Source organism: Misgurnus anguillicaudatus, chromosome 17 (assembly GCF_027580225.2).
Source record: "Misgurnus anguillicaudatus chromosome 17, ASM2758022v2, whole genome shotgun sequence".
In the NCBI taxonomy this organism is placed as follows: Eukaryota; Metazoa; Chordata; class Actinopteri; order Cypriniformes; family Cobitidae; genus Misgurnus; species Misgurnus anguillicaudatus.
Window position 1 is genome coordinate 28,922,454 of NC_073353.2, and position 72,089 is coordinate 28,994,542.

At 37.3% G+C, this 72,089-nt stretch overlaps 1 protein-coding gene and 1 long non-coding RNA gene across 6 annotated transcripts in view; one reads left to right on the forward strand and one right to left on the reverse strand.

Annotated features, from left to right (window-relative positions):
* zp2l1 (zona pellucida glycoprotein 2, like 1) overlaps positions 1 to 513 on the reverse strand; it is a 17,797-nt gene extending 17,284 nt beyond the window's left edge. For 3 of the 5 annotated variants that reach the window (XM_073855297.1, XM_073855296.1, XM_073855295.1), the window contains exon 1: positions 1 to 512. This exon is cut by the window's left edge and continues 253 nt beyond it. In XM_073855297.1, the coding sequence (XP_073711398.1) occupies positions 1 to 476 (476 nt within the window). In that variant the 5' untranslated portion in view covers positions 477 to 512. The other 2 variants (XM_073855298.1, XM_055215461.2) reach the window with 1 other exon arrangement.
* A 34,511-nt stretch (positions 514 to 35,024) lies between these two features.
* LOC141350278 (uncharacterized) lies at positions 35,025 to 46,711 on the forward strand. Its single transcript, XR_012358368.1, has 4 exons — positions 35,025 to 35,370; positions 36,076 to 36,114; positions 36,320 to 36,426; positions 46,472 to 46,711. It is a non-coding gene; the product is annotated as an uncharacterized lncRNA (long non-coding RNA).
* The last annotated feature ends 25,378 nt before the right edge of the window (positions 46,712 to 72,089 follow it).

The window sequence follows — 72,089 nt, forward strand, 5'->3', positions numbered from 1 at the left end:
TTCACTGGTGGCTGGTTCGCCCTAGATGGTGGCTGGTTTGCCCAAGATGGTGGCTGGTTTGCCCAAGATGGTGGCTGGTTCACTGGTGGCTGGATCCCCCGAGATGGTGGCTGGTTCACTGGTGGCTGGATCCCCCGAGATGGTGGCTGGTTCACTTGTGGCTGGATCCCCCAAGATGGTGGCTGGTTCGCCCTAGATGGTGGCTGGTTCACTGGTGGCTGGTTCGCCCTAGATGGTGGCTGGTTCACTGGTGGCTGGTTCGCCCTAGATGGTGGCTGGTTTGCCCAAGATGGTGGCTGGTTCACTGGTGGCTGGTTAGCCCGAGATGGTGGCTGCTTCACCAGAGAACTCAGAGGTTGAGATTGTTGCCCAGGCCATTGAAAGGCTACTTGATTTTGTGCCAAAGAAAGCGCAGCAGACAAGCTACCAGTGGCACAAAGTACAAAAAATCCTAAAAAGCCCCAAAGTGCTGCCATTGTTCCAAAGCTGAACACAAGTACTAAGTAACTCAAACTGCTGTTTTTAAAGGATGATAATTATCCATTTTGATGGTTCTCCCCACCTCCATATTTGCTACTAATTAGCACGCAGCCCGATTCATCAAGGCTATCAGTTTCAGCTGTTCTTAACAGATTGGATGTTGTGAGTAAACGTTTACTTACCTTGAAAACGGCGCTTGTAAAATGTATGCTAATTTAACAATTAACTGGATCTTAGTTACGTGGTTAAACATTTGTGTTTTGCATGGAACACTTGTTGTTGAAAATGTTTATTTAGAACATATTGTGACATTGTCTGTAAAATCCATGCTAATGTCTCATAATCCGTTTAGGAGATTGCCACAAAGTTTGATTACCTCATTGATTTCACATTGATTTATGGCCAATTCAGTATTAAAGATATCAAGGTTAAATTTTTACCGAATGTTCTTATGTTAAAAATTACGTTAGCAAGGTTTTCACAGACACAAATACTATGTACTAAATCCTGCAGTTTGTGTGAACGATATTAAGCATATTCTGCAACAGTAATGGTATATACAGTTGCTATGTGCTCTTAGGCCTACTGTTTTTTTTTGGCAAATGTAGTGGAGCATTCAATGCATGCAAAAATGTGCATAATATGCATGTGCGCATGCTACCGCAAAATAATAAAACTAGCACAGTAGTATTTTAAACAGTCTGCAAGCATAGATTTAGTTCATCCTTTTAAAGGTGGATCTTAACTGTTATGGCTTTGTTTTTGTTCGAGTGATTTTGAAAAAGTTTTGATCAGTTTAATATGCTATTTTCACAGTTTCTACCGACACTTGAAATTTAGTGTGATCGATCCTATAAATGGAAGTCTGCACAACAGATGTGAAGAGACACTTATGGAATTTAAGTGTAAAAACTAAGGGAATTTTAACTTTAGCAGTTCAGAAGACTCAAGTGACCTTTTTGAATTTTATGTTTCTATTAAAGCTAGTGTTTATAACAGCTTTTTATAGTGCACAAGACTGTCAAAGAGAAAGGTGCGATTTCCCAGGGCAATTGTTTATTATATCTGTGAGGTAGTCAGCAGCACTGGCATTCAGGACACACTCATACTTTCCCAAATATAGAATTTAAATTTTATTTAATCCACTTGTGAGGAGCAGAACAATTTGGTGAACATGCAGTTTGGGTACACAAACATTTCAGTACAGCAAAGAAATATATCCAGGCCCGGCTGGCCAGGGTCGGGATATGCCATGGGTTGAACTTTGCTGTCCCTATAGGCTGCCAGCACTCACAATATTTTCCAGCCCCACTTGCATAATTTGCAGGTGAGAGATGTCCCCGCCGCTTTATGCCCAAGTTGATTGTGTCTCAACGACCGTTTATTGGAAGAATTCTTGCATTAGGGTCCATTAACGTCTAAAACGCATGGAAAACGCAGGACGTGCTTTTCAAAGCGCTCGTCAGCTGCCTTTGCTACCGGTACCACTCGCTGTGAATACGAAACTTGAGCACGACTTGATACAAACAGCCTCTAAAAGGAAAATGATCTAAATTGTAATATTTTAAAATCGAAGTCATAGATGTAACAATGAATCGTATATGAATAGTCATTATTCATCGTCTATTGCAAGAGTAGCCTAATAAAAATAAATTTAATGCAAAACTCATCAGTTTATTGGTGAAAAAATTAAGTTTTATATGAATATGATGTTTTCTCAAGTAAAACAAAATTTTAAAAGTTCATTATATATTTGTTCTTTTTTTAGGCCTACCTTACAATATTTGGCAATATGCATAATCTTAGCGCTAAAAAATTCAGATTTATTTTTTCATCTGTTTCCCCTGCATATTTGATAAATCTGGCCTGTTTTTGAGGTTTAATTTAATAATATTAAAACACCTTATGGTAGGGCTGCAAGGTTATGGCAAAATTATAATTGTTTAGGCTACTTTATGCATTAAATGCATTAAACTTTCGTTTACAAAGACGTGAAACTCACCGAGTGGTCAGGGGTGTTCACTGATATGCTCACACAAAAATTGCTGCAAAAGATGCTTTCCAACAGGTGTTTTACCATTCGTTGTAAACTTGTGGATCTATTTTTTAAACGCCTCACACCTGTATATTCTTCCGTTGAGAGCTTAAATAATAGACACTCCAGCCCAGTTGGTGGCGACAATCGCCTTTGCCAATTGCAAGAATACAAACAACGTTCCCGGCGCGGACTAATACCGTACCTCACAGCACATCTAATACAAGTCAATGGAGTTGGACAAAACTACGATAAAACCTGTTGGAATGCGTCTTTTGCAGTGATTTTTGTGTGAGCATATCAGTGAACACCCCTGACCACTCGGTGAGTTTCACATCTTTTTTAAATTAAAGTTTAATGCATTTTAGGAAGGATTGTTCCTGTGCACCTATAAAGCCATTATAGAGGTGGGAGGTGATACAAGAAACACCTGAAAATCCTCAGGGCAGCATCATATGTCGAGATTTTTGTCAAAATCGTTCTATTTTATCATAAACAATCTGAAAACAGGGCTTTAAGTGTAAAATACCGAACTTGTCCTTTAATAGTCTAACTTAACTACATTAAGATGTCACTAAGTACTGTATATTATCAGCTGTATTAATAGTCTACCCAGTCTCACAAAGTTTCGTGATATAGTCACGTATTTTTTTTTATTCTTTTTTCGACTGTTTTTTCCTATTTTTAAACCATTGTCGCTTCGGTTTAGGGTTAGATTTGGTGCTTGCATTAGAATGTCACTTAATATATTGATCTACACTATTTTTCCTGATTTATTTTTTTATATGTCGCCTGGCGTTAGGGTTAGAGTTGGGTTTGGTTAGGGATGTCATTTTATGTAAATCTAACCCTAAACCGAAGCGACAATGGTAAGAAAATAGGACAAAACAGTCGAGTAACCAATACGTGATAATCACACGAAAACAGGAATTCGTTATACGACTACGAAAAAACACGAAATTTCGTGATAATAGCACGAAAAAAGAATCAAAAAAATACGTGACTATATAACGAAATTGCGTGAGACTGGGCTGTAATAGTTTACCTTAACTACATTAAGATGTCACTAAGTACTGTATATTACAAATAATTTTCAATAATTTTCCTTCTCAGTAAGTAAAGGAACGCTTGAGTCATAGAGCCAACTGCTGTTCGGTTGACCTCTACAAATTACTTTAGTAATTGCCATTCTAAAGTTGTTTCGTCGAAAAAAATTTTTTTAAACAATGTGCTTTTTTAAACTGTATCTTTTAAAGTCAAGCAACTCCTCTAAAATAAATTACGTAATTCAGACTTGACCCGGCAACCGCAGAATAAAATGACAAAATTGTCATGTATTGAAATGCCATTTAGATTTCAGGTTTCAGCTCCATTGCACAGCAGGTAAAATGGATTTATTCAAAGGCAATAATGGAATGAAGAAGGGGTTCTGGACATATATGGCTTTAAAGGAACAGTGTGATCAAATGAAGTCTTTTGTCAAAAATAAGTGGCATGAGGAAGATAATGAATAATGGAATAATCTCCCGTGCTCTCCAACTGGTGCGCATGAACAAAAGCATCTTCATACAGTTCTCTAAACTCTTAAAAAATTGCAGCATTTTTGTCAAATCAACACATTAAGTTAAAAAAATTCAATTTGAATTCATAAGTTATGTCAATCTTTTTAAGCCTTTTATACTATTCCAAAATCTAGAACAAATTCAAAATAATGTACAGTGTTGTTTAGAGCTATGGTTGAATGGAACTCTCTTCCAGGACATATTGCTAAAATTAAAAATATTATGAGTTTTAAAAAACAAATAAAATAATTTTTATGTTAACTTATATTGGTAGATAGAGTATATTGTATGTGTATGTAGAGGTATATGTGTCTATATGTAAGTGGGTATATGTATATTTTTTATTTTATGAGAATTTGCTGTTTGTGGTGTAGGACTGGATAAAAGGATTGTGTATTGTTATGTGAGTTACAGTATGTGTTATGTGTGGACCCCAGGAAGAGTAGCGGATGCATTTGTTGCATGAGCTAATGGGGATCCTAATAAAATAAATAAATAAATAAAATAAATAAGCCCAAACTTACAGTATAATAGTAGGTTGAATTGACTTGCAAAACCAAGTTGTTTTAACTTCATGCTGCATTTTCACAGTGTATTTTGATGAAAGTGTTTTGTTGATTAATAGGGGTGAGGGGGGCACAAACTAGCGCAGGGTTTTATTTTAGCACAGCTAAAAAGCACAGGGCTGAGCAATCTGTGCTTTTGGTCATTTTCTCTTACTATCAGAGATCTCCTTTGAAACTGAAGTAGTTTTGAGGTGTTTTCGTTAAGATCACGGACAAATGCTGTTTTGGAGTCGTGTTAATAAATTTCATACATCATCAATTTCAAGTCATTAAATCCAATCCTGTATTATTTTAATCATTGTCTTATGTCCTAAAACATAACACTATTTGCTACCATATGATACTGTAATTTGCTTTTCACACACAGTGTTACAAATAAGCCTTGAGGATACTATGATATTGAAATAAAAAACAATGTAAATACCATTAATCAAAATGATAACTGTAAATACAACATCAGGAAAAATATTACAATGACTTTTTTTCTTAGCTGTCTGGCCCTTTCAAAAATATGTGTCCATATGCATTGTAATATAATACAAGGCTCGTTAGATTAAGGATCATGGATGAATGGATAGATGTGTGGATATCTATATATTATAGACAGATGTATACAATATCCACATATAGAATAGTATTGCATTATCTGTCTTTAAATATAATTTGAAGAGTTTGGTTCCAAAACGCAATAAATCCATTTTTACAAATTTCGGTAAAAAACGTGTTTTCTATACCAAGAAAGTGACAAGATGAAACCAATATTTTCTGTTACAAACTTTCCCATAGCATCTTTAGGTTATAAAAACATAAAAAATTCAAATCCATAACTTGATTTTTAAAGATTTATTATAAAAACGAATAATTTTTTCCACAAAATGCAATAAATCCATGACGGGTTTTTTTTTCAAAATGCTATAAATCTATTCAATCAATGTATAAATGTGAATTCATCTTTGCCATGATATATTCATTTAGTTGAACAATGATATATACTGACAAAAAAATAAACATTAATGGCATTAATCAAAACACTTACTTTGTCATATTAAGATCACTGTCATTGCAGCGGTTATACTTGACGCCGTTGCTTAGCATTTTTCACAGCGATCAGCTGTAAAATGTTTTGGTCCTGCTCGATTCTCGTTGACTTTGAGCAAAATAATGTAAAGTTATTCATATGATCCCCTGGGGTCAATGTGTTAGCATGACAAACTTGATGCTGTCGGGAGATAAGCACCAGTCTCCCAAGTGCTTTGCGTAAATTATTAGATGTTGATGACAATCTTTCCCGTCACAGAAAACAACCACAGGTTTATCAATGTCATTAAAGTATTATTTTGTTTAGTTTGTTGATTACGAAGTACAAAGTAGATGAGGAAAACTAGGACTCCGTATACTCAGCGCGCCGCCATGTTTGTTTACATTGCGTGAATGGTCCGCTGTAATTTCTGGAATGGATTTATTGCGTTCTGTAAAAAAGGAGAAGTGGCGTTTATCGCATTTAGGGAAAAAAGGGAGAAAGATGACAGAATAACACGGCGGATATTGGATTTTGCGTAAAATTAATTGTTTACTTTTAAATACTGACCTGATATAATACTGATTTTGGCAGTAACTCAATTTTTTCAAAAATGGCGTTTATCGCGTTTTGGAACCAAACTCTTCATTTTATAGCAAGTGTTACACCAAACCCTTTGTCTGATTCGATTAACTCGAATCAGACAAAGTAATAAACTGTCACTTTCAGTATAATGGTATGACAACGGTAGGTTCCACAAACAAAGTGTGTATTGCTTGTGAAAAAATATGATTAATGTAACTGAAATATGTTTTTAATGGTCAAAAAGTGCTAGGTTGTGCCCCTACATCAGAGTGCTCCACACAAAACTTGGAAATGAGTTTAGCGCTTTGATCTATAAGTGGGTCATCAACTATCGTTCTGTAACACTAGAACCAGGGTTGTTTAGAGTGCAAATCCAATGGGTCCCATTTGTCCAGAGTCCATGCTGCTTCTAAATATTTGATAACCTGCATGTGTACATGCAAACATGTCAAATACTGTGTGTGTCTCCTGAGGTGTATTGAGTGATTGCATTGCTTTCTGGCTCAAATATGCTCTGGAGGTTTGTGTAAAATGTCTTTATCTTTAATTATGGATGCATGGGGACACATTGATGTTAAAGAGCACCTATTGCGTTGCTAAAAGCAATGTTATTTCGTGTCTTTGGTATAATACAATGTGTTTGCGTGGTTTATGGTTACCATACGGTACATTATTGTTGCTCCTATAAGCCCTGTCCCCGTGAAATGCATGGATTTTGTACAAAGCTCATTGTTGTGAAAATCACTGTGCCTCCGATTGGAAAGCTACAGTAACCAGTACATTGTGATTGGCCTGAATACCTCTGACATCATCCGAAAATGTGACGCTCCTTACCCTATTCGCAATGCAATACTGACAGGAGTTAATGTCTTTATTAGTCTTTATTAGTCAATTTTCTTAAAAAAAAATCCAGATAATTTACTCACCACCATGTCATCCAAAATATTGATGTCTTTCTTCAGTCGAGAAGAAATTATGTCTCCCGAGGAAAACATTCCAGGATTTTTCTCATTCTAATGGACTTTAATGGACCCCAACACTCAACAGTTTTAATGCATTTAAAATTGCAGTTTCAAAGGACTCTAAACGATATCAAACAAGACAAAAGGGTCTTATCTAGTGAAACAATTGTCATTTTTGGCAAGAAAAAATTAAAATATGCCCTTTAAAACCACATCTTCTCTTCCTCTGGCCAACGCGACCTCACGTAATTGCGTAATGACGGCAAAAGGTCACGTGTTATATATATGAAGTGCACATTTGCAAAACATTTTAAACAATAAACTGACACAAAGACATTAATTAATATCATTCGCCATACAACAACGTTGGAACGTTTCTCTTTCTCCACACTTGAAAACACTGGGGCGTATTTTTGCATATGTCATCCATGACCTCTTGACGTGATGACGTATTACGTGAGGTCGCGCTGGCGCATCACAGGACCGGAGGAAGATGAGAAGTTGTGGTTTAAAGTGCATATTTTTTATTTTTCTTCGCTAGATAAAACCCTTATGCCTAGTTTGAGATCGTTCAGAGTCCTTTGAAACTGCAATTTTAAACTGCATTAAAACTGTAAAATATTGGGGTCCATTAAAGTCCATTAACTCTTTCACCCCAATGACGAGATATCTCGTCAATTAAGAGAAAACGCTTCCCCCCCAAATGACGAGATTTTCAGTCTTTCCGCAATGCCGCTATTATCCATCAGATGGCGCCCTTCCGCAACTTTTTAAACCCGGAAGTATTGCCCTATGGCAAGCGCCTGCATGTCCATGTCTGTTTTAAAGATCGCTCTGAATGGGATCTCTATGAAAAGTCTGTCACAAAAATGGAATTATCTCTGCTTTTTGCTCAAAAGGTGGTGTTTTTGCAGAAACCTACCCATATTCAAAAGCTGATTACAAAAGAACCACTAAAGGTAGGAAGAAAAGTTTTTTTTTTTGTTTGAAAGCAGAGGGTCTGTTCTTTCATTTGGTATATTGTATGTTAATATATTTAAAGAAGAACATTTTCTGGAAGGCATTAAACTTTGGTGAAAATCATGAAAAACGCTGGCGCGGCTGACAACTTTTTTAAAAAATGCTGGCGGTGAAAGAGTTAAAATGAGAAAAATCTTTAAATAATTTCCTCAAAAAACACAATTTCTTCTCGACTGAACAAAGAAAGAAATCAACATTTTGGATGACATGGTGGTGAGTAAATTACCTACATTTATATTTTTAAGAAAATTGACTAATCCTTAAAGTGTTAGAACTGAGCAGTACAACATATTATCTCTTTAAGTAAATAGAGCAGGATTCCCTTCAATGTACCCTCATTATTATGACATAATAGATCTATATTTATGAAGGGCATTGGTTCTAGTCTCGTGTTTGAAAACCCAACAACCTGCAGCTGTCTATCTGCCAGGAGCATTGCCTGATGAGCGAATGACTGCTTGATGATTTACGTCTTTGGTAATGACAATATTGGGCCTCTACACAACCCTCCTTCTCTCTGTGCCTGTGTGGTTTTGTAATTTCACAGTGGATGACTTTGAAAAACATACACAATATGTTAACCTAACTAAAATGTCATATTTCCTTAAAAGTGCTCACACAGCTATTCATTTAAATGGAAATGGAGTGAACTTTGAAATGCACAACCTACACTTTCCCCTACTAATTTGAAATTATTTCATCCCAACACGAACTGATGAAGTTAGTAGAATGGAGCACTTTAAATGGCATGAAAACGTAAATTCAGCCGGGCAGAGTGAATGCTTGTAAACAAACCAGTCCATTTTTGTGAAAACAACCCTGCACAGCCTCTAGCAGAATGATGGTAGTAATGCAGTTAACAGGACACTGTGGGTTCTTGAAAAAGTTGAAAACATGGTTATTGACCCATCAATATTGTGAGCATTTATAGTGATTTATGCATGGTAGTAAGTAATTTTATGTTGCTATAGTCTTAGTTTATTTTTTTCTGCTTTTCTATTTTCTCCATATTATTTATGTGATCATTATCATTCTCGTTTGTACACATTTTCTATCTGTCATTGACATCAACATGCAAAAAGGGTCTACAGATGAAAATTAACCAATATTTAATCGAATGCTTTTTACATATTTATGATAGTATTGTACATTGTCTTTGTTTAAAGGGGACATATCATGAAAATCTGACTTTTTCCATGTTTAAGTGCTATAATTGGGTCCCCAGTGCTTCTATCAACCTAGAAAATGTAAAAAAGATCAACCCAGCAACTAAGTTTTGGTAAACCATTCTCTGCAAGCATGTGAAAAATAAGTCATGTGAAATTTAGCTCCCCCTGTGATTTAGATCCCCCCTGGGGATAATACCACCCCTTAATCTGCACTATCCAACCACGGCACTGCCATTTAGTGCAGAGATCAGCTCATTTGCATTTAAAAAGACACACCAAAAACGTCACATTTTTGCTCACACCGACAAAGTGGAAATTTTAACATGTTTTAATAAATTATATATATGGTATTTTGAGCTAAAACTTCACATACGTACTTTGGACACACAAAAGATTTATTTTACATCTTAAAGACGTCTTGTGAAATGTCCCCCTTAAATAAATGAATAAATAAATATGAAGAAAAGATGAAGAAAAGAATGGCGTGTTCCTGAATGCACTTAAGTTAAACTTAATTATATACGCACTGCTCGAAAATAGTCCCCTTTGTTCCTTTCAAAAGCAGGGGACTATTTTCCGGCAGTGCGTAAAATCACTACGCCTGCTGCAGCCATGTTACAGCAACAAATTCCTTGATTATTAAGCTAGAATGAGATTATAGTTTCTAGTTAACATTGGTAGTCTTTCGCTGCAAAACCCTCTAAGTGCATGCAAGCTCTTTTTGGCAAAAAAAAAATCTTCTAAAAAAATCCAAACACTGGGGGTTGTATTCAGGTCCAAGTAGTCACAAGAGACCCTAGTTTGAATGTGATCCACAGTCAGTTTTTATAATCATAAATAAAACTTGTAAATGAATAAATTTTGGTATTTTTTTATCAAATGTAATGGTTTAAAATCGAAACCCTTTCTTGGTTCCCAACCCTATTCTGAAGTAGTACGCTGTAAACCACATTCACATCCCAGGGGTCTCAGTGTGATTTTTCTCTGAGTGGTTTCACACTAAAAAGCTAAAATTTGAAGAAAAATCTTATTCACGGTCGAAAAACATTTCCCTGTGCATTTGTCATTTCTTTTGCTTGAAAGCGAAGCGAAAAACTACCCTGGGCTTATCAGCAAAGAGCCTGAAGGGTTTGTTTAGATAGCATTGTAACGGCCATGTTTAAACATGAGTAGTCGAGGTTTGCTTCTCCCTACAAATGAGTCAGAGTCGGTTTGTATCCTAAGAGAGGAGAGAGCTATCGCTTCGTATATCACCCATAGCATTTCTGAACGCCGTATATCATCACATTCATTTGCACAGTCGTGCAGATATGCCATTATGCAGAGACAGTGGGATATTTACGTCAACTGAATTTTTTATCCTGCACATTTTTTTTTTCAATTTTTAAGAAATCCTGGCTGTCTCTGACTTCACTTCAGCCTAAATGTCGAACTGTGAAACAGAGAAGTCTGAAGTGTTATCCCTCAGTGGGCAGTCACAATCAGGCATCACTTCTCTATCTGCCACTATCAGTCACATCTTTTGGCTTTAAGCAGCTCTTTGCTCGGATCCACAGTGCAATAAAGATGCACATTCGCACTCACGCCGGCAGACGACTCAGGGGCTCGCTGATGCTCAGGCCTGACATGATGGCTTCAATAATGAGAGGCGAATTTACCACACACACTTATATGGGAAAGGCACAGATGTGGATGCTATTTTACCATGATAGATGCTGGTTGGGAAAAGAGACCTCCCATTGCGTAACTAATAGCCCCACGGTTTGTGTGTTTGTGCCTCTGCAAATTTATGTTTTCCATCTGAAGGTCCCCTGACTTTGATAATGGTTTCTCTTTCCAAACATGTTTGCTGACATCAGGTGAGAAGTGGCGAGGGGGATGTATGGGTTTGAATGAGATCCAGTTTTGTTACACTACTAATTTTTTGCCTCCTCACTCTTCTAAATTAATGTTTTATCAATAGATAGATAGATAGATAGATAGATAGATAGATAGATAGATAGATAGATAGATAGATAGATAGATAGATAGATAGATAGATAGATAGATAGATAGATAGATAGATAGATAGATAGATAGATATTTTTTCAATACAAAAGAGAAGTATGTGAAGTAACCTGCAATTTTAAGTTTGAACAGAGATGGCGATAGAGAGTCAAGTTATAGATTGCAGCTTTAATGTGACATTTTAATTATATTTTTAAATAAATTATGGTAATATTAAAATATTTTCTTTGAGAAAGACATTTTTTACATTTACATTCATTTATTTAGCAGATGCTTTTATCCAAAGTGACTTGACAAATGCATTCAACATTTTTTAATACAAGCTGTCTGTGTTACAAATTAATAAATAGAGATTTAAATATTAAAGCCATGAAAACATAAGACAGAATATCACTCTGGACACATATTGCATCCAATAAAGTCACTTTTATTTCTCAAAACAAATTCATTGATTTAATTAAGTGCTGAATAAATGAAACCACTCTAATGCATTGCTTTGATGGACTGCATGCTTTTTGTCTTTTGAATGATCCAGCATCCAGCATTGGCCTTTCTTAAAAAAATAAAAATAAAAAAATAACATTTCATGGCTTGAATACATTAATTCATGCCTTTGTGGTTTTGTCTTTCCAGCTGTCACTCACTGCAGTAGCATGTTCAGTAATACAAGAGCAAACACCCCAAAGCTCCTCAGCTTTATGTGCTGCCTCCAGCACATCTAAATGTTTGCTCTCTAATGGATTTGAAACACTCATTTAAAATGGTCTCTTTGATTTCCACCCACCCACTCAAATGCCGCCTGTGGGAGTGGGAGGGGATTGACCAACGCACCTCTGCGAGACTTATCATTGGGGCTTAGATGCGATTATACAGAGCTATTTCCTGTTTCACCGGCTGGGTTAGGTGTGGGATCAGGCAATAACTATGTTTCTAAGATGTCATTTGACACAAGGCAGAATGCTTTCCGGTCAAAAGGTCTGCTAATACATAGGCCTACTGTACAGAAACTCGCTGAGGGGTTGAATAAATTATTTGCAAAGATTCTGTAATTAAAAAAATTTATCCTACAAAATATTGAGGCAAAGAGGTTTAAGAAGAATGCAGAAGGCAAACTTAAACTTTAGAGAAGGATTAGGAAAAACAGATGAATATTGCAATTTATAAAACGTTAATTAACCTAAATTATATAATTACCTGTAAAGTTATATTGTACCCAATTTTAAACTTTAAACCCAATTAAACCATGTTTTCTGTTACACAAAAAAAGCAAAACTGCGTGTCTGTACATTTGAAGCTGTTTTTATGCTAATGCAGTGGTTCTCAAACTTTACAGTGTCCGGTCACCCTTGTGTAGGGTGCATCCCTTCGCAGCCCCCTAAAGAAAATTAATGACATAAAGCAATCAATCATAACAAAAAAATTTGCCTTATTTTTCTAATGTTTAATTACATAGAATGCATGATAAATTGTATGTATTTCATAAAATGTAATTAAACTGGGGCCCATGGCACCAATTTGGGAACCCCTGTGCTGTTCTGCATAATTACAGTGAAAATGTAAAAAGTAATTTTAAATGTATATTGGATTTTGAATGCATGATGTGTTTCTGTAGAAAACACATAGTACTGATAATCAAATATCGCATACAATTTCAAATACTATTAATCACCTACAAAGCCTTTAATGGCCTAGCACCTTCGTATCTTAGAGAATTAGTATCAAAATACAATCCATCTTGTACACTGCGGTCGCAAAATTCTAGTAACTTGATTATCCCTAGAATATCAAAAGTGTCTAAAGGTGGTAGATCCTTTTCCTACTTAGCCCGTAAGCTCTGGAATGGTTTGCCAACTGACGTCCAAAAATCAGACATAGTCGATAACTTTAAATCTAAACTTAAGACTTTTTTTCTTTAACAAAGCATTCACATAATTTGTCTAGTAAATGTACTTATCTTGCAATACAGTAGTTAGCCTGTACGAAACAAAGCATTCACATAACTCGTCTGGGTAATATACTAATGCCGCAATAGCTAGCCTGTCTGGAACTGAGCATATATTAAAACGCAACACTGTGTGACACTTGCATTACATGTGAACGGCTTCTACGCTAATAGGATATTGTTTCTCTCTCCCTGTCTCGTCCTCGATCCCGAAGACAATGAGGCAAACAGACCCAGTTCCGGCTGCCGTGGAGGTCAACACACCACTGATATTCTGGCTGTCCTTCAATGTGATGCCGATGCCTAACAAACGGCCACCGACGGAACCCATTTAATCTACTTATCCATTTAGATATCATAAATATATAGAGAGAGTCGAGATATATATCTGCCAAGGTTTTTTCCCTCCTGGGACTTTTTGTTCCTCCCAGGCTAAAAAAGTTGTGAGGTTTTTCTACTATAATGGTTTTCAATCCCGGGGAGTCAGCCGACAGTTCCTTAACTTAGCACCATCTTGTGTACGATACATTATTAATACGCTCGCTTGTAAAGTTTATTCATAGCTGCTGTATTTTGCTACTTATGTTGTTTGTTGATTTTTTTGTCTTTTCCCCTGCTTCTATTAATGTAAAGCTGCTTTGAAACAATTGCCAATTGTGAAAAGCGCTATATAAATAAAATTGAATTGAATAAAATCCATACCTTGAAAGCACTGTAAGCACCTTCGGAAAAAAGCATCTGCCAATAAATGTAATATATCGTTGCTGTCCGATGGAACTCACGTATGTTCATTTTGCCGATTTTGAGATTTTTCGACAGATTGAATGTCCAGGTTCATTTCCATATACAGTTTGCGTCACATACCTAAATAGCCAATGAACAGTTGTAAATTATGTCATCTGATTTTCACGTACCCGTTTGGTGTCAAAGCTGTCAATCACGCCGCGTATCTTCCGCCTGTGAAGCATCTCGCCGGTCTCTTAAAGTTTCATCGAACCTCAGCACTGGATATAGCCGAATAAACATGACAATGACTTTCCTTCGAGGTATACGTTTCCCCCGGACGCCAGACTAACATATAGGAGTTACTTAATTACGGTAGGACTGTGCAAACAAAGTATCTGTCTAGCATTGGTGATATTTACGCTGGGGATTTCCCCACCACTTTTTGAAAGCATTTGGTTAAAATGTTCTGAAAAATCAAGCGATGCTTAAGACTGGTTTTGTGGTCTAGTGTCACATATGTTGCGTTGTATGCTTATGGTGTGTTTTCTTGAACATGTGTAATGAAATTCATTGTAATCATTTATTAAACGCGCTGCTGTTTTCTATGGTATGGTGCTTTGGCATTGTTCGGTTGAGCTGGTGTTGCAGGGACTGTTACATGTTTGATGTGTGCATTCGACATTGTTGAGGGTTTATAAATTTGCTAAGAGTATTTTCTTGTTGTTGACTGGCCTACGCTATGCCCATTTTTGATGCGCGTTATTCAATATTTTTCCCGTCCTGCAGTATGTTTTTTCTGATCTTTTGTCCCCACCACTTTTCAACACAAACTGACGCCCCTGTTGTGTTGCATTACCATGTCAGTGTATTGATTCATTGTCCCTTAATGGTTTGCAAGAGACATTTAATACACTTATAATTAATATTAAATAAAGTAAGCGTATTTAACCAAGACGTGGGCTATTTAATAAACTGAGCGTGTTCATCTGTCAATACGAAACGCGACTTGGCCATTCTAATTAATGATCGGAAGAACGCGTATCGATCAAAGTTACTGTAAAATATGCACGCATGTCCATTTAAACTCAATTTTGGTCAAATGTGGATTATATCATGACACTGGCAAGAATACCCAGATAGCATGCAAACATTGAAACAATGTTAAAAATCGTTGATTTGTCAATGTTAATACCATTGAATCAATATCACGTTTGCACCCTCCATTAATATTGAAAAAATATTGAAATTTCAACAAATCACCATTATCTTGATCAGTGTTTGCTTTAGTTGGGCCCTTTACTCTTGTGTTTTAATGGTAAGTTTTCTTTGGCTGCTGAAGCAGTGTTTTAAAATACATCTGCTATTGCAAAGAAAACAAAGATCTAATGTTATCAAGTAGTTTAATTCTTGTTAATATACCTAAATGATATTAATGAACTACTGTTAAAGTTATGCAAAAAATTGACTTTACAGTACTAGTTGGAAACAGTGTAAGGTCTTTAAACACATTTAAAAAGTTAAGCTACTGCATCTATCTCTGACATCATGAATCGGTCTACAAATCTCATCAATGGTGATGATCAACAAAAGAAAGCTTCATGCTGCAATGCATGCTGGGTATCATCGTAGTACTAAACTAATTTATAACTCCTAGCATGCATTGCAGTTGATCGTTTTATATGAATTTGTTTGATGATTGTCACCATTGTTGAGATTTGTAGCGTGAGAAATGATGTCTGAATGTGTCAGCAATTTTTCAGTTTGTCTTGTCACAATGTATTTACAAACCAAAACAATTATAAATGTCAAAAAATGAATCAACATAATCATGTACAGCAGCTTAATTTTGTATAATCTTGACTTCTTCACAAAAAGCAATCAGTTTTAACTTAGAAACACATCTTTCTTTTCCAATGCACATGTGTTTCTACATAAACACATAAAAACACAAAAAAAGAAAAGAAAGATTTAACTTGGTGAATGACAAGAGTCAAGGACCCAACAAAAGCAAACACTGATCACAATAATTGTGATTTGTTGAAATCTCAATATTTTTTCAATATTAATGGAGGGTGCAAACCTGATATTGATTCAATGCAGTTAACATTGACAAATCAACTGTTTTTAACATTGTTTCAATGGTTTGCATGCTATCTGGGTATGGTTACATGTAAATATGCCGTACCAAGTATGACAACGCTACATTCAACTGCTTTTGATATACGGTGTTTTTTTCACTTTCTGAAAAGTTACCGTTTTGGACATACGTGAGTTTCATCCGGCAGCGACGATATATTCTTTCTTGTGTATGGACTAGAGCAATGAAATATAAAAATCCAAACTACTAAAATGTAAGGCCTTAAAAGTTAAAAGCCTACCACATAGATACTGAACTATGACGTCATTTTCATTGTTACTAAAAATCGAACTATTATTCAAATTATCTAATTGTTAACTTAAGCTTCACTTAAAAAATTCTGGGTATTTGTCAATCCAGCGTTGAAATGAACTAAACAGGGTTGTGTTCTGAACAACGCATAACTTGCTGCTGAACCAACATAGTACGATGCATAGTTGGAGAAACTAACTACCTTGTCAAGTAATTTTGCGTACATTCGTCGTTTGAACCATGTTGGTTCAACAACATAGTTGATGATGTCACGTGGAAGGTAGAGTACTAATTAATCTGTTTAAATCGATTTAATGTCAGATTACTGCTGTAAATAACGTAAATTGCATCCGAAGACTGATTTTGTTATCGTGATTTAGTCGTCTGTTGTTTTATTTCAAGATATTTCATTAATGCGCGAATTCCCTCTTACAGTACTGTATGTCACTCCTCCTAGGCATTCCGCAGGGTCTTAAAGACTATAGGCTTACACGTATGCGCACTTTTCAAAAACACAGCTTTAATTCTGTTTACAAACTAAAAGACGTAAATTGGACTTTGTACATTTAAAATGATGGATATACAGTAGCATGCACTGCACGTTGCTTGCTTATTTTTTTCAAAAGCATGATCAATGCAGCCCAGTCTCACGAAATTTCATTACAGAGTCACATATTTTTTTATTATTTTTCGTGCTATTATTTTGTGCAAATTTTTGCGTTTTTTCGTGATCGTATAACGAGTTCCTGTTTTTGTGTGATTGTTACGTGTTGGTTACTCAACTGTTTTGTCCTATTTCCTTACCATTGTCACTTCGGTTTAGGGATAGATTTACATAATATGACATCCATACCCAGGCGACATATAAAAAAATAAATCAGAAAAAATAGTATAAACCAATGTATAAAGTGACATTCTAATGCAAGCACCGAATCTAACCCTAAACCGAAGCGACAATGGTTTAAAAATAGGAAAAAGCTGTTGAGTAACCATTACATGATAATCACAAGAAAACAGGAATTCGTTATACGATCACGAAAAAACGCAAAAATTTGTGATAATAGCACAAAAAAAGAAAAAAAAATATGTGACTATATCACGAAACTTTGTGAGACTGGGTAGGATCAATGCCAGTCTACATGTCATAATAACAAGGAACTATGCTTCTAACCACAGCTCAACGCTGGGTTGAAAATAACTCAGCATTTTAAGTGTGTTTAGATGATGCTCATGACTCATGTAATGGCTGAGAATGACCAAGACAGACAAAGGAACATAAGATTAAAAAAGTGAATAGAAAATTTAAATAAATAAATTTTACAAAAACTCTGAAGAACAAAAGAAAACATAGCCAGAGCAGGGTTGTGTTATTGAACTAATGAGGAGATTCGGCATACTGTAAAGATGAAGATCATACTGTAGCATAGAAGAGCACCTACAGTACTTGAATGTCTTCTAGTCTTACTCAGTACTGTAAGTCAATATAGCAAGCTTAAAACAGAACAAACTCAGCAACTGTGTTTAACAATGTTGGTATAGAGCGAAATCTATTTCTTTTAAACACATGGGAATACCGAGAACCATCATTACGCTCATGTTAATGAGTGTCTGTGTGGATTAGCTAGCAGTAATTACTTTACCCTCTGGTTATTTCTTGCCGAGGGATTGTGAATAACAAATCTGTGTTATAAAGTTCACTATTATTGTGTTTTTTTCCCTGGCATGCTTGTTTAATCAGATACAGAGAGAGTGTAGTCTTTCAGATGAGAAAATCCAAATCAAAGTGTCTGACTGAGGTACGCCTGATCGGGTGACTGCTGAAAATGTATTTCTCTATATAGATTTCCCACTTTTATTATGAGCAGTCACATTCGGTTCAGAGAATGGCTGTCAGTCTTGTTGAACCATGAATCATAAAGATAACAATGTAATATTTAAAAGTGTCTTTGTAAACGCTGCTCCTTTAAAATCTCACGATAAAACCCCAGGTGTAGGTTCTTTAAAATGTATCTTGCTGTAGTGCATTGCCCAGACATTGCTGTCGATAAGAGCGTAAATACAGACGCGGTCGCAACAGACATTGGAATTTTTATCAGTTGCAAGGTCATGAAAAAGATTGGATGGAGTGATATTCTAGGTAGAGTTATATACGCTCAAAAATGTTGAAGCCTGCTATCTCCCTGTCCCACAAGCAGAGAGCTTTCAGGATATAACCAGACTGCTCCTAAGCATTATAAAGTAAGCACGGTGCGGGTGTAGATCAATGCAACGGCTTACCTGAATGCTAAATGTCACCAAACAAAAGGTGAGATGCTTGTTCGTCTCGTTCTTGCTACAGTAAGCAGATTACCTCAAAGACACAAAACATGAACAAGCTGGTGGACTACCATACCCAGAGATAATGTAACCCTTACAGTTTTCTACATAAAATCATTCTAAATGTCAAAGTAGTTTCAAATGTTTCTCCTGAAATTACTTAGAAGAAATAAAAATAGAAACAAATTAGGCATTTGTTAAAATTTGTGCCGGGCAAAGATTAATCGCGATTAATCGCATACAAAATAAAAGTGATTTTTGGCATAATGAGTGTGTGCTGTGTGTACTTATTATGTATATATATATATATATAAATACGCACACATTCATGTATGTATTTAAGAAACATTTACATGTGTATATATATTTATTTCTATTTTTATATATTATATATATATATATATATATATATATATATATATATATATATATATATATATATATATATAAAATATATATATATATATATATATATATACATTGATATATAATTTAAAAAATAGAATTTTAAATTTTAAATTATATATCAATGTATATATGAAGAGTTTCGTTGCAAAACGAGATAAATACATTTTTTTACATTTTTGCCAAAACATGTTTATTATTATGTTATCATGTTATTATTTTGTTTTATGGTGCTACTTAGCTGTATTTTTTAAGTTATGAAGGTTTAAATGTGATGATGCAATTAAAACTATTATTTTAAACAAACGAAATTATTATTTTAGTCATTTTGATTTTCTGATGTACATTATTTTGTTCCTATTGAACTTATATGACTTTTGAAACATGCTGCTTTCATGTACTCTTCTCAAAACGGTGGGTTTGAGACTGACGCTCTGATGATGAAAAATTTAACGGTTCTGCTCGTTTCTTACTGAGCTTTTCAGGTTGTGCCAGTTGGCTTTGACAGAGTCCCAAGGCCCGCATGTGGAAGCCATGTTGAGAGCCCATGGCATTGCTTCTGGCATAGTGGGAGCGTGCGAAAGTTAATTAACAGTTTGTTTGGTGAATGCTAAGTCTCTCTGTGGAGTATATTTTGCCTTCACAACATGTGGAATAAATACAGAATATTGCTGATGACCTCACAGGGTTGAACCAATGAATTTCCGCTTAACCTCACCTATCTAAGGGCTTCTCTAATGGAGGATACCGTGTATATGTGCTCATTTTGAAAAAAAAAATGTAACCACTGTGTTTATTGCGGAGACAGTAATGCAGGAATTTATTTGTAAAATTGGAAATATGAAATGAATATTGATTCAGAGCAAACACGAGATAAATCAACAATCCTATTTTAAATAAAAATTCGTAAAAGAGCTACTTACTGTAAATATTGTTATGTCATACAAAAACAGCCTGCAATAAATACAGCACGTCAAGAGGAAAAACACTTGTTGAAATTAAAAATGTGTTATTTAAAAGCTTTCATTTAGCAAAAGTTGATATGAAGAAACAGGGGATTGTATGAAGGTATCATAAAATTATGCTATTTTTGTACCTGGTATTCAGAAAAAGCGTCACAAATACATTAAAGGGCACATATTATGTACATTTTTACAAGATGTAACATAAGTCTTAGGTGTGCCCAGAATGTGACTGTGAAGCTTGAGCACAAAAAATACCCCACAGATCTTTTATTATAACATGTACAAATTGCCCCTGTTTGAGTAATGTACTGTTTTCATATTTGTACCTTTAAATGCAAATGAGATACTGCACATGACCACCTTACCAACAGAGAGTGAGCGCTTTTTGTTAAAAATAGATCTGATTTCTGTGAATACAGTCTGAAACAATACATTTTACTATGGTGGGCAGAATAGCCTACAACTTGCTGAGGTCTGGAATAGTAATGCAAGACTGTCAGTCAAAGGCAATGGGCAGGGCTTTATCAGTGTGACATCACATTAACAAGAGAATCAAAACAGCATATCTAATGAGACTGCATTGGTTTAATGGTGCTTTAGGAGCAGGTGGTGTTTTTTCATTCTAGGTTGTTTTTTGTTCACACGCTGATATAACACAATTATGTCCAAACATTTTTGTAAGTGGATTTTACATAATATATGCCTTTAGAGATTACTCCACTTTCTTAAAAAAATAATCCTGATAATTTACTCACCCCCATGTCATCCAAAATGTTAATGTCTTTCTTTGTTCAGTCGAGACAAAAATAATTTTTTTAAAGAAAACATTCAAGGATTTTTCTCAATTTAATAGACTTTATTGGACCCCAACAGTTTACAGTTTAAATGCAGTTTAAAATTTCAGTTTCAATGCAGCTTCAAAGGGCTCTAAATGATCCCAACTGAGGCATTCAATTCAATTCAATTTTATTTATATAGCGCTTTTCACAATACTTAATTGTTTCAAAGCAGCTTTACATTAATAGAAGCAGTAAAAGCACAGAAAAACGACAGATAGCATAACATAATACACGATAGCATAAGCAGTCAAATTTGCTGTGGCTATGACTCGACATTATAAGCGAGCGTATTACTAATGTAACGTCTAGAAGAAGAAGAAGTTAAGCCCAAGAAGGCTGCCTTCCCGGGGTAAAAAAACCCATAGGAGAAAAAAAACCCGGGCTGTTTAGCCGAGGAAATAAAAAAAAGTCCTAGGAGGGAAATGAGGCATGAGGGTCTTATCTAGCAAAACTATTGTCATCTTCGGCAAGACAAAAAATGCACTTCTTCTCGTCTTGCACTAGCTGTGTGATGCGCCAGCACGACCTCACGTAATGCGTAAGCACGTTGAAAGGTCACACATGATGTATGCGAAACTACCGCCCCACTGTTTACAAGTGTGGAGAAAGATGACCGTTCCAACGTTGTTGTATGTGGAGTAACACTAATTAATATTTTTGTCTGTTTAGTGTGCAAAATGGACTGCAGATGTAGGTTTCATATTTGTAACACGTGGCCTTTCCACGTACTCACGCATTACGTAAGGTCTCGCTGGTGGGTCACATGGCTAGTGCAAGATTAAAAGTTATGGTTTAAAAGTGCATATTTTTAATTTTTCTTGATGAAAATGACAGTGGTTTATGCCTTGTTTGGGTTCGTTTGAAGTCCTTTGAAGTTGCATTGAAACTGCAATTGTTGAGTTCCAATAAAGTCTATTAAACTGAGAAAAATCCTGGAATGTTTTCCTCAAAAATCGTATTTTCTTCTTGACTGAACAAAGAAAGACATCAACATTTTGGATCACATGGGGGTGAGTAAATTATCAGGATTTTTTTTAAGAAAGTGAGGTAATCCTTTAAAAGCACTTTGGAAAAGGGAGTCAGGCCGATTACCAAATCACACTTCTAGCCAATCAGCAGTAAGGGGCGTGTCTACTAATTGACATTGTTGCCTGGGTTGCGTATGTGTGGGGCGGGTCTATCAAAAGAAGTTCCAGATTCTATTGGGGTACGGGTGTGTTTGTTTAGGTGATTTCAAATGTTAACATTGGCTTTCAGAGATCATGCACCCCGCCTTTAAATGTGTTTTGCTTTATATTTTATCATACTTATCTTTATAACTGCATCTTTTTAATCGTTCTAGTGTGTTCTTGTAATCCAGCGAATGAAGTGCATATAAATAGAAGTGACATAAGCATTTTATTTTTAAATTTAAAAGTGTTTTCTTTGTCTACTGTACTTATAGCAAGGTACTATTTATCTAGATTACACAAATGAAAAAAAAAACACAATGCATTGGACCAATATCTGAAATTACAAGGACAGGGCATCCATAACTAAAATGTGATCCTGTTTTTTTAATGTTAAACAAACCGACATTAACAAGCTGGCGGTTTATAAGAGCAGGCATGACTCGAGGAATAGTTGCATGTTTCAGATCCCTCATCTGTAATATACATAAAAAAAATGTTTATTGTATGAATCAATAAAGCACCTTTCCATAAAACCTGCACAAAATGTTATAATGTGGTGGAAAATGCTCTTTAGACTATGAAAAAATAAGAAACACATGGTTCTTCTACCGACAGGTTGCTGTAAAGAACCTTTTTAGCACCTTTATTTTTAAGGGTGTAGTGAGTGTTGGAAAATAACTCAAGGTTCAATTGTTTCACTCTGAGCATTGCCATATGTCGATGCTGTTCTTATATAAAACTACAAGCTATTAGTTTCATTACTGTATTAATCAATATTATAAGCACTGTTGAAATTAGCCAGCCCCCATTTGAATCAGCCTCTTAGCAATTAAGTGATTAGATTCGCTTTGTGTTTGAACTCTGAACCCGCCGGGCATGAGTAAGTCTTGCCAGGTTGCTGTGAAAACACCACAGAGGCATATATCCTCGAACCATATAGATTAAGACGTTTTAATCCGAAATTGTGCATTTTTACGCCTTAATGAAACCCTAATGAAGTTACCCTGCCTAAAATGTGTCTTTATTTACATAATCATTTAACAGGTTTCATGGGAAAAAAATCCATTAGGCTGTCATTGCACTGCAGAGATAAAGTTTTTATTTAGGTTTGAGACTACCTGCTGTAATTATATCACCGGTTTTGTTGTGAATGTTTGCATGCAGATGTAAGACACGAAAACTGCACGTTTATTTCCAGACACAGCCTGATAAAATCAGCAATATAAAATACATTTACATATAAATAATAAGCAACCCAATTAAATGTGGTCCCATTGGCTGTGTGTTACATCTTAATCGATGGCAACAGGTAGGTAATGACGATGCAGAATTGGGAAGCTAAATCTGAATAGTGATCTCAATTAATAAAGCTATTATTCATGCTTTCATCATTTGGAGGATGAGAATCAAATGAAGGCTATTAAAATGAGTTAATGTGTTTAGAGCAGTGATCGATTGAGGTGCTAATTGACTCGGAGAACCATTTGAACACAGCAACAGTTTCATTTCTTTGTAGTTTGTAACACTTTTTTATTTTGAGAGACAGAATGCAACCACTTCTTATAATGAAGAATCATTTTTTCAGGTCACATATGTTTTAATTTAAATGCCATATGGCTATGGGCCACTCAGTGCAACATCTATAAATGTAATGGCCTGTAAAATATCTTCAGTATTATGATCCAGTTAGTTAATTTTTAGATGAAGAGTCAAATTTCTAATAGGACAGTGTTGAATTAAGATTAAAAGCCTTAGGTTAAAAGAAATTGAATGTTTGTAATATAGAAATTGTACCTGTTTTTTGTTAACAGATGTTGGACAACTTTGCAAATGTCACACTTGCAACAGTTCACTTTATTGTCTTATAGTCATTTTATTGTATTATTGTCTTGTCACTTATTGTCTATCAATTATTATTATTATATAAGGAGCTCGGATAATGAGATAATGATATTAACCAAATGCTCTCCGAGCACGTTATACGTCCATCAAATACGTTCACTTCAAGTCACACACACTCACCTAAAGGATTATTAGGAACACCTGTTCAATTTCTCATTAATGCAATCAACCAATAACATGGCAGTTGCTTCAATGCATTTAGGGGTGTGGTCCTGGTCAAGACAATCTCCTGAACTTCAAACTTAATGAATGGGAAAGAAAGGTGATTTAAGCAATTTTGAGCATGGCATAATTTGTTGGTCCCAGATGGGCCGGTCTAAGTATTTCACAATCTGCCCAGTTGCTGGGATTTTCATGCAAAACCATTGGGTTTACAAAGAATGGTGTGAAAAGGGAAAAACATCCAGTATGTGGCAGTCATGTGGGCAAAAATGCCTTGTTGATGCTAGAGGTCAGAGGAGAATGGGCCGACTGATTCAAGCTGATAGAAGATCAACTTTAACTGAAATAACCACTCGTTACAACCGAGGTATGCAGCAAAGCATTTGTGAAGCCACAACACGCACAACCTTGAGGCGGATGGGCTACAACAGCAGAAGACACCACCGGGTACCACACATATCCAGTACAAATAAGAAAAAGAGGCTACAATTTGCACAACCTCACCAAAATTGGACAGTTGAAGACTGGAAAAATGTTGCCTGGTCTGATGAGTCTCAATTTCTGTTGAGACATTCAGATAGTAGAGTCAGAATTTGGCATAATGAGAACATGGATCCATCATGCCTTGTTACCACTGTGCAGGCTGAAAAAATGATTCATTGAATTTAATCAATTTTTTTAAGGTAAGTGGTTGCAATCAATTTATTTAAGCTACATTTAAACAAAAGTTTTATATTTATTTTACTTTACTAATCTTTTTTGTTTAAATAGCTTAAATAAATTGATTGCAACCACTTACCTTAAAAAATTGATTAAATTCAATGAATATATTTTTTTCAGTGTGTAATGGTGTGGGGGATGTTTTCTTGGCACACTTTAGGCCCCTTAGTGTCAATTGGGCATCGTTTAAATGCCACGGCCTACCTGAGCATTGTTTCTGACCATGTCTATCCCTTTATGACCATCATGTACCCATCCTCTGATGGCTACTTTCAGCAGGATAATGCACCATGTCACAAACCTCGAATCATTTCAAATTGGTTTCTTGAACATGACAATGAGTTCACTGTACTAAAATGGCCCACACAGTCACCAGATCTCAACCCAATAGAGCATCTTTGGGATTTGGTGGAACGGGAGCTTCGTGCCCTGGATGTGCATCTCACAAATCTCCATCAACTGCAAGATGCCATTCTATCAATATGGGCCAACATTTCTAAAGAATGCTTTCAGCGCCTTGTTGAATCAATGCCATGTAGAATTAAGGCAGTTCTGAAGGTGAAAGGGGGTCAAACACAGTATTAGTATGGTGTTCCTAATAATCCTTTAGGTGAGTGTATCTCTATATATATTTGGTACCAATATTTATGCTTATATGCACTTTTTATGTACCTTTAATATGAACTATTTAGGTTCAAAGATATGCTTTTTGACAGCTATAAGGCCTATTTCTCACATTTTTTTCCTGATAAACGCTCATGCAATTGAGGTTTGATAAGAGAAAACGCTGTACTGCAGTACTGAAGTTCGGTCCCTTGCACAAGGATACAAAAATCCACTGGTGATGCAGAAAACAATGAGCTGACTTACATACATATGAGCATGACACAGTGTTAGTTATTTGTTCACCTCCTCCATCCGCACCAGTTAAAGAAATAGGTTTGTTTAAAAACTGAAATCTCCGGAGATGCAGTCTGATTCTTTCTCTGCTCTGTGTTGTTTGCAGTCTCTGTGAAGGTTCAAAGGTGGGCTTTGAAATTCCCAATACGATCTTGCCTATTAAAGTGATGCGAGTTGTCAAAGGGGTTTCTGCTACCACCCTCTGAACACCCAAAGTACTGCAGCATGTCTGATGCAGAAATCACAGGAACTGGGTTCTCATCACGCATTCAGAAACCATTACAGGCTTCCCCAGTAACAAATGTTATGCTACAAGAGGTTTTATTGTGTGTTTGATCAGTAATTTATTTCTTAACACCATTCCAGCTACTGTATATGGATATATCCATGGGTAATCTACACACAATTTAATCCATACACAAGTTGGGAAAGGGACAATTTGGCCTCTTCAATTCATCTTTCCTTCATCTCTTTGGAATGTGGGAAGAAACTGGGGTACCTGGAGTAAACTCATGCTGACACAGGTATAACATGTATGTAAAATCCAAACAGAACGACCTTCCAACCCAGCCAAGGCTGAAACCAGGGACCTTCTTGATGCAACAGTGCAACAGGCAGCCCCAAGAGGTTTTAAATGGATAGTTCACCCAAGAAATTAATTCATCATTTGCCCACCATCATGGTTTGATTTTCTTTATTTTGTGGAGCACAAGATGAGAGGTTTTTAAAAAACATTAATGTTGTTGTTTTGTACCAAACACACCATTTGTGATAATATTCAAGTTTTGCAGAAGCTTTGACAGAATCCTCTAAACTAATATAAACATAACAGCTAAGAACACATCATTGTTTTGGTGGTGGAAGTGAAAATTCACAAATGGGACACTGAATCAAAAGGGTCCTTTTGTATCTAAATGCATGCAGCAGACGCTTTTATCCAAAGCAATTGACAGTGCATTCATTAACCATTTAACAGCTTGTGTATTGGACATCAAACACCTTGACTTTACCTGCTAACCAATTGCTATCCATTCTGCACTGCTATGAATTAACATGCTTATTTGTAAAAATCTATTCAAACTAATATTGGCTTGTACAACCCTTTTTTTTTTCATGTCTGAGACATTTTTGACCTGATGTCAAACACGATTCTGAAGAAGAAAACCTTTTTTAAACAATTTACCGTTGTCATCTTTTTAGATAGCCATTGTGATGTGACCTAATCTCCCATCTGACAGAAACATTGAAAATGCTCGTATTGATATTTTGCTCCATTTGGCCACTATTAAAAGTTTTTTGCAATATGTTTCTCTCAGAATCATAATTCATAAGCTTGTTTCTGTAATGACACTAGGGGCAGGTCAGCAGTAAAATGTAATTGCCTTTTTATGATACTTAGATTGTATAACAGAGATGAGGGTAAAGGTTAAGTCACATCAAGTGATTGTATCAAGTGAGAGATTTACATAAATTAGCATGATGATTACTATTACCATCTGTGGGCTAAATATGACAGTAGTGTTCATGTACAATACAGTAGCTGCATCTAGCCTTCATAGAGAATGAGACGTGGTCTGGGAACCCTAAGCTCATTTTATCATATTTGAGGCGTGGTTTACGAAATTCCCAGAGGCTATTAATGGGCACTACGAATGTCTATCAAATGCGTCTGTACATAGCTCATAGCCAATCGTTTCAATTATACCAGATGATGTATGTAGAGCGACATAAATTCAAACATAAACAACTTTTATCGGGTACATGTGCACACAGCTGAAAGCTATGCAACTAAACCGATAGCTGTATATTGATATTGAAAAGCAACAAAACTTATTGGCACTGTGACAACCACAGTACAGGCGTAATGAGAATATGATATTAATAAATACCACTTACCATTTATAAGTTAATTGTTCTTTGTCGACGACGATGCCTAGCAGGTTGGTCCTATAAAACTCTGTGGCTAACATGTCTTGTCATATCCAAACATCCTTCTTGGATATGAAATTGTTTAACGCCCAAAATTGCTATTTTTTTTAAATAAACTTGCCTTCAAAACTACTTCGAACACTATCTAAGGCTGCATTAAAAAGTAACTTCGCATCTGCTGCCGTGTTGGATAAAAAAGTGTGTCATCGTCTTGCAGCCCCCTCCCCTTTCTGTGATTGGTGCCCTATTTCAGGGGCAAAATTGGTCCATAGTTTCCATGCTAGACTTGCAGCGTGAATAAATTTGCGCGCAAAGCAGCATGGGGAAACCCTGCATCTATGGTTTTCTCCTGAGAAAAGAAACTAAAGTAGAGTCTGCATTAAAAACTAAGAGATTTGTTTCATCAAATTCTCCCAAGACCAAATTATCTGTGCTATTCCTTCCACATTATAGCTTTACACTCTTATTGTATGTCAAAATTCATCTCTTTTGTTAATATTTTTATTTCTCCCAAAGACTTAAAAAAAGGCATACCTTAGGTGTAAATTTATTTAAGTCTCATGAGCCTTAAGAGTTAAAATCTTTTTTTTTACTTTACTGAGGCAAACTGAAGTTTATTATCTTGATCAAAGGTGCTGTTGGCAAAAGCCACACACACAAAAAAAGGCTAGGTTATTTTCAACCCAGCCGTGGGTTAAATTAACTAAAAAAGCATTTTGTTTTGAAATAACCCACCATAGGTTAAATTACAACAAAATTAATGCACCTTGTCTCTTTAACCACTAGGGCACACCTCTCATCTCCCTGCCATCAAGTGTTTGAACATTTCTGGTGGTTTATTATGACATTGTGGTCAGTTTCTGATGAATATCTGAACCTTTTTTATCTCAAGGGCTCTGAGAGTTGTAAATCCCTTTACAGTTTGAAGTGCTACCATATGATAAGCTTGATCAGCGTTCACTTGTGCATGCTAATTTAAGTTAATAACGCTTATCTTGTGGGATAAGCTCTAGGTCTTCGTATACTTATGTAGTATCAGCCATATGATTGACATAAGGCTTTAAAGTAAAGTTTAAATTCAGGTTTTGAGTTAGCTAAGTACTATTCGGACGGGATTAGTTTACATAGGGAGGTAGGGTACAGCAATTTTTATCAGAGCTTCTCAGTCATTTTAGTCCAGTCCGGATGCTCCGTGTCAGTAGTCATTACGGACAATGTCAGTAAAGATTACGGCGACTTTTACCTTCTGTAAAAAGGTCCAAAGGAATTACCTCAGGTGATACTACAGTGCGAAATTGTTCAACACACTAAAGAATTTTTGCTCTTTGCTCCCCCTACAGGTTAGAAGCGTAATTGTCCATTACCACTGTCGTAAATACTGCAGCATAGCTGGCTCTGATTGGATTGTAGGTCTGCAGTAAAGCAAGTTTTTGTAGTTTTTAGTGTTGTAGTCAAGACCACCTAAACCGAGACCAAGTCATGACCAAGACCAAGACAGGCCAATACCAAGACAAGACCAAGACATTAAAGGGTTAAACACTTATGATAAAATGTGGAATATGCATATGATTAGGTACTTCTTTTTTTGTCTATAAGCAAATAAAAGTGAACAAACACTAAAGAGCTGAAATCAACTTAAACATTTATTCTGAACTGTCTTTCCATGGCTTGCCATTTTTGTAGTAAAATTAGAAAAATTGTCATTGGGAGAAACTTAAACAATCCCAACATCATATGCCAAACCTGAATAAACTGCATAAAATTAATGATTAAAAATTAATTTGTGATGTGCCATCAGTTGTGGTCTTGACCGGTCTTGAAATAAAATTCCGAGTCCTCTTTGTCTGAGATGAGACCGAGTAAAAATGCGGTTGATTCCAAGACGAGCCCAAGACCTTTAAAAAGTGGTCTTGAGACCAGTCTCGAGAACTACAACACTGTAGTTTTCAAAGCGAATGTGAAGGTGCCGTTCACCCTGTTTCGAGTGGATGAACGACTGAAACTTTTTTGGAAACCTTATTTTAAGGTAAAAAAAACTCTTTGGTGTTGCTTTAAGTTAAATAAACTTTTTGAGTAGCCTATAGTTCACTCATTTTAAATGAGTACGTTGTACTGTTTGGGTTTACAGTGTATTCTTGTCCTGTCTGTGCACTTTGGATCTTTAGGTTTGTTTTGGAGAGTAAAGATACAGAGCATTTTGAGTTCAAACCCTGTCTGGGCAAGCAGTCCACATCTGTAAAGCTTTCATCTACACTTTAAAGTGAGGCCTCCTGGCCAAAATTCTGCCCTGTACCTATTTTCTTATTGTTGCACAGTTCGTATTGATGCACAGCATCTTTCATTGGTCTCAGATAGACATCAAGGCAAGTCTCGATGTTGTTGAGCATGCTCTTTAATATGGCTTATGCAGCAGTTTTGTCCCTCAGCATCAAAGGCGTTTTGTGTGTGTATACTTTAGCAAAGTAGATCGCAAAGCAAACAAAAGTTTTTGGCCAGCTTTTGCCCACAAGCAGAATAACATTACAAACTACAACAGAATAATATTATAACAAAATTAACCCACAATGCAATTAGCGGCTGAAAGTCATGTGAGAGGTTGACTTTTTGTTGCTTTGCAAATAAGTTGATAAAAAAACAAAGAGGTGCAAATCTGACAAAACACAGTGGCATGACAAATTAACACTATCTGTTACGATCTATTATCACATAAAACAAAAAATTAATTTGTATGTATAAAATTTTACTTACATATATAAATACATACAGGGCTCTATCTTACACCCGGCGCAATGCAGCGCAATGCGCGACGCAAGTGTCTTTCGCTAGTTTCCACCCTAATTTTCACGTTTAGCGCCGCGTTGTTTAAATAGCAAATGCATTTGCGCCCCCTTTTGCGCCCATGGGCGTTCTGGTCTGAAAACGAGGCGTGTTCCGGCGCATTGTTGGCGCGTTGCTATTTTGAGGCAACTAAAATGGACTACGCCATTGACCAACAAAAACCTGGTCTAAAGTCTAAAGTCAATGGCGCAATATGTTTTATGTTATTTAAAGAGCGCATTAATATGCGCCTATAAACGGGAGGACAACGCGGGTTTGCTTATGACAAAGTACATGAATGCCCAGCAGCACAAAAATGCTTTTAAATATGAAAGATTAAAGGATTGAATGTAAAAGATTATTATTGAGTCTCTTGGACATAATTGAGGACTGATTATGAGACGTTAGAAGGCGCAAAGAGCAGCTTCACCTGCAGCCTGGTAAGTAAATAAAAGCTTTGCTTTAAACAAATGCATCTGTTTTTAAATGTTTTTTTAATGCTACCTCACGGATTTATTGTATATGATGACTTTGTACCTGTGGATATGGTGAAATGAGAATCTTAAGTAATGCTTAAAAAAAACTCTTTGCTAAAAAAACGCTGTCCAAAGTGCTGAAACGTGCGGAGAGCCGTTTGTAAATTCTTTATCTCCTGTTTGTTACAAATAAAGTATTTTTAGAGTACAAACCTTATCTTACATACTTGTAAATTATGTTTTGATGATATTGGATAGCCATACATTTAAAGCAATTACAAGCCTGCTTTTTTACTTCCATGACTAAAAGAAAACGGGTTTTAAAGGTTTTAATAAAAAAAACTAGATAGAAAAGTTTGAAGACAAACTTTATGTTGGCTTGACAAAGCCTGTCCTGAACGTTTAAAAAAGTTTGAGAGAAACTTAAAACAAGTTTAGTTTAGTAGTCTAACTTTCCGTAAACATGATTCAACAAAAAGTTAGCATGTTAACATGATTTAGCACTAAGTTAGCATGATGTTAACATGAATTAGCATGAGTAAGCATGATGCTAACATGAATTAGCATGAAGCTAGCATGATGCTAACAAGAATTAGCATGATGCTAACAAGAATTAGCATGAAGCTAACAAGAATTAGCATGAAGCTAGCATGATGCTAACATGAATTAACATGAAGCTAGCATGATGCTAACATAAATTAGCATGAAGCTAGCATGATGCTAACATGAATTAGCATGAAGCTAACATGAATTAGCGTGAAGCTAGCATGATGCTAACATGAATTAGCATGAAGCTAAAATGAATTAGCATAAAGCTAACATGAATTAGCATGAACCCAGCTAACAGGGAACGTTCCCACAACATTCGCTAACGTTTTTTAAAAGTTTTTTAAAGGTTAGAGCAAAACGTTTTTAACACAACGTTTATGCAACGTTCTTATAACGTTATTAAAGGTTGAATAACGTTCTTATGATGTTAATGAACAAACGTTCTTAGAACAACGTTCTCAGAACGTTCTCTTGAGGTTATTTCTAAACGATGAAGGTTGTCATAATGTTACGGAAAAACGTTCTTAGAACCACGTTCTCAGAACGTTCTCTTGAGGTTATTTCTAAACGATGAAGGTTGTCATAATGTTACGGAAAAACGTCCTTAGAACAACGTTCTCAGAACGTTCTCTTGAGGTTATTTCTAAACGATGAAGGTTGTCATAATGTTACGGAAAAACGTTCTTAGAACAACGTTCTCAGAACGTTCTCTTGAGGTTATTTCTAAACGATGAAGGTTGTCATAATGTTACGGAAAAACGTTCTTAGAACAACGTTCTCAGAACGTTCTCTTGAGGTTATTTCTAAACGATGAAGGTTGTCATAATGTTACGGAAAAACGTTCTTAGACCAACGTTCTCAGAACGTCCTTTTGAGGTAATTTCTACACAATGAAAGTTCTCTTAATGTTACGGAAAAACGTTCTTAGAACAACGTTCTTGGAACGTCCTCTTGAGGTTATTTCTAAACAATGAAGGTTGTCATAATGTTGTGAGAAAACGTTCTTAGAACAACATTCTCGGAACGTCCTTTTGAGGTTATTTCCTCACATTGAAAGTTCTCTTAATGTTACTGGAAAACGTTCTTAGAACAACGTTCTCGGAACGTCCTTTTGAGGTTATTTCCTCACATTGAAAGTTCTCTTAATGTTACTGGAAAACGTTCTTAGAACAATGTTCTCGGAACGTCCTTTTGAGGTTATTTCTACACAATAAAAGTTCTCTTAATGTTACGGGAAAACGTTCTTAGAACAATGTCCTCGGAACGTCCTTTTGAGGTTATTTCTACACAATGAAAGTTCTCTTAATGTTACTGGAAAACGTTCTTAGAACGACGTTCTCGGAACGTCCTTTTGAGGTTATTTCTACACATTGAAAGTTCTCTTAATGTTACGGGAAAACGTTCTTAGAACGACGTTCCAAGAACGTCCTCTTGAGGTTATTTCTAAACGAAGAAGGTTGTCATAATATAACGGAAAAACGTTCTTAGAACAACATTCTCGGAACGTCCCCTTGAGGTTATTTCTACATGACGAAAGTTGTCATAATGTTACGGGAAACGTTCTTAGAACAACGTTTTTGGAATGTCCTCTTGAGGTTATTTCTAAACGATGAAGGTTGTCATAATGTTACAGGAAAACATTCTAAGAACATTGTTCTTGGAATGTCCTCTTGAGGTTATTTCTAAACCATAAAGGTTGTCATAATGTTACGGGAAAACGTTCTTAAATCAACGTTCTCGAAACGTCATGTTGAGTTTATTTCTACACGATGAAGGTTATCATAATGTTAGGAGAAAACTTTCTTAGAACAGCGTTCTCAAAACGTCCTGTCGATTTTATTTTTACTTGATGAAGGTTGTCAAAATGTTAAGAAAATTTTTTAGTAGAAAACGTTCTTAGAACAATGTTCTTGAAACATCCTTTTGATGTTATTTTTACAGTACTTGATGAAGGTTCTCGTTTTGTTAAGAGAAAACATTCCTAGATCCAGCATTTTCTAAACTTCCTTTTGATGATATTTGTACTTGATGAAGGTTCTTGTAATCTTAAGAGAAAACGCTCTTGTTAAATAAAATAAAATAAAAAAACAAGATTATTGCACATCATTTATCATTAATCCAAGTAATAAGAACAATGACAAATTTACCCCCAGGTAAGCACCTATATAAATGTACCAGGCCAAGAGCTTAACATTAAATAATAGCTGCAACTACATGCGTTAGTGCTAACTAGACATTCAGAACACTCTGAGATGTTTGTTGGTCCAAATAAAGTAGGTACTGAACCATCTTTCAGGGTCAAACGTTTCGCAAATCCTGCCTTGAACTCACCTAGATTGGAGAAGCAATCGTCAGTAAAATAACAAAAAGGGGGTTTTATCCTCTGAATTTGATTTTATCTTCATGGTAGTGAAAACAACACAAACTTGCCCTTACAGCTTAAAACACAGTGTCTTAGACATGATGTTAACACACCAACTAGTGTAAGGGTCTGTGGGCAGATCAGGGTTTTCGTTTCTCCCGTGCAAAGACTGTAGTCTTATGCAAAGTATTGCCTTTATATGTAAATAGACAACAGGTCAGAGATTCAAAAAGAAAATGTATGTAACATGGTTCAACTCCCTACTTTAGAAACTTGTGTGTTTGCACACCATAGATGGACAGCTAAATGACACACTGCAATAAAGGTAATTTTCGATATTGAAACTGCCTGGCACTTTAATATCAATGTGTTGAAAATGACAACAAGACAAAAAATGTGGCATGGCTTTACATTTGGAAGATTATTTCACCAAGTTGAGCCCCCTGTGTTTGTATAACCCATGCAGGTTATTGACTACAGTTGTGCAAACTAAGTCCTGTTGTCCTGTACACTATGAACCAGGAAGGGTTTTTTTAGGGAACTGTGTACATGACATGTACAAAAGCTTTGACAATCAGAGAGACATTGTGTGATTGAAATGGTACAGAAAAAAACAAGAAAGTAAGTTGGAATGGAAGATGCTCCAATCATTCATACATTACATGGTCAGATGATGCTAGAAAGAATCAAGCCACAGAGGAGAAAACCAATAAGTGCATAAGAATTTTAATGAAATTTATGTGATGGATAGGTTGCCCTTAAATTAAGGTGACCAGCTTTTTCAAATGACAAGTACGGACATGTCCTAATGATTAAAATATCCTTGAAATCTTATTTGTTATTGTCTAGAAATGTTTAAAACAGGGTCAAAACCTTTTTAAATGTTTTCATCTTTTATGTGGGTTATGGAGAACACAACAAAAACGGGGACATCCTTAAATTACATTTTTTTTTTTTTTTTTGGGAAAAGTGGATCACTGTTTTGAATCTTGACTTAATTATAAAAAGAAATTATAAACACTTACAGGAACAAAGTAAATGAAATAAAAAAATTACAAATATTAAAGTAGTATCTAAAAAATAACGAAAATGTGCAGCATCTTGTTTATGTAATCTATCTATATAATCTGAAATTTAAAATATTTAATGTTCCCAGATGCTTTCTTAAATAGGTTATAAATTAGTAGAGTAATATAAACGTCTAATAACGCTTATATGTATCACTACTGTCCGTTTTCAGCACTGGATATATTTATTTTGATATATTTATATAATCTAATATTTTATATTGTGATGTATATTTTTAAAAACAAATTGGCGCGCAAGACGAACCGCGCATGCGCATGAAGAAACGTTCCAGATACATTCCACGCGGTGAGATCCAAACGGCGTTAGGTAAGTGTGAAGAGTATATTCATCTTTCTTTATTTTCTTTGAAAAGTATGAGCTAATATGGCATAAAGTGAGTAACGTTAAATGTTTTAGCATCGATTGATCAGTCACTCTTTTCTCCATCATACGTGTCGGATTGTGTTTGTTTATGGGTCTGGCTAGTGGCTAACTGTGAAGTTAACTGACTCAATACCTGGTCTGAAATAAAAATATTTTGTTTTCCCAAAGGCGAGGGCAGACGACAAGCATGAATAACCGCTGTGTGGACTTTATTTGTAAATGTGGTAACTTAGTTGACACGCTTTTGCAATGATTAGGACTTGCAAGTCAATTTTACTTGCATGTTATAACGTTATTTTGCTTGTCTTCGAAAATAATCTACACTACAGGGACTTTGATAATGTTACTTTTATTTATTCTTTGTGGAAGTTAGTACAGTACTACTGTGCAGTACTTGTAACAGAAACAGTATTGCTGTTTCTGTATGTTTGTGAATAGTAAACAATGTTTGCAGTATAATTGTATATCTGTAAACCATACTGTATAAGCAGTATACTTGTAAGTTAACAATGCACAGTAGGCTACACAATACTGCAGCAGCAGTATAAGGTAAGTTACTGCTTATATAATAAATATTGTTAGTATGTATAAAGTACCGCATGGCTTGTGGCTCTTGAATATATTTGTAATATTACTTTTCTCCCCCAGTAACATCTTTGAAGGTTTCATGAAATTCAGTCTGGCTCGGTATGTTGAGAATAATTCTTAAAAAAATGTAAAATAACTAGTTAAATCTGTTAAAGATGTATTTACCTGTTGTCTGCATAATTTTTCATAAGTCCAAGATTGAACACATTGTGTACCATTTTAGAGGTCTGCTATAAGTGATGTGGGATTAAGATGGGAATAATGCAGCCTGCAAAGTGCTAAATTATAATTTATTTTGTTTCAGATCCGCTTGGTAGCAATGGTCCAGGTGATGCTGTAAGGAAGGTTTTGCAAGTTGCCACATACAATGGATCGAAAGGGAAAGAAATACCTTTGGCACTGTGATTATTCGTAAGTGTTTCAAAAGTTTCTGTAACTCAACTGATATTGCTTCTACAGGGAGTGCAGAATTATTAGCCAAGATGTATTTTTGAGGATTACTTTTGTTATTGTACAACTACAGTGCTCTTGGTCAATTCAAAATGTTAACAAACCCTCAAACCTGAACATTTAAGTAGTAAAAGTGAAATTTTGCCTTTCTTAAGAGAATATTTCTATGTACACCATTATTAGGCAACTATTAGTGTGCAGAATTATTAGGCAACTCAGGGCTCCAAACTGCGACTAAAATGGTCGCATTTGCGACCAAATATATTTATTTGCGAGTGAAATTTCTGTCAAGGTCGCCATTGGCGACAATACAAATTTACTCCCTTTGATTGTAAAATTTGCATTATATGTGCATGTTTTATAACCAGTAGCCTATCGCTTCATTTGTTTTTTTAACTTCATGAAATGAGATGCGTTGTGTGAACGTCACCACTCGTTCAGACAGCCAGCGACGATATCGCTGTGTGTCGCTTGTCTCTTTCAATGAGGCGTTTCTAAATCTGCTTGTCATAAACAAATGAGTACCATCCACGCAAGTAACTGACGAGAGAAGGATGACGTGAACTCCACTGCTTTGTTCTCATTGGTAGTCGCTCCCGAAAGTCGCTCGACCTTTGCATAAAGTAAAACTTTTCTTAACTTTCTCGCGTCGCTGGACACGCGCATACGGTCGCCAACGGTCACTTTCACTCGTGTCGCCGGAAGTCGCCAGGTTTCCATTGAAATGAATGAGATTGCGTCACTCTGCTACTGCTAACAAAAAGCAGGCTCCAGCAGCTGTGCCAAAACGAGCACGGGAGAGAACGCCAGAGACACAGGGATTCATCTTTCCGCATCAGTCAATGAACACCGTGCCGAAAGACATTTTAAAACGTCCTGGATTTTAGACTATTTGAACGACAAAGATGCTAAACGGAGCGTTTTTTTGTGCGCATACGTGCACACACTCAAGCCCAATGCGCGTTTTAAAAATCACGCAAACACATGATTTCTTTGGGCTTGACAGGAGATATACGCACAAATAATCTTGTAATGCCACAGTCTCTGCAAGTATACTCATAAAAACAGACAATTATAAGTGAGCAGTTGATCAGATGTGTCAGTAGCTACGTTTACATGGACACATTTTGCCTCCATCGGATTAAAATCCTTCCGATTAATAAATCCTATCATAGCGTTAACATGAACACTTAATAATGTGATTGACGTGCGTGTTTATATGACACAAGATTTACATCAGATTTGATCATTTGACATGCGCACATTGCACAAATATAGTTTCACGCTGCTTCAAGATTGCTTTGTGCCAAAGCTGATTATAAAGCAGCAGCAAAAACACCCATTCACGTGTGCCCAAAAAGCGTATTTTACTTCACGCAGTGCTGCAGAGACCGTTCGCGAGAGCGAGTCCAAACACACGCGTTTGTGGATCAGAGAATAAACCATGGACTGACCGGACAACGCTGTCTTGTATCACTTTATGGGGAATTGGAAGGATAATAGGAACAAGATTAACAAGACAAATCACTTCTTGTGACTTCCTTCAACAAAACAAACTCAAATATTTGCGTCACATGTCATTACGGCAATTCTACGTCATTGCACGTGTGAATATGCTCAACACTCCCGTTCTGCAGGTGGCGGAAATGCGCCTTTCAGTGGGTTTACCAACGTCATTAAAAAAAGAAAAGATGGCACATGCGCAGAGCGTCCCAGGTTCAGTTATCCATCCGATCAAGTGTATACATGTCCTTTTGAGCGGATTACAAAAAGGTATAAACCACCCCTAACAAGCGGATTAGATTTTTAATCAGATTGCCACTTTTTAGTCCGATTGAGGTGTTTACATGGAGCATTTTTATTCAGATTGATCATTTAAACGGATTACAAATGTCCATGTAAACGCAGCTAGTGTAAAGATCAGTGCTTCTCCGTTCTTAAAGGGACAGTTCATCTTATAAGAAAAGCTTATGTTTGAGTCGTTATGTAAATCAGACTACAGAAGACAAAAGGAAAATCACTTTTATAGCTTTAAAAAGATCAATTATATTTAATTTATAGAATGAAAACAGTGCTATATTAATTTAATACTGTTTCTCTACCTAATCAATACTGTTAGATCTTACTTTATTTGTAAATTTGTTCTTTTCTATTTTATATGTTTGTAATTTCTTGATTTGTTCTTATTTAATTTTCCAACATCACTTTTTTGCTTATCTGAAAATTATTCAACTCATGACTCAAAAACCATAATGCAATTCATTTAACCAGTACTATATTGTAAAATTAAGTAATTTTAAAATACACGTACTGTAGGCATTCAGGTCCACCCTATTCCAAGGCCAACTTAAAATTGTATGGCCTTGTGACTGATGGTCAGATTATGGCAAAATAAAATTATTGCAGATGTCAAATGGTAAGGGAATGCTACTTGTTACAGCTTTCCACATGTATTAACCCATTTAATTAAACATGGTTTTGGATAACCTACTAGTCAAATGTTTACATTTTAAATTTACAACCTAAATTGTCCGTCAGAATTAAATAATTGAAATAATGGTCATAATGTATTTTTTGCATTTGTTATGGTGTGCATTTTGTTTCTGCGCGTGCAGGGGTGTGGGGGGATGTTGGGTTCCTTCCTCATTTTTTGTCCTTGGCCAATCACATGCCTTAAGAATAAACAAGTTAAGTTACCCCTTATGAGGCCATAATATTTATTCTGGGATAGTCCCCCACCTCCCGGCCCCATCAGAGGCCACGTCGCCCCTCAAGCACCCTTTTCACCCCTGACCATTTTCATGCCTGCTAAAAGTAAGTGCATTGTTATGTGGCTCTTAAAAAAATTATTTGGCGCCTGTTTTTTCCCCTATAGACCGTTTCAGCAGTAACAACATAAACAAGCGGCTGCACGTAACTTCCGGTAAACTCCGCTAAGAATAAATAACAACAAAGTCCTTTAAACATAGTTTATTTATATAACAAGCAAAAAACAACACATAGATTACATAGGAAACCAAAACATTTGTTATTTTGCGACGAGGCATTTGTTCAAGAGATCCGTTTAGCAACTAGTCAGACCTTTAAAAAAAGCGAAACCGGAAGTAAGGTTAGGATCCAGACGTGTATCACGTGCGTCCGATGAAACCGTCTATAGGAGCCAATGGCTCCTTAATTGATTTTTTTTTGTTTGGAGCCCTGCAACTAAATGAAAAACAAAGATTTTACCATCTCACTTGTTTTTTTTTCACCTGTTAAAGTGAGAATAATAAACAAACTCTACATTTACAAAAAACTAATAAAACAATAAAAAATAAAAAAATATATAAACTCAGTGACCAATATAGCCACCCTTCTTTTCGATAACAGTCACAAGCCTTCCATTCACGGATTCAGTCAGTTTCTTTATCTGGTCTGAACCAACATTTTGTGCAGCCACAACCACAGCCTCCCAGACACTGTTCAGAGAGGTGTACCGTTTACCTTCACTGTAAATGTCCTGCTTAAGAAGGGATCAAAAGATCTCAATAGGGTTTAAGTCAGGTGAAGAAGGGGCCATGTCATTAGTTTTTCATCTTTAAAGCATTTACTGGCCAGCCATGCAGTCGAATACTTTGATGTATGTGATTGAGCATTGTCTTGCAAAATAATCAGTCTTCTTGAAAGATGCAAACTTTTTCCTGTACCACTGCTTGAAGAAAGTGTCTTCTACATTACAGGCAGGCAGGCACAGACAAGTATTATTAAAGATAAGCTTGTTGGACCTTTTTGGGTTGAAAATGGAAATAAAAAACATCTCTCAGACCTACTGCCAATTTTTAGAAGAAACTTTCTTCAAGCAGTGGTACAGGAAAAAATCTGCATCTTTCAAGAAGACTTTTTTATGCAAGACAACGCCTCAGCACATGCACCAAAGCACTCCACTGCATGGCCGGCCAGCAAAGGCCTTAAAGGTGAAAAACTAATGACATGGCCCCTTCTTCACCTGACTTAAACCCTATTGAGAACTTTTGATCCCTTCTTAAGCAGGACATTTACAGTGAAGGTAAACAGTACACCTCTCTGAACAGTGTCTGGGAGGCTGTGGTTGTGGCTGCACAAAATGTTGGTTCAGACCAGATCAAGAAACTGACTGACTCCGTGAATGGAAGCCTTGTGACTGTTATCGAAAAGAAGGGTGGCTATATTGGACACTGAGTTTATATATTTTTTATTGTTTTATTAATTTTTTTTGTAAATGTAGAGTTTGTTTATTATTCTCAGTTTAACAGGTGAAAAAAAACAAGTGATATGGTAAAATCTTTGTTTTTCATTTAGTTGCCTAATAATTCTGCACACTAATAGTTGCCTAATAATGATGTACATAGAAATATTCTCTTAAGAAAGCCAAAATTTCACTTTTACTACTTAAAGGGACACTTCACTCATTTGCATTAATCTTTGTATAGTTAGAACCCTAGTCATGTTTTTGAATGGTCGTGCATAATTTCCTCAGTTGCTGCTGAAACAGGAGAAATATATATTTCAGTGTTGCACTTCCTTCTTTCAATGATGTAAAAATCATCATTTTGCATCATTGAAAGAAGGAAGTCTAATATCTTTGTTGAGCAGGTGAGACTACAAACAGCCCTTTTCTCAGTCAAATTGGCACCAAATTCGAAATGTATGTTACATTTCGACTACAAATATGAGACACTTTCAATGAAGATTAATGTTTCTATGGGTGAAATGCTCCTTTAAATGTTCCGGTTTGAGGGTTTGTTAACATTTTGAATTGACCAAGAGCACTGTAGTTGTACAATAACAAAAGTAATCCTCAAAAATACAACTTGCCTAATAATTCTGCACTCCCTGTATAGGGCTTATTCGCAAACACTGGAAGTAGCTAACCGCGGCCATCTTGTTGACATGACATCTGTCCTGCCCCTAGCCGCACGTAGATTTGAGGGGAGCAGTAGCCTAAATGGCATCATCTCGTCAGTATTAAGAGAAGATGAGCTTGATTGGTGTGGAACCATATCAAATAGACCCAATAGCCTTAAGTAAAGATCCGTCCTTATTGCCAGGCGCAACTTATCTGGATATTTATAACTATATCGTTCATACAGTATCCGCATACATCATACAAGCACTGAAGGGCCGTTCACATTATAACGATAACTATATTATCGTCCACATCACCAAACAATACGTTTATGCTAATTCGCTCACGGCACTCGCGCAAATCACTTGCCTTTAATATTGCTTGTATGTCCTCAACACGCTGCGTTTCGCGTAACTCTAAACAGTGAATATAATAGTTTGTGTAATCTCTTACCTTTTGGCATAACAGTTAGTTAATGTAATAGATTAAAAAACATTACGTCAATTTTCACAGCAACTGCAGGTAATCTTATGTTATAGACCTCAATGAGCTTCACTGTCATTTTAAGTGCTCGTGCAGTTGAAGTTCAATTCATTGTATCTGCATCGTTATAGTTTTGGTGGGAGCTCCGCTAATCTCTTTAATATAAAACGATTTTCAAAACTATATTTTTTATAGTTATCGTTATAATGTGAACGGCCCTTAATTCCCTACCTAGTATCAATGCCAGACCTATAATTATGTTCATAAAGTTATTAATCCTAATTTAATAACTGTCTCAATTTATGGCAGCTTATTTGAAAGAGCAGTTTCAGCCACTGCTTACAGCTAACCATATGTGATTAAATGATGGGGACAGACTTTGCTGTGAGGCATATACAGTGGGGCAAAAAAGTATTTGGTCAGCCGCCAATTGTGCAAGTTCTCCCACTTGAAGAGATGGGAGAGGCCTGTGATTTTCGTCATGGGTACGCTTCAACTATGAGAGACAAAACGAGTAAAAAAATCCAGAAAATCACACAGTTAGACATTCAAAGAATCCATTTGCAATTTATGGTGGAAAACAATTATTTGGTCAATAACAAAAAAGCAAGATTTCTTTCTCTCACAGACCTGTAACTTCTTCTTTAAGAGGATCCTCTGTCCTCCACTTGTTACCTGTATTAATGGCACCTGTTTGAACTTGTTAGCAGTATAAAAGACACCGGTCCACAACCTAAAACAGTCAGAATGCAAACTCAACTATGGCCAAGACCAAAGAGCTGTCAAAGGACACCAGAAACAAAATTGTAGATCTGCACCAGGCTGGGAAGACTAAATCTGCAATAGGTAAGCAGCTTGGTGTGAAGAAATCAACTGTGAGAGCAATTATTAGAAAATGTAAGACATACAAGAACACTGAAAATCTCCCTCGATCTGGGCTCCACGCAAGATCTCATCCCGTAGGGTAAAAATTATCACCAGAATGGTGAGCAAAAATCCCAGAACCACATGGGGGGACCTAGTGAATAACCTGCAGAGAGCTTGGACCAAAGTAACAAAGGCTACCATCAGTAACACACTATGCAGCCAGGGACTCAATTCCTGCAGTGCCAGATGTGTCCACCTGCTTAAGCCAGTACATGTCCGGACCCGTCTGAAGTTTGCTAGAGAGCATTTGGATGATCCAGAAGAAGAGTGGGAGAATGTCATATGGTCAGATGAAACCAAAACATAACTTTTAGGTAGAAACTCAACTTCTTGTGTTTGGAGGAGAAAGATGCTGAGTTGCATCCAAAGAACACCATACCTACTGTGAAGCATGGGGGTGGAAACCTCATGCTTTGGGGCTGTTTTTCTGCAAAGGGACCAGGACGACTGATCCGAGTTAAGGAAAGAATGAATGGGGCCATGTATCGTGAGATTTTGACCCAAAACCTCCTTTCGTCAGCAAGGGCATTGAAGATGAAACGTGGCTGGATCTTTCAGTATGGCAGTGATCCCAAACATACCGCCCGGGCAAAGAAGGAGCGGTTTCGTAAGAATAATTTCAAGGTCCTGGAGTGGCCTAGCCAGTCTCCAGATCTCAACCCCATAGAAAATCTTTGGAGGGAGTTGAAAATCTGAGTTGCCCAGCGACAGCCCTAAAACATTACTGCTCTAGAGGAGATCTGCATGGAGGAATGGGCCAAACTACCAGCAACAGTGTGTAAAAACCTTGTGGAGACTTACAGAAAATGTTTGATCTCTGTCATTGCCAACAAAGGGTATATAACAAAGTATTGACATAAACTTTTGTAATTGACCAAATACTTATTTTTCACCATAATTTACAAATAAATTCTTAAAAAAATCAGACAATGTGATTTTCTGAATTTTTTTTCTCATTTAGTCTCTCATAGTTGACGTGTACCTTTGACAAAAATTACAGGCCTCTCTCATCTTTTTAAGTGTGAGAACTTGAACAATTGGTAGCTGACTAAATACTTTTTTGCCCCACTGTATCCCTAACGTTACCTATGGTAAAATGATGGGGACAGACTTTGCTGTTGGGAGTCTCTCCTTCGCTGGTTCAACTCCTCTGTCTCCTTCCTTTCATGTTTTCTAACAGTCGGTATCGCATAAAAACTAATTCCGGGGTTCTTTTTGCTGTTGTTAGAACAGCCGTGTATTACACCACACACCATCGCGCGGTTTAAAAAAATTACATCGATAATACCATGCATAATACTCACGCTGCCTCGCTTGTCAATTGACAGACTGACAGTTCTATGTCAACAATATGGCTGCCGCGAACATTGATGACGTAGATCGAATAACTCCTATACAAGTTCATTTAACAAACAATTTTTTTTATGTTTCTGTAAAGCATTATTTTGAATAATCCAGCTGCCCGTCATCAATTATTTCTTACTTATGCAACCATTATTTCTGTTTCTGATCGGCTTTTAGAATTAGTAGGAAAGGCTAATCTAATGATTTGAGCAGTCGATCAAATATTTGTGACAGGAAAAATCTGGCACAACATTCACCTGCAGAAACACTATTTAAACACTTTGGGGCAGTTTCCTGGACAGGGTTTGGATTAATCCAGTTATATTAGGATATTATATTAGGCCTTAGTTATATTAGGATTAGAGCTAGGCATAGATTAATCTAGATTAATCTCATACAAAATAAAAGTAATTTTTTGCAAAATATATGAGTTTGTGCTGTGTGTAAATATTATGTATATGTAAACACATACACATACATATATGTACATTTAAGAAATGTTTTATTTATATATAATTTTTTTATTTATATATAATATAGAATATATATAAATATAAATAAATATATATACACATGTAAATGTTTCTTAAATACATACATGAATGTGTGTGTATTTATTTAAACATAATTATTACACACAGCACAAACTCATATATTATGCAAAAAATAACTTTTATTTTGCATGTGATTAATCTAGATTAATCTATGCCCAGCTCTAATTAGGATATTAGTAGTTTTTTACAAACATACCTTACAAAAACCAGTACTGGGGTGAATCTTAAGACAAAACATGTTAAAATATATCAGTGCAAGATGTTTTTAAATTAAAGGTATTGCGGAGGATTTTCTTTTTCCGGGTGGATCATCAAGACTATTGGTCCTCCTAGTTGTCAATCAGGAGTGTTTCGCAATTGCATTTTTTTAAAAAGTGAAGAAGTCGGTTCTTTTCAAACATTTGAGAAAATCCTCCGCTACACCTTTAAGGCAGCTCAAACATGCATTTTAGTCTGGGACTTATTTGGTCTGGGACTATTCTGGATAAGCCCTGTCTGGGAAACTGTGTATTTATACATGTCAAAGACAATTAAAAAACAAGCATAAGTACTAAAGTAAACGATAACAAACATATCATCATTAGTAAACGCCAACCCCATTCTCTTCTATTGTTACAGTTGTACAAATGACAGCGCATCATTTTATATCATTCTATACCAGTTTGTTTTTACAAACTATATCAGCACGCTGATATAAAGCCAAATCACACAACTACTAGAGCAATATTAAACATTAGTTTGACTCATTAGTGCCAAACTACTTGCTTCTGCTATGGATTCCTGATACGGATGAGTTTTTATTGCATGTGACAAGAAAGAGGGAAGAGCGTGACACAAAAAAATTACATACTACGCTGTATGCACTTGTTTATCCTAGTACTTTCGCACTTGTTTTAAGTGTCTGACATGAATTTACACACAAACCCTGTTTTCACAGACGGGACTTAAGGCTAGTCCTAGACCAGTGTTTCCCAGCCCTGGTCCTCGGGCGCCCCCTCCCAGAGGGTTTTGGATGTCTCCTTGTTTAACACACCTGATTTGACTCATCAGCTTGTTAGGGGCACATGTTTACCATTTTAGAAGGAGGTTGATGAGTCGAATCAGGTAAAACCATCCAAAATGTTCATCTTGTCAAAATCCATTGTCCATTAAACATATCCTTTTAGACTGTATTACATTTACCCCTGTGAGAAATCGTTTTTACTCTGTTGATAGTTTTGAAAAGGTTTTTAATCAAGTGAGCCCAAGCATGGTTTTAAGATTTTTAGAGGAAATAAATTTGAAACGTCTATTTTAATCAGCCTTTGATTTAATTATACTGTATTCTCGCCATGAATATAGCCTTTGAAGCTGGTATGCCGTTAAAAAAGAAAGAAAGTCGAATCAGGTGTTTTAAATAAGGAGACATCTAAAACTTTCTGGGAGGGCGTGCCCGAGGACCAGGGTTGGGAAACACTGTCCTAGACAGTCTGCACTGGTGGCTGCATTATCCAATCGCAAATATGTAATTGTACGGCTTCAAGCCTCCATTACTAATTTTAAAATGACCAGTGGCAAATGATAGAAATGGTAAAGCAGTTCACGGGATGGTACTGGTGGAATATCTCTGGCGGTTGGAAAAGACTCTCAGCCAGTCAGATTCGAGAAACAGAATAAACATTTTCTATAAAAAGCTATAATCACACTTTTACTCAAGCTATATTGTGTTATTAAATGATCTATTCTGCATTTCACAAAAAGTCGAACCTGGTTGCAATTATTTACACATTTTAATCATTGTCTACTGAAGCTTAAAGCTATTATTCATGTCTGTATTTATAATGTTCACATCCAGTGTAGACCGTCTCAATCTGATGTTCCAGCTGTGATGCCTTCATTGCAGAAACCTTAAAGTATGTTCCACATCGAGGAACAAGGGTAAGTCATATTCTGACTATACAAAGCTTAATGCAAATGGGTGAAGTGTCCCTTTAATGGCGCGCTCCGATTATTAGCATCAGTTTTAAGAAGGTTGTGGTCATGACAGTGTTGCCTTCTAAATCAGCTTCTTTTTTGTCCACAAATCAAGTGACTTTTAATAAATGAGTAAAAAATGAACAAATAAAAGAGTAAACTATTGCCCCGCCTAAGACTTATCTCTTTAACCAAGCATTTACCTAATTCATCTCCTATACATACTTATGCCGCATCTATTATACTGTATGAATGCCTTTAACACTACATGTGATGGGCCTCTTTACTAATTGCACCTTGTTTCTGTTTCCCTGTCTCATCCTCGTTCACCGAGGAAATCTGAGACGGACAGGTTCAATTCCAATTTGGAGCGATGCTCATCCCACCATTCATTCGCCTGATGCCCATCCTCATGCTGCTAAATTGATGACTGCTCACATATACTCACCGGCCACTTTATTAGGTACAGCTTACTAGTACCGGGTTGGACCCCCTTTTGCCTTCAGAACTGCCTTAATCCTTCGTGGCATAGATTCAACGAGGTACTGGAAAAATTCCTCAGAGGTTTTGGTCCATATTCACATGATACCATCATGCAGTTGCTGTAGATACGTTGGCTACACATCCATGAAGCGAATCTCCAGTTCCACCACATCCCAAAGGTGCTCTATTGGGTTGAGATCTGGTGACTCTGGAGGCCATTTAAGTACAGTGAACTCACTGTCATGTTCAAGAAACCAGTCTGAGGTTATTTATTCTGCCGGAAGTAGACATCCGAAGATGGGTACACTGTGGTCATAAAGGGATGGACATGGTCAGAAACAATGCTCAGGTAGGCTGTGGCATTGACACAATGCTCAATTGGTACTAATAGGCCCAAAGCGTGCCAAGAGAATATCCCCCACACCATTACACCACCAGCAGCTTGAACATTGATACAAGGCAGGATGGATCCACATTCTCATGTTGTTGACGCCAAATTCTGACCCTACCATCAGAATGTCGCAGCAGAAATTGAAACTCATCAGACCAGGAAACATTTTTCCAATCTTCTATTGTCCAATTTTGGTGAGCTTGTGCGAATTGTAGCCTCGTTTTCCTATTCTTTGCTGTCAGGAGTGACACCCGGTGTGGTCTTCTGCTGCTGTAGCCCATCCACCTAAAGGTTCGGCGGGTTGTGGGTTCAGAGATGCTCTTCTGCGTACCTCACATTTTTATTTTGCTTTTCCCTCCATTGTACCGAACTGTGACGCCTGAATATATATATATATATATATATATATATATATATATATATATATATATATATATATATATATATATATTCATATATATACTATTCATATATATAGCATAGTATATACTAAATTCTTTACTACATTACCGTAACATATGTTGTAGCTAAAATTAATAACGGGGTCTCTTTCCTCGGTTACAAACTGCACCACACTACAGCTGGAACATGTAAGATGGGAACTGGTCCTTCTGGCTAAGCCTGGTTTCTCACTGGGTTTTAATTTCTGTCTCCCTGAAGAAGTTTCCCCCTTGACCAATGTTTCTGTGTGGCTTGCTTACTAGGAAACTGCTGATATTAACCTTATAGCATCTTAAGAAAATTATGTTAATACTGGTATATAGTTTGGAGTTGGAGTATATTACATACACTGTTTTATCACTGTTCTATTACTGTATGTCCATAATATAGCTTGGAATGGAGTAATTCTTATTATATTATTTATATAAGAAATAACTCCATGTAACCTCAAATACTCCATCCTTAACTGTATTTAAAACTTTGAGGTTCTTTGCTTTTCTGTGTCGTCTTATATTCTATTACATGTACAGATGATTTGGTAAGATGAACTATTGTGAAAAGCACTGTATAAATATAATTGAATTGAACTAAATTGATGTTTGTTAAACATTTTTGAAAGGATATTGTACTAAGACATAAAGTTGGTGAAATGCTCAAAAATGTTTTGTAACCTTTAAATAATGGAAAGTAAGAAAGCTGGATATTGTATTGTTTTGGATTATAAAAATTAATGTTTAAAGAATATTATATTTGTGAAAATAAAGTTTTGAAAATATTGTAAGAAACTTTTTATAACCTTTGAACACAAATGTTTAAAATGATAACTATATTGTTGATATAATTTAAAAATAACCATTAAAAGAATGTTATATAGTATGTGAAAGTTAGGTGAATGTTGTGAAAAATGTTTTTGTAACCTTTAAATAACATTCTAATCATGACAAGAAAACTGGACATTTTGACGTTTTAAGAATGTTTAAAATAAATGTTCTAAGAACGATGTATTATGGATGAGAAAAAAGTTAGGAAAACGTTATATGAAACGTTTTTAGAACCTTTAAATAACGTTCTAATCACGACAAGAAAACTGGTCAATTTAACGTTTTAAGAATGTTAAAAATAAATGTTCTAAGAACGTTGTATTATGGATGAGAATAAAGTTAGGAAAACGTTATATGAAACGTTTTTAGAACCTTTAAATAACGTTCTAATCACGACAAGAAAACTGGACATTTTAACGTTTTAAGAACATTACAAAGAAATGTTTTAAGAACGTTCTATAATGGGTGAAAATAAAGTTAGGAAAACGTTATATGGAACGTTTTTAGAACCTTTAAATAACGTTATAATCACGACAAGAAAACTGGACATTTTAACGTTTTAAGAACGTTATAAATAAATGTTTTAAGAACGTTGTATAATGGGTGAAAATAAAGTTAGGAAAACGTTATATGGAACGTTTTTAGAACCTTTAAATAACGTTATAATCACGACAAGAAAACTGGACATTTTAATGTTTTAAGAACGTTATAAATAAATGTTCTAAGAACGTTGTATAATGGGTGAAAATATAGTTAGGAAAACGTTATATGGAACGTTTTTAGAACCTTTAAATAACGTTATAATCACGACAAGAAAACTGGACATTTTAACGTTTAAATAACGTTCCAAAACAACGTTCCCACAACCAAAATAGAACGTTTGGAAAACGTTTTTAGAACCTAAATTTGTTAGCTGGGAAGCTAGCATGAAGCTAACATGAATTAGCATGAAGCTAGCATGATGCTAACATGAATTAGCATGAAGCTAGCATGATGCTAACATGAATTAGCATGAAGCTAGCATGATGCTAACATGAATTAGCATGATGCTAACATTATGATAACATGAATTAACATGAAGCTAACATGAATTAGCATGAAGCTAGCATGATGATAACATGAATTAACATGAAGCTAACATGAATTAGCATGAAGCTAACATGATGCTTACATGAATTAGCATGAAGCTAGCATGAAGCTAACATGAATTAGCATGAAGCTAACATGAATTAGCATGAAGTTAGCATGATGCTAACATGAAGTTAGCATGATGCTAACATGAATTAGCATAAAGCTAGCATGAAGCTAACATGAATTAACATGAAGCTAGCATGATGCTAACATGAATTAGCATGAAGCTAGCATGATGCTAACATGAATTAGCATGAAGCTAACATGATGCTAACATGAATTAGCATGAAGCTAACTTGAATTAGCATGAAGGTAGCATGATGCTAACATGAATTAGCATGAAGCTAGCATGAAGCTAACATGAATTAGCATGAAGCTAGCATGATGCTAACATGAATTAGCATGAAGCTAGCATGATGCTAACATTAATTAGCATGAAGCTAACATGAATTAACATGAAGCTAGCATGATGCTAACATGAATTAACATGAAGCTAGCATGAAGCTAACATGAATTAGCATGAAGCTAGCATGAAGCTAACATGAATTAGCATGCAGCTAACATGAATTAGCATGAAGCTAACATGAATTAGCATGAAGCTAGCATGATGTTAACATGAATTAGCATGAAGTTAGCAAGATTTACTATGAAATTAGCATAAAGCTAGCATGAAACTAGCATGAAGCTAGTATGACTTAGCATGAAGCTAGCATGAAGCTAACATGACCAAAAGACCCAACCCCCATGTCTCTATGATTTTCGGATCCAGAGATATAAGGCTTTGTTTATTATGTTGCTAGGGTGCTCATATTTGGTTGCTAGGGGCGTGGCTTAATACCTCAATAAGAATCCTCAGAGACTGATTGGATGCCTGAGTAAAATGAGCCCACCCCCATGTCTCTTTGACACTGTGCTGCAAAGATATCCATCTGGGCATTTTATAATGGCAGTCTATGGGATATGTTGCTAGGGTGCCCAAAAATGGTTGCTAGGGGCGTGGCTTAATAGCTATGGGACGATCCTGAGAGACTGATTGGATGCCTGAGTAAAATGAGCCTACCCCCATATCTCTACGACCCTCTAAAGTGAAGATATTCCATCTGGGACGCTTTTATTCCCTTATATGGGCATGTTTCCTGCCCCATTATAAGTCAATGGGGAAATTTGGGTGCCTCTTACACCCCAGGGGTGAAACTTACACCCCAATGTGATGTATGTTCTTACAGAGCCTGCCAGCCTCTTCAAATGTGGTAACGCACAAGTTTCTACAAACTTCTCGCTTGCAGCTATGACCCGTCAAAGTTTGTCGCAATGTTAAGTCAATGGAAAATTTGGGGTGTTTGAGCGCCCCGTTGAGGAATTCGGTAGGTCCCATCTGTTAGAAAAGTCATAGCACGCTAAGTCAGACCAGTCTGAAGACTTTTGGAAAGTTTGGTAAATCTAGCTTGAAAGCTCTAGGAGGAGTTACAGTCAGAAATTTTGGGGATCAGAAGAAAAATAATAACTAGATAGGTACATTTCCTGAAGAAAATGTGAAGTGGTGCTTGCCGTGGCAAAATTCTGGGGGCAATGTATGATTATACTCAGAGTCACGAGTCAAACGGTCCAACCCCCGTGTCTCTACGATGTTCTGTTGTGGAGATATAAGGCTTTGTTTATTGAAGGTAGTATGATTACCATGAAGCTAGCATGATGTTAGCATAATTAACGTGAAGGTAGTATGATGTTAACATGATTAGCATGAAGCTAGCATAAAGCGAACATCATTAGCATGAAGCTAACATGATGTTAATATGATTAGCATGAAGTTAGCATGATGTTAGCATGATTATCAGGAAGTTGGCATGATGTTAGCATGATTAGCATGAAGTTAGCATGAAGTTAGCATGAAGTTAGCATGAAGCTAGCATGATTAGCATGAAGCTAGCATGAAGCTAGCATGAAGCTAACATGATTAGCATGAAGCTAGCATGATAAGCATGAAGCTAGCATGATTAGCATGATGTTAGCATGATTAGCATGAAGTTAGCATGAAGCTAGCATGAAGCTAACATGATTAGCATGAAGCTAGCATGATTAGCATGAAGCTAGCATGAAGCTAACATGATTAGCATGAAGCTAGCATGAAGCTAGCATGAAGCTAACATGATTAGCATGAAGTTAGCATGAAGCTAGCATGAAGCTAACATGATTAGCATGAAGCTAGCATGATAAGCATGAAGCTAGCATGATTAGCATGATGTTAGCATGATTAGCATGAAGTTAGCATGAAGCTAGCATGAAGCTAACATGATTAGCATGAAGCTAGCATGATTAGCATGAAGCTAGCATGAAGCTAACATGATTAGCATGAAGCTAGCATGAAGCTAGCATGATGCTAACATGATTAGCATGAAGTTAGCATGAAGCTAGCATTAAGCTAGCATGATTAGCATGAAGCTAGCATGAAGCTAACATGATTAGCATGAAGCTAGCATGATTAGCATGAAGCTAGCATGATTAGCATGATTAGCATGATGTTAGCATGATTAGCATTGTGTTAGCATTGTGTTAGCATGAAGCTAGCATGATTAGCATGAAGCTAGCATGAAGCTAGCATGAAGCTAGCATGAAGCTAGCATGATTAGCATGAAGCTAGCATGAAGCTAACATGATTAGCATGAAGCTAGCATGAAGCTAGCATGATTAGCATGAAGCTAGCATGATTAGCATGAAGCTAGCATGATTAGCATGAAGCTAGCATGATGTTAGCATGATGTTAGCATGATGTTAGCATGAAGCTAGCATGATTAGCATGAAGCTAGCATGAAGCTAGCATGATTAGCATGAAGCTAGCATGAAGCTAGCATGATTAGCATGAAGCTAGCATGATTAGCATGAAGCTAGCATGATTAGCATGAAGCTAGCATGATGTTAGCATGATGTTAGCATGATGTTAGCATGATGTTAGCATGATGTTAGCATGATTAGCATGAAGCTAGCATGATTAGCATGAAGCTAGCATGAAGCTAACATGAAGTTAGCATGATTAGCATAAAGCTAGCATGAAGCTAACATGATTAGCATGAGGCTAGCATGATTAGCATGATGTTAGCATGATTAGCATGAAGTTAGCATGATGTTAGAATGATTAGCATAAAGATAGCATGATGTTAGCATGATTAGCATGAAGCTAGCATGATGTTAGCATGATTAGCAAGAAGTTAACATGAAGTTAGCATGAAGCTAGCATGATTTAATGTGAAGTTAGCAAGATTTATTATGAAATTAGCATTAAGCTAGCATGAAACTAGCATGAAGCTAGTATGACTTAGCATTAAGCTAGCATGAAGCTAACATGACCCAAAGACCCAACCCCCATGTCTCTATGATGTTCGGATCCAGAGATATAAGGCTTTGTTTATTCGGTTGCTAGGGTGCTCATATTTGGTTGCTAGGGGCGTGGCTTGGGAGTGGCCAATGATGTGGCCAGTTATTACACTCCGAGTCACAAGTAAAACGGTCCAACCCCCGTGTCTCTACGATGTTCTGATGTCGAGATATAACTGTTTAAATGTTATGTTGCTAGGGTGCTCAAAAGTGGTTGCTAGGGGCGTGGCTTAATACCTCAATAAGGATCCTGAGAGACTGATTGGATGTCTGGGTAAAATGAGCCCACCCCCAAGTCTCTATGACACTGTGCTGCAAAGATATCCATCCTGGCATTTTATAATGGCAGTCTATGGGAGATGTTGCTAGGGTGCCAAAAATTGTTGCTAGGGGCGTGGCTTAATAGCTCTGGGATGAGTCTGAGAGACTGATTGGATGCCCGAGTAAAATGAGCCCACCCACTTATCTCTACGACACTGTAAAGCAAAGATATCCCATCTGGAACGGTTTTATTCCCTTATATGGGCGTGTTTCCTGCCCCATTATAAGTCAATGGGGCACTTTTGGGCACCTCTTACACCCCAGGGGTACAACTTACACCCCATTGTGATCCATGTTCTTACAGAGCCTAACACCCTCTTCAAATGTTGTAACCCACATGTTTCTACAAAATTCTCGAGCGGAGCTATGACTCGTCAAAGTTGGGCGCAATGTTAAGTCAATGGGATTTTTCGGGTGGTTTTTCGCCCCCCTTTCGGAAATCCTGCACCCGATCGCTTATAAAAGTCATAGCACACCTCTCCTCAATAAGCCGGTCGATTTGAGCCCTATTTCATGGGTCTACGACAAAGCGTGCGGGACGAGTTACGCGCCGAAAAAAGTGTCCAGAAAAAGAAGAATAATAATAATTATAATAATAATAAGTATGAGAGATAATAATAGTGATGCCTTGCATAAATGCAAGCACCACTAACTAGATAGGTACATTTCCTGAAGAAAATGTGAGTGGTGCTTGCCGTGGCAAAATTCTGGGGACCATATATGATTATACTCCTAGCCAAAAGTAAAACGATCCAACTCCCGTGTCTCTACGATGTTCTGATGCGGAGATGTAAGGCTGTGTTTATCCGGTTGCTAGGGTACTGTATTTGGTTGCTAGGGGGAAAATTGGCATCCACTGGTGATTACACTCCAAGTCACAAGTCAAACGGTCCAACCCCCGTGTCTGTACAATGTTCTGATGCGGAGATATAAGGCTTTGTTTACTCTGTTGCTAGGGTACTGTATTTGGTTGCTAGGGAAAAAATTGCCATCCACTAGTAATTACCCTCCAAGTCACGAGTCAAACGGTCAAACCCCCGTGTCTCTACGATGTTCTGATGCGGAGATATAAGGCTTTGTTTACTCTGTTGCTAGGGTACTGTATTTGGTTGCTAGGGGGAAAATTGGCATCCACTGGTGATTAGCCTCCGATTCACGAGTCAAACGGTCCAACCCCCGTGTCTCTACGATGTTCTGATGCGGAGATATAAGGCTTTGTTTACTCTGTTGCTAGGGTGCTGTATTTGGTTGCTAGGGGGAAAAACGGCATCCACTAGTGATTACCCTCCGAGTCACAAGTAAAACGGTCCAACCCCCGTGTCTCTACGATGTTCTGATGCGGAGATATAAGGCTTTGTTTACTCTGTTGCTAGGGTACTGTATTTGGTTGCTAGGGAAAAAAACGGCATCCACTAGTGATTACCCTCCGAGTCACGAGTCAAACGGTCCAACCCCCGTGTCTCTACGATGTTCTGATGCGGAGATATAAGGCTTTGTTTACTCTGTTGCTAGGGTACTGTATTTGGTTGCTAGGGAAAAAAAACGGCATCCACTAGTGATTACCCTCCGAGTCACGAGTCAAACGGTCCAACCCCCGTGTCTCTACGATGTTCTGATGCGGAGATATAAGGCTTTGTTTATTCGGTTGCTAGGGTGCTCCTATTTGGTTGCTAGGGGCGGGGCTTGGGAGTGGCCAATGATGTGGCCAGTGATTACCCTCCGAGTCACAAGTAAAACGATCCAACCCCCGTGATTCTACGATGTTCTGATGCCGAGATATAACTGTTTGAATTTTATGTTGCTAGGGTGCTTAAAAGTGGTTGCTAGGGGCGTGGCTTAATAGCTCTGGGACTATCCTGATAAATTGATTGGATGTCTGAGTAAAATGAGCCCACCCCCATGTCTCTACAACATTGTAAAGCGAAGATATCCCATCTGGAACTTTTTTATTTCCTTATATGGGCATGTTTCCTGCCCCATTATAAGTCAATGGGAAATTTCGGGTGCCTCTTACACCCCTTGGGTACAGCTTACACCCCAATGTGATGTATGTTCTTACAGAGTCTACCACCCTCTTCAAATGTTGTAACCTACATGTTTTTTCAAAATCCTTGAGCGGAGCTATGACCCATCAAAGTTGGGCACAATGTTAAGTCAATGGGATTTTTTCGGGTGGTTTTTCGCACCCCTTTCGAAAAACCTGCACCCGATCGCTTATAAAAGTCATAGCCACCATCTCCTCAATAAACCGGTCGATTTGAGGCCTCTTTCATGGGACTACGGCAAACCGTGCGGGACGAGTTACGCGCCGAAAAAGTGTGCAGACATAAGAATAATAATATTTATAACTAGATAGGTACATTTCCTGAAGAAAATGTGAAGTGGTGCTTGCCGTGGCAAAATTCTGGGGACCATATATGATTATACTCCAAGCCAAAAGTAAAACGATCCAGCCCCCATGTCATTTGCAAGGTTTAGACACACATGGAAATAATAAACTTTCTATAGTTGTTTTTTTCTGAATGATGCATATTTAAACGAATAGTATTAAAAATACTAGATAGGTACATTTCCTGAAGAAAATGTGAGTGGTGCTTGCCGTGGCAAAATTCTCGGGACAATATATGATTATACTCCAAGCCAAAAGTAAAACAATCCAACTCTCGTGTCTCTGCGATGTTCTGATGCGGAGATATAAGGCTTTGTTTATCCGGTTGCTAGGGTACTGTATTTGGTTGCTAGGGAGAAAATTTGCATCTACTAGTGATTACACTCCGACTCACAAGTCAAACGGTCTAACCCCCGTGTCTGTACGATGTTCTGATTCGGAGATATAAGGCTTTGTTTACTCTGTTGCTAGGGTACTGTTTTGGTTGCTAGGGAAAAAATTGCCATCCACTAGTGATTACATGCCGAGTCACAAGTAAAATGGTCCAACCCCCGTGTCTCTACGATGTTCTGATGCGGAGATATAAGGCTTTGTTTACTCTGTTGCTAGGGTACTGTATTTGGTTGCTAGGGGAAAAAATGGCATCCACTAGTGATTACCCTACGAGTCACGAGTCAAAAGGTCCAACCCCCGTGTCTCTACGATGTTCTGATGCGGAGATATAAGGCTTTGTTTACTCTGTTGCTAGGGTACTGTATTTGGTTGCTAGGGAAAAAATTGGCATCCCATAGTGATTACACTCTGAGTCACGAGTCAAACGGTCCAACCCCTGTGTCTCTACGATGTTCTGATGCGAAGATATAAGGCTTTGTTTACTCTGTTGCTAGGGTACTGTATTTGGTTGCTAGGGAAAATATTGGCATCCCATAATGATTACACGCTGAGTCACGAATCAAACAGTCCAACCCCCGTGTCTCTACGATGTTCTGATGCGGAGATATAAGGCTTTGTTTACTCTGTTGCTAGGGTAATGTATTTGGTTGCTAGGGAAAAAATTGGCATCCCATAATGATTATACTCCGAGTCACAAGTCAAACGGTCCAACCCCCGTGTCTCTACGATGTTCTGATGCGGAGATATAAGGCTTTGTTTCCTCTGTTGCTAGGGTACTGTATTTGGTTGCTAGGGAAAAAATTGGCATCCCATAATGATTACACTCTGAGTCACGAGTCAAATGGTCCAACCCCTGTGTCTCTACGATGTTCGGATGCCGAGATATAACTGTTTGAATTTTATGTTGCTAGGGTTCTCAAAAGTGGTTGCTAGGGGCGTGGCTTAATACCTATGTAAGGATCCTGAGAGACTGATTGGATGCCTGAGTAAAATGAGCCCACCCCCATGTCTCTATGACACTGTGGTGCAAAGATATCCATCTGGGCATTTTATAATGGCAGTCTATGGAAGATGTTGCTAGGGTGCCCAAAAGTGGTTGCTAGGGGCGTGGCTTAATAGATCTGGGATGATCCTGAGAGACTGATTGGATGCCTGAGTGAAATGAGCCCACCCACTTATCTCTACGACACTGTAAAGCAAAGATATCCCATCTGGAACTGTTTTATTCCCTTATATGGGCATGTTTCCTCAATGGGAATTTTCGGGTGCCTCTTACACCCCAGGGGTACAACTTAAACCCCAATGTCATGTATGTTCTTACATAGCCTACCACCCTCTTTAAATTTAGTAACCCTGATGTTTCTATGAAATCCTCGCTCTGACCTATGACCCGTCAAAATTTTTGCAATGTTAAGTCTATGGGATTTTGCCCCATTGACTTTTCATTGGGCATTTTTGGGCACCTCTTACACCCCAGGGGTACAACTTACACCCCATTGCGATCCATGTTCTTACAGAGCCTACCACCCTCTTCAAATGTTGTAACCCACATGTTTCTACAAAATCCTCGAGCGGAGCTATGACTCGTCAAAGTTAGGCGCAATGTTAAGTCAATGGGATTTTTCGGGTGGTTTTTCGCCCCCCTTTCGGAAATCCTGCACCCAATCGCTTATAAAAGTCATAGCACACCTCTCCTCAATAAACCGGGCGATTTGAGCCCGCTTTCATGGGACTACGGCAAACCGTGCGGGACGAGTTACGCGCCGAAAAAACGTGCAGACATAAGAATAAGATATAACTAGATAGGTACATTTCCTGAAGAAAATGTGAGTGGTGCTTGCCGTGGCAAAATTCTGGGTAACATATATGATTATACTCCAAGCCAAAAGTAAAACGATCCAACTCCCGTGTCTCTACGATGTTCTGATGCGGAGATATAAGGCATTGTTTACTCTGTTGCTAGGGTACTGTATTTGGTTGCTAGGGAAATTTTTGACATCCCATAGTGATTACCCTCCGAGTCACGAGTCAAACGGTCCAACCCCCATGTCTCTACGATGTTCTGATGCGGAGATATAAGGCTTTGTTTATTCGGTTGCTAGGGTACTGTATTTGGTTGCTAGGGAAAAATTTGACATCCCATAATGATTACCCGCCGAGTCACGAGTCAAACGGTCCAACCCCCGTGTCTCTACGATGTTCTGATGCGGAGATATATGGCTTTGTTTACTCTGTTGCTAGGGTACTGTATTAGGTTGCTAGGGAAAAAATTGGCATCCCATAATGATTACACTCTGAGTCTTGAGTCAAACGGTCCAACCCCCGTGTCTCTACGATGTTCTGATGCGGAGATATAAGGCTTTGTTTACTCTGTTGCTAGGGTACTGTATTTGGTTGCTAAGGAAAAAATTGGCATCCCATAATGATTACACTCTGAGTCACGAGTCAAACGGTCCAACCCCCGTGTCTCTACGATGTTCTGATGCTGAGATATAAGGCTTTGTTTACTCTGTTGCTAGGGTACTGTATTTGGTTGCTAGGGAAAAAATTGGCATCCCATAATGATTACACTCTGAGTCACTAGTCAAACGGTCCAACCCCCGTGTCTCTACGATGTTCTGGTGCGGAGATATAAGGCTTTGTTTACTCTGTTGCTAGGGTACTGTATTTGGTTGCTAGGGAAAAAAATGACATCCACTAGTGATTACCCGCCGAGTCACAAGTCAAACGGTCCAACCCCCGTGTCTCTACGATGTTCTGATGCGGAGATATAAGGCTTTGTTTACTCTGTTGCTAGGGTACTGTATTTGGTTGCTAGGGAAAAAATTGCATCCACTAGTGATTACCCTCCAAGTCACGAGTCAAACGGTCCAACCCCCGTGTCTCTACGATGTTCTGATGCGGAGATATAAGGCATTGTTTACTCTGTTGCTAGGGTACTGTATTTGGTTGCTAGGGAAAAAATTGGCATCCAGTACTGATTACCCTCCAAGTCACGAGTCAAACGGTCCAACCCCCGTGTCTCTACGATGTTCTGATGCGGAGATATAAGGCTTTGTTTACTCTGTTGCTAGGGTGCTCAAATTTGGTTGCTAGGGGCGTGGCTTGGGAGTGGCCAATTATGTGCCCAATTGTTACACCCCTAGTCACAAGTAAAACGGTCCAACCCCCGTGTCTCTACGATGTTCTGATGCCGAGATATGACTGTTTGAATTTTATGTTGCTAGGGTGCTCAAAAGTGGTTGCTAGGGGCGTGGCTTAGTAAGTCTTTAAGGATCCTGAGAGACTGATTGGATGCCTGAGTAAAATGAGCCCTCCCCCATGTCTCTATGACACTGTGGTGCAAAGATATCCATCTGGGCATTTTATAATGGCAGTCTATGGGATAGGTTGCTAGGGTGCCCAAAATGGTTGCTAGGGTAACCTTACACCCCATTGTGGGGGACGTCCTGAAAGAGTCTAGCACCCTCTTCAAATGTTGTGACCCACATGTTTCTACGAAATCCTCGCTCGGACCTATGACCCGTCAAATTTTTTGCAATGTTAAGTCTATGGGATTTTCCCCCATTGACTTTTCATTGGGGCACTTTTGGGCGCCTCTTACACCCCAGGGGTACAACTTACACCCCAATGTGATGTATGTTCTTACAGAGCCTACCACCCTCTTCAAATGTTGTAACCCACATGTTTCTACAAAATCCTCAAGCGGAGCTATGACTCGTCAAAGTTGGGCGCAATGTTAAGTCAATGGGATTTTTCGGGTGGTTTTTCGCCCCCCTTTCGGAAATCCTGCACCCAATCGCTTATAAAAGTCATAGCACACCTCTCCTCAATAAGCCGGTCGATTTGAGCCCTCTTTCATGGGTCTACGACAAACCGTGCGGGACGAGTTAGGTGCCGAAAAAACGTGCAGATGTAAGAATAAAATATAATAATAATAATTTTTACAATAGTAATAGTGATGCTTTGCATAAATGCAAGCACCACTAATAATAATTATAACTAGATAGGTACATTTCCTGAAGAAAATGTGAGTGGTGCTTGCCGTGGCAAAATTCTGGGGAACATATATGAGTATACTCCAAGCCAAAAGTAAAACGATCCAACTCCCGTGTCTCTACGATGTTCTGATGCGGAGATATAAGGCTTTGTTTACTCTGTTGCTAGGATACTGTATTTGGTTGCTAGGGAAAAAATGAAATCCACTAGTGATTACCCTCCGAGTCACGAGTCAAACGGTCCAACCCCCGTGTCTCTACGATGTTCTGATGCGGAGATTTAAGGCTTTGTTTACTCTGTTGCTAGGGTACTTTATTTGGTTGCTAGGGAAAAAATTGGCATCCACTAGTGATTACATGCCGAGTCACAAGTAAAACGGTCCAACCCCCGTGTCTCTACGATGTTCTGCTGCGGAGATAAAAGGCTTTGTTTACTCTGTTGCTAGGGTACTGTATTTGGTTGCTAGGGAAAAAATTGGCATCCCACAATGATTACACTCCGAGCCACGAGTCAAACGGTCCAACCCCCGTGTCTCTACGATGTTCTGATGCGGAGATATAAGGCTTTGTTTACTCTGTTGCTAGGGTACTGTATTTGGTTGCTAGGGGAAAAAATTGGCATCCCATAGTGATTACACTCTGAGTCACGAGTCAAACGGTCCAACCCCCGTGTCTCTACCATGTTCTGATGCGGAGATATAAGGCTTTGTTTACTCTGTTGCTAGGGTACTGTATTTGGTTGCTAGGGAAAAAATTGGCATCCCATAGTGATTACACTCTGAGCCACGAGTCAAACGGTCCAACCCCCGTGTCTCTACGATGTTCTGATGCGGAGATATAAGGCTTTGTTTACTCTGTTGCTAGGGTACTGTATTTGGTTGCTAGGGAAAAAATTGGCATCCCATAATGATTACACTCCGAGTCACTAGTCAAACGGTCCAACCCCCGTGTCTCTACGATGTTCTGATGCGGAGATATAACTGTTTGAATTTTATGTTGCTAGGGTGCTCAAAAATGGTTGCTAGGGGCATGGCTTAATACCTATGTAAGGATCCTGAGAGACTGATTGGATGCCTGAGTAAAATGAGCCCACCCCCATGTCTATATGACACTGTGGTGCAAAGATATCCATCTGGGCATTTTATAATGGCAGTCTATGGGAGATGTTGCTAGGGTGCCCAAAATTGTTGCTAGGGGCGTGGCTTAATAGGTCTGGGATGATCCTGAGGGACTGATTGGATGCCCGAGTGAAATGAGCCCACCCACTTATCTCTACGACACTGTAAAGCAAAGATATCCCATCTGGAACTGTTTTATTCCCTTATATGGGCATGTTTCCTGCCCCATTATAAGTCAATGGGGCACTTTTGGGTGCCTCTTACACCCCAGGGGTACAGCTTACACCCCAATGTCATGTATGTTCTTACAGAGTCTACCACCCTCTTCAAATGTTATAACCCACATGTTTCTACAAAATCCTCGAGCGGAGCTATGACCCGTCAAAGTTCGGCGCAATGTTAAGTCAATGGGATTTTTTGGGTGATTTTTTGCCCCCCTTTCGGAAATCCTGCACCCGATCCCTTATAAAAGTCATAGCACACCTCTCCTCAATAAACCGGTCGATTTGAGCCCGCTTTCATGGGACTACGGCAAACCGTGCGGGACGAGTTACGCGCCGAAAAAACGTGCAGACATAAGAATAAAATATAATAACTAGATGAGGTTAAAGTTTGTGAACAAACTTTATGTTGGCTTGAGAAAGCCTAGTCTGAGAGTAATAGATGGAGCTGCAGTTGGGGCAGTTAAGTTAGTTGGGGCAGATGGGTTAGTTGGGGCAGAATTGGGCAGTTGGGGCAAAATGGGGCAGATGGGGCATTTAGGGTAGTTGGGGCATTTGGGGCAGAATTGGATAATTGGGGCATTTAGGGCAGTTGGGGCATTTAGAGCAGTTGGGGCATTTAGGGCAGTTGGGGCAGAATGGGGCAGATGAGGCAGTTGGGGCATTTGAGGCATTTAGGGCAGTTGGGGCATTTAGGGCAGTTTGGGCAGAATGGGGCAGATGAGGCATTTAGGGCATTTGGGGCAGATGAGGCATTTGGGGCAGAATTGGGTAGTTGGGGCAGACGGGGCATTTGGGGCAGATGGGGCATTTAGGGCAGTTGGGGCAGAATTGGGTGTTTGGGGCAAATGGGGCATTTAGGGTAGTTGGGGCATTTGGGGCAGAATTGAGTAGTTGGGGCATTTGGGGTAGATCGGGCATTTAGGGCAGTTTGGGCAGAATGGGGCAGATGAGGCATTTGGGGCAGAATGGGGCAGATGAGGCATTTGGGGCAGAATGGGGCAGTTGGGGCAGATGAGGCATTTGGGGCAGATGAGGCATTTGGAGCAGAATTGGCCAGTTGGGGCAAATGGGGCAAAATGGGGTGGTTGGGGCAGATGAGGCATTTGGGGCAGAATGGGGCATTCAGGGCAGTTGGGATATTTATGTTTGTGTTTGTGTGAGTATGATTGGGTGTGTAATATTGTGTTTGTGTGTAATATTGTGTTTGTGTGTGTAATTTTGTGTTTGTGTGTGTAATTTTGTGGTTGTGTGTGGTTGTGTGTCTGTGCGTGTCTGTCTGTCTGTGTGTGTGTGTGTGTGTGTGTGTGTTTTTGTGACAGTATGTTATATATAATTTTGTGTTTGTGTGTGTGTGTGTGTGTTGTTGTGTGTGTGTGTGTGTGTGTGTGTGTGTGTGTGTGTGTGTGTGTGTGTGTGTGTGTGAGTCTGTGTTTTTGTGACAGTATGTTATATATAATTTTGTGTTTGTGTGTGTAATTGTGTGTCTGTGTGTAGTTGTGTGTCTGTGTGTAGTTGTGTGTGGTTGTGTGTCTGTGTGTGGTTGTGTGTGTGTGTCTGTGTGTGTGTGTGTGTGTGTGTGTGTGTGTGCATGTCTGTGTTTTTGTGACAGTATGTTATATATAATTTTGTGTTTGTGTGTGTAATTGTGTGTGTGTCTGTGTGTAGTTGTGTGTCTGTGTGTAGTTGTGTGTGGTTGTGTGTGTGTGTGTGTGTGTGTGTGTGTGTAGTTGTGTTTGTCTGTGCTATTGAGTGAGTTTTGTGAGACAGAGATAGATTGAGAGAGGTTGAGAGATGATGTAATGTATTTGGTATGAGTGAGAGTTGACAGTTAGAATTTGAAAATAAACACTCAGCCTAAACATTCTATGAATGTAAGTCTATGGGACTTTTTTGGGACGTTTGATCGGACGGTTTAGGAGAACCGTAAGTCCGATCGCTTAGAAAAGATATAGCAACTCAAGTCAGATCAGACTGAAGGTCTGTACAAAGTTTGGTGTGTGTAGCTTAAAAGCTCTAGGAGGAGTAGGAGTTAGAAATTTTAGTCTCAGAAGAAAAAGAATAATAATAAGTTTAAGTGCAACAACAGTATGTTGGCTTTCTCAAGCCAACATAATAATATCCCTGAGGAATAGTAATAGTGATGCCTTGCATAAATGCAAGCACCACTAATAATAAGTATGCAAGATAATAATAGTGATGCCTTGCATAAATGCAAGCACCACTAATAATAATAAGTATGCAAGATAATAATAGTGATGCCTTGCATAAATGCAAGCACCACTAATAATAAGCTTAGATCGAAGAACAGTATGTTGGCTTTGTCAAGCCAACATAATAACAATTTCAATTCAAGTGAAAAACAACACAATTATTTAACATTAATCTTAAACTGGGGATCTTCTTCCTCCGCTTAGTTTTTCAGTTTACAAAGTTCGTCATCTAAATAGGGATTAGACATAGCGCCAGCGCAACTTGCTTTTAAAGAGAATGAGAGCTGTGACTCTCATTGGTTTACTGCACGTTACGCCCAAAATACTCCCATTACAATAGGACCAACCCTTTTCGACCATGCGCTCCGCGCAAAAACCATTTTTCCCGTCGTTAAATTAGCAAAAGTGGATTCGGACACGCCCATTTAGACGTTGCGCTGTGCGCTTTAGACAATGCGCTTAGATCGTTAAAATAGGGCCCACAGTATTGTGCAAAAGTCTTAGGCCACCATCACCAAACTTGTTGTTTTAAAAGTTTTAATGGCTATCCATATTTATTTTTTCATTCTATTTTATTAAGATACAAACAGAAAATACAGTATATATGTACAAAATAAAAAATAAAAATTAAATTTTAGGGACTAAATGTCTTCTTTAGGCGTCGTCTGTGTTTAGTGTGAGTGACCTCTCTTGGCACTAAACACATCTTGAGCGTTTTTGAGCAGAATGAAGTAAAAAGATGAATTTCTTTAAAATTAGAAATTAGGATTTAATTTTATTTAGGTTTAAGAGATCCTGCAGTTTTTTGCTATTCCTCAAGAGAAAGGGGAGACTTGACACAATAGTTTACATTTTTACAGTTTTTTAATAATATATACACATTTCCTGTATTTTCTGAATGTATTATATTAAAGAGACTGAGAAACAATTATATATGATCACTATAACATTGCAAAAACAACAAATATACTGTAATTCTGGCATGGTGGCCTACACTGAAAAAATGGACTTAGTGGGTCTTTGAATTCACACAAAATAAACATGTATATGCAACACAAAATATGTATATTCCTTGTGTAAACATAATTTAATTGATTAGGATTAAAATGTTTTGTTTGAATGTAGAATTAACACATTATTCTCACGTTGATTAAAATTGATTGAATTGAATACTTAAAGCAATAAAATTGAGTTTGCACACAAAACGGCACCTCCTGAGCAGCAGGTGTCAGTATAGCTCAATGAGAAGGACGTCGATTGCCATATAGGAAGAATAAAGATCGTTTGTTTTGGGCGCCAAAATGAAGACTCAGCAGTGCACAGCAGTCAGTCAGAAGAACTTTCTCAGACGGACACCACGTTATTAAAGTAAGTTCTATTGTTTATTTATGTTCGCTTCATACGTGATATATCTTAACTAGATAGACTATTTTTTTTACAATATGTAGCCATTGCAATGACTTGTAGTAAATATTAGTTTGGAGGAGGTTGGTGGAGTAAGTTAACGTTACAGTCCGTCAGGCTCATAAAGAAAAACACAGCGTTTTAAAAACCTCAGCTGTTTAACGTTATTTCACGTTTGGTAGTTTTATCTGAGTTGAAAACTGTCAGCTTTGAGTTGACTTGAGGCACTTTTTACTCAGCTGTTCTATGGAAACGTGTCAGGACAAATAAAACGCTAACCAAAAGTTATTCTGTCCAGAGTAACGTTATCCATGTAAGTAATTTACCAGATAATATCAATTGACTACACATTGCGTATGAAACAAACTGTGTGCTTAATCAGATTATCAGACCCGCGTCAGTTGTTCGTGACTTCGCTACGCCACGAGCAACACTTGATTCAATTAGAAAAAGCTTTTTTAAATGTCTCGCGTGACGTCTGGTATATTAACTGAAAAAAATCGCTTTGAAGTGGCCACACCTTAAAGCTGACGTTTTCAGAAGAGCACCTTGTTGTTTTAAGATCACATTTTGTCCAACATTGCGTCCTATGACAGATATAATACTTATTTCATTATTGCTCTGTGTATGTGTGGTCTTTATCGTTTGAGGTTATGCGTTTGTTTCACCTCTGAATATTTCCTCTTATAGGTCCATCATCCTTGCATGCACTACACACTCCAAAGCATTGGTAAGTAATTTCTTTCACTTTTGTACTGCTGTTAGGAGCTAAATCTTATTTTTGTAAATAATACTAATATACATGTATTATTCTTTGACTCGCAGTAATCAAATATACAAATGGTTGGTTAATTTGTTTTCAGATAAATGCTGAATTTAAAAGAATCACTACTGTCTTATGTTCCTGCGTGTCACCTGGACCTCCAATCCAAAAACCTGATGAAACTCTTCTATCAGAAAGGAGGACAGCTAGCAAAAAGCCTTCAAACAATTAATGATCAAATGACAGAAGTAAGTAATATAGATTCATAGACATAAAAATGTGTAAACATTGTTGGAAGTACAGAACATTTAGTATGTTTTAGTTACAACATCTTTTGGCACAAAGGTCATTAAAACACCTGGGAAGATTTAAAGGGGTAGTTCACCCAAAAATAAAAATTCTCATCACTTCCTATCATGTTGTTACAAACCTGTATAAATGTCTTTGTTCTGATGAACACTAAGGAAGATATTTTGAGGAATGTTTGTAACCAAACCAATCATAAGCCCCATTCACTTCCATAGTGGGGAAAAATAATACTATTGAAGTGAATGGGGCTCATGAACAGTTTGGTTGCAAACATTTCTCAAAATAAATATCTTCCTTCGTGTTTATCAGAACAAAGACATTTATACAGGTTTGTAACAACATGAGAGTGAGAAAATGAGAGAATTCACTTTTGCTGTGATTGTCAGGTATGGTAGCACACACTCGAAATGTGGCCTCTTTATTTAACTCATCCCAGTGTAGTGAACACACACACACACCCAGAGCAGTGGACAGTGCAGCTGCCTTGCTTTGTAACCCATTTATTTGTAACCAATTGTAACATGCTGTGGCAATGCACATGGGTCTGTATACTTACATTTATATTTGTTTGCATTGTACTAATTTCCAATGACACTTTTATTGTAACAGTAACCTTTTTTCTGTTTCTTTAATTATGTTTGTTTGTTTTGTACAGGGCATGGATGAAGTCAGCATCAGTGTGGTCATTTGAAGACACCAATGTTGGGATTTGTGCTCTCAAACAACATGCTTCTTGTGATGAAGAAGAGGATCTTTGTATAGTCCTGGAAGCCATGAAGGTGTTGCAACATCGTGCCATGTTGTTTGAGCTGATGTATGCCTTAAACCTGACCTATCCTGATCTCTGCTTTATTTTTGAGGAAATCCAAAAGATTTAAATGGAACTGCATTGAGAGTAACTTTAACGAACAGTTTCTTTCAGTGAAAGGATCAAAAAGACTGTGCTGCTCATTTTTGACTTTGTTTATCTGTTTTAAGTGTTTTCTCTTATTAAAACATTAACAGTTTGCTGCTCAGAGTCGATTTTGGAAATGGTTGTTGTGTTTTGTTTTTGTTGAATCTTTGATTAACAGTTTATACAAATGCTGTAGCTCTGACTTTCTGAAGGATTGATATTTTCCAGTTTGTAAATCCATTTTAAAAATAATAGTACTTACTGTTTTGCATGTCTCTTTGGAATGCATTGTTTGTGCTTTAGCACCTCTAAATCTACTGTGATAGTAACTATTTTAAACATTTGGGTCAGTTTCACAGATGGGGCTTTTCCTAGTCCCAGACTTTTGCAATGCCATATATCAGTGCCATTGTTTTGTCTAAAGATGTACTCCAGTGTTGTTTTTGTAAGGTAGGTTTGTTTGTAAACATTTTTGTAAAAATATCCTAATATAACTAGGGCCTAGTCATGGATTAATCTACAACCTGTTGTTTGGGAAATTGCCCCTTTATGTATGTACTGCATGTGCTGATTGTTGTAATAGTAATGGACTGTTAATGAATTAATGTGTAGTGATTTAAATGAATTGATGATCTGAAAGCAGTGGTTTGCTAGCCTGGGTGCCAGCCGATCTTAGCCCCGCCCACCACAATTTGAGAGAATGATATATATATAATATTTGTGAGCTGCATTACATTAAAAGTCATTAAGAACAAACTCAAACGCACAAAAAACAAATATGCACAGTGAATCTTTATTTTGCTGTAGGCTATGCAAACATGTAACAACACAAAATCACATATCCTTAAATAGAAAAATCATTACACAAAACATAACAGCTATTTCGACAGTAAGATTAAACTTGCTTTAGCATTTCATACCCAGGCATCTGACATGTTTTCTTGTAAATTAAACTTTTTGTCAGGTTTTTATGTTTAGTTTTTGTAATTTCACTTTAATAGCAATGAAAAGGTTGTATATCATTCTTGCAATTTATCTTCCATGCACTTAGAGGACTTTGCTGAAAAATTGACAAGCCGTCATTCTGTCACAAAGTGGCATTTCTGAATGGCCTGAGGATTAAGCAGATTTAAAGATTTGTATTTCATTTTTGTGGCATTAAGGGGCTTTTGCATCTGAGCCCCTCATACATTGCTAACAAAAGTGCACACTGTGTTTTTAGTAGGACAATCGCAACATATACAGTATTAGTGCCATGTAGACACATAAGGGATGCAACTGTTTTTTTTTTTAATAATGGATTTTTGTGTACAAAAGGAGTCCAATGCAATCAAACATATTGTAAATGAAACCTCGCTGCCTGAATCCTCTATACGACCCATCACGCATATGCGAAACATTGCAAAAGGATTTCTGACACCATTACACAGCAAGAAGTTAATCAGTATTTCAACTCCCTGTGAGCTCCCTTTGTTTTATCCCTGAAAATAAGGTGAATGTCTCATTGTTACATTGTTGTAAGCAGTGAAATATCATCAGATAGGCGTTAGTGAATCAACACTGAGTTGATTTAATCTCCAATGTTATACTGATGATGACAACAGATGGGAAGGAGGAAAAATAATTAATACAGGATGTGGTACAAAATGTTCTTTATGTTGCAGATAAGTTGAGCCAGCAACAGCTTGTGTCTGAAACCTAAGTTTAATTTCAGTTGCTAAGTACAGTGTTCATGCAGAGTTATTCATACAGTTAAGTAATACCTCTGTATGTGCCTTTTGTCATTTGAAAATTGCCGTTCCTGTAGAATAAGAGGCTACAGCAAATTGAAGTTCAATTATGTAGCACATAAGACCTATACGGATGCATTTTAATCATTATTTTGTATGGTACAGAGAAAATGATGGCTTAAGTGTTTTTGTCCTGTTGGTACCACTTTTTAGTGCTTTCATAAAAAAAATATCAGACAGGGAATTCTCAGTATTTGTTTACAAATCGTTTGTTTATACTCTTAACAGACCCATTAAGATAAAAATCTCATACGGCATTTGTACCTCTGAGCCTATTGTAAATTAATGTAAATGCAACTATAATTGCTATTATCTGACTGCAGAAGTGCTTTTTCCAGCTTGACTGGTAATATAATAAGCTATATAAATTTGGTTATGCTAATGATTCACATATAAGTAAATCTTAAAGCCGCTGCTACATTGTGACTCGAGAATTATTAATGTACTTTATTGCATCAGTCCCTGTGGTAACATGCAACGTCTCACGCACACCTTGTTCCATTTCCCTTTTCAAAAAAATAAAAGTTCAGGCAAGTGTAGTTTGATGGTTAACTTGTCAGCTAGCAAAATCAACCTGACCAGATTACAAGATCAGCTTGTACCCCAAGTAAAAACGTCAGTGCCCGATGGTCACCTCAGTATCCATTTATGTTCCTCTCATTAACACAGGTCAGATCTTGTGGCCCTGTCTCCGCTGGTCGTCTTTAATCTTTCTTCTCCAACTCTCAGTGCTTCGGTTTCCCAGCCTGTGACATTTGTGCTTTTCAGAGCATCTGTTGCTAATAACTGGGGTCATACAACCTCTTGGAGAAATCCCAGATGTTGACATTTCCTCCCCTGAATGTAATTTCCAATCATACTGTCTCCAATAACACGTAGGTCACCACCTACATTATTAAACAGGCTCTTTGCTTTTGTTACAAGCGCTCTGCTCAGAGATTCTGATTTTCAATAAAGATTTGTTTGCTGGAAGAAGTGGCAGAGAGGGAAAGGTGAGATATGAAACAGTAGAGGAGGGAAAAGTTTAATGACATTTTTGCTATATATTAGGGCCAAGTTCACATTGGTAGGCTACCTTTGTATCCCACTATGATATGGCGATGCATTCTGTGAAATGAATGAATCCTGCAAACAGATATTCAGTGAATTGAATTTCAGTGAAAAGGAATTGTTTGCTATTTTAAATAATGAAATCTCTTATATCTTAAATAATGGAAAAGATATCTATTCATAACATATGATCATTCAATAGAAAGCTGTATGTTGGAAGGCAGTCATATAATGATGATTTTCGTAATTACATTTTTGGCCTTGGCATGCATTCAGCCCAAATGTCAGTGCTGTAAGCAACTCAGAACCCGCACTAATGGTTAAACTCATAATCTATAATCTCCAGTTTATATGTCAAACAATCAGGCACACACACAGAGGCAACAAAAAATGAGATCTTGTTGCTTTCAGAAAGGTTAACTAGTTCTCTGCCCCCATCAATATTCAGCGGCTGGGCCGGCCTCTTAGATTAAACTCATCTGTCACTCAGTGACCTGAAAAGAACAAGCTGAAGTGCTGGTCCTTATACTAATCTCATACACACACATACGTAATGTAGAACCGGCGTCAATGTAACCACAGCCCAGATGATTAGCATTGTCACTATACGTGATTCTTCAGAAATGAGCATCTTGATCAATCAATGATCTTCTCACTTAAGACTGTAATAGACTGTTGGTTTTACAAAATTGTTTACTACAAAAATGCAGAGTTGTTCCAACACATATGGACAAACCCAAATGTTGGTATAAGGCAGTGGTTATGGGGTGGACCCACTCGGGGTGCGTGAAAGGTTCCAAGGGGACCCTGGTTATATGACATTTAAAAAAATACATGAATTTATCATAAATTCTGTGTAATTAAACCTCATAAAAATAAGGCTACTAACCAGCAGCACAACATCGTATATCTAATATGTTTTGTTTAATTTAAATGATTCAAATTCTAAGTTTGAAATTGTTTTGCACCCTATATGGAAGTGCATTTCGAAAAGTTGAAATGAACCTAGAACATGTCCATATTTAACCTAAACGGGTTCAAACAGTGCAACATTTTGGGTTTAAAAAGAACCCAACACAGGTTGATTTAAAAGTATGAGTTTAAAAGTAAAAACCTGGTCTAAAGTCTAAAGTCAATGGCGCAATATATTTTTTTGTTATTTAAAGAGCGCATTAGTAATATGCGCCTAAACGGGACGACAACGCGGGTTTGCTTAACACATACATGAATGTGCAGGAGCACAAAAACTTTTTAAATATGAAAGATTAAAGAATTGAATGTAAAAGATTATTATTGAGTCTCTTGGACATAAATGAGGACTTATTATGAGACGTTAGAAGGCACAAAGAGCTGCTTCACCTGTAGCCTGGTAAGTAAATAAATGCTTTGCTTTGAACAAATGCATCTGTTTTTAAATGTTTTTTTAAATGCTACCTCGTGGATTTATTGCATATGATGACTCTGTACCTGTGGATATGGTGAGATGAGAAACATTTTTAAGTAGTGCTTAAAAAATCTCGTGACGCTGTCCAAGTGCTGAAAGGAGAGCCGTTTGTAAATTCTTTATCTCCTGTTTGTTACAAATAAAGTATTTTTAGAGTACATACCTTTTCTTACATACTTGTAAATAATTTTTTGATGATATTGGATAGCCATACATTTAAAGCAACTATAAGCCTGCTTTTTTACTTCCATGACTAAAAGAAAACGGGTTTTTAAGGTTTTAATAAAAAAAAATAACAATTTCAATACAAGTAAAAACAACACAATTATTTAACATTAATCTTAAACTGGGGATCTTCTTCCTCCGCTTAGTTTTTCAGTTTATAAAGTCCATCATCTAAATAGGGATTAGACATAGCGCCAGCGCAACAGGCTTTTAAAGGGGATGAGAGCTGAGACTCTCATTGGTTTATTGCACGTTACGCCCGAAATACTCCCATTTCTCATTAAAAAAATTGTACCAACCCTTTTCCACCATGCGCCCGGCGCACAAACC